Below are 65,067 nucleotides of genomic sequence, written 5' to 3' on the forward strand. Positions count from 1 at the left end.
AGATGCCTAGGTAGGTAGAATAATTACGCTTCAACTCTTGCCATGTTTAACCACATTTAATATTGTCGTGTACCTAATCGGGATAGAACTAAATAATTAAAGATGGAGTTTCGTCAATATGCAACTCGATGCATATTGAACTTCACTTAATGTGTAGGTTTGATTGTGTGAATTGCCATGTCATATCGTGCGTAAATGAAACCGCTTATGCATCATTGTGTTGTTTATCGCATGGTGAATATCGTGTGTTGATTCTTGTTTCAGGTTTGCATTGTCTCGATAGAGTTCTGCAAGTGTGTCAGGAAGTGAGGACCCGTTCGACTACATCGGTTCGTGTGCTTCACGGAGTCGTTCTTCTTCCAAGCGGGATCTCAGGCAAGATGACCATTTCCCTAGATACCATTACTATCATTGCCATGCTAGTTGTTTCGTTTCTATCGTTATGTCTCGCTGCCTACCACCTGTTAAATGTCAGCCTCTCAACATTGCCATGAAAACGATCAACCTGTTCACAACCTAGCAAACCACTGATTGGCTATGTTACCACTTGCTTAACCACGTGTTAGCGTTGCTAGTTGCAGGTGTAGTTGCTTCCATGTGATAACATGGGTTCCTTGTATTATCACCCTATTAATTTCTATTTAATTTAATGCACCTATATACTTGGTAAAAGGTGGAAGGCTCGGCCTTTCTAGCCTGGTGTTTTGTTCCACCTTTGCCCCCTTAGTTTCGGCTACAGGTGTTATGTGCCATAAATGAGCGCTCCTAACATGCTTGGGGTTGTTATGGGGACCCCCTAGATTCTCGTTTGGGGATAAAGCTCGTCTGGCAAGGCCCAACATTGGTTCTATATTTTCCCAACATATTAATTCTGTTAATACTGAAAAACATAGGGAGTTAGCGCTACCCGAGGAGTAATTCAACATAATACAGGGGGGCCAGTGTTGATGGTGTTGGTCCCAAACGGTCTGCGTGCATGGCCACCACGAGGAAACTCGAAGTTTGGTTCTCGTAGCTAGTTCCATCCGGTCGTGTCCTGAGAATGAGATACGCGGCTCCTATCGGGTTCGTCAACTCGCCAGGCGGCCTTGCTGGACTTGTTTTACCTTTATCTTGCATCTCGTGCGAGGGATTCAAAGGATGCTTTGAGCTAACTCGAGGTTGAGGTTTTCCAATAGGAACCTGAGGAGATCACGGGTTTCCCTGATCGAGGTCATTCCGTCGCAGCATGTGGTAGTTTGTGATGGACTAGTTGGAGCACCCCTACAGGGTTAGATCTTTTGGAAATCCGTGCCCGCGGTTATGTGGCAACGTGGAAACTTTTTTTAACATCCGATTCTAGATAACTCGAAGTAAGCTTAATTAAAATATGCCCACTGAGTGCGTAACCGTGACTGTCGCTTTCGTGAGCTCCTTCTCCGATCGAGGACACGGTGGGGTTATGTTTGACGTAAGTAGGTGTTCAGGATCATTCATTTGATCATCAGTAGTTCACGTGCGTTATGCGTAGATCATCCCCCTCTTTATTCTTGTACTCATAAGTTAGCCACCTCAGATAAATGCTTAGTCGCTTGCTGCAGCCTCACCATTTAACCATACCTCACCTATTAAGATTTGCTAGTCTTGGTACCTTAGGAATGAGATTGCTGAGTCCCCAGCGGCTCACGGATTACTACAATACCAGTTGCGGGTACAGGTAAAGGGTTACTTGACGCGAGTGCGTTGATTGTTCATTTGGAGTTTCTTCTTCTTCTTCATCGATCTAGGATGGGTTCCTGGCCGGCAGCCTAGGATAGCAAGAATGGACGTCCTTCTTTTCTCGTTTGTTTTTGTCCATAATCGGACCCTGCTCTTCTTCGTGATATTTATGTATTGTACTGATGTTACTCTGATGTAGCTTGTGGCGAGTGTAAGCCAGTTCCATATACTCTTCTCTTCAGTACATGTACTTGTAATGATATCCATTCTTGCGAAACGACGAGATGCGCTTCTATCCCTGTCGAGGCCCTCGCGCCAAAATAAGGATAGGGTCGCATCTTGGGCATTACCGGATGTCTCCATGTTAGTCGAAGCCTTTGTGGCGGGAGTCTCCTGGGATGTAGCCTTAGGAACCGTAGTCTCATGGCCCGAATGCGCGTCGACCCAAGGCTCCTGGACCGGAGTCTCATGGGCCGAATGCCCGTCGAGCTAAGGCTACTGGACCGGAGTCCCCATAGCATCCACCGCAAACGTGTCCACCATAGTAGTCTTGTGCTCGGGTGAATGAGCTCGTGGTGGTGGCGAGGTCGGCGTAGCAGTCCGCCTACCTCTCCCGCAGCCACTTCATGTACCTTTCCCCTTCTTCCCTGTCCGACCTCCTCTCGCAGTGGGCAATGCCGCTGACGAAGAAGCACTCATGGGTGGTGTCGTCAGACGGTCCGCCAAGGCTCTATAGAGAGACAGGGGTGGAATGGAAGTACCATCCCTTGCACGGGCCATCGGTGAAGAAGAATCCGTAGAGCAATCTGGACCCGCGCCCACCATCTTTCAACACCTGCCATGATAAAGAGTAAAATAAATTACTATATCATAAAAAATTCAATACCTGACATGAATAATAATATCTACATATATAATTTAAGTTGGGATGCATACAAATTAATAATAGTCTGGATCAATAAATGCATAATCATCATCACTATCATGCGTGTCGTCATGAATGACGTGCTCATCGGGTTCAACGACATGAACTGGTGGAAGGCCTTACTGTAATCGGTCAAGTATTGACAGGTCATCCACGGTAGTAACTGACGGAAATTGTCAGTTCCCGTCAACGACCAGCGAACCAAAATTGTAGCAGGTAGCAGCAGTGTAACGAGTAATAGCAGCAACAAGGAACAGCAGTAGTGAAAGCAGTAGCAAGTAGCAACAGTAGCAAGCGACAGTAGTAGCAACAGAGCAGCAGAGCAAGACAAGTAACAGCAGCAGAGCAAGACAAGTAACAGCAGCAGAGCAAAACAAGTAACAACAGCAGTAGGACAAACTCGTAGGCAATGGGTCGGTGATTTGTTTGGATGATATTCATCATGCAACAGTTATAACACAGAGAGATATGTGGCTAGCTTCCGTTCGTCAATGCGATGTAGGCATGCATTCCGTGTGTCGTCATACGTGCTTAGGGAAAAGTACTTGCATGACATCTATTGTCCATCCCTCCCGTGGCAGCGGGGTCCAAAATGAAACTACGGGATATTAAGGTTCTCCTTTTAATAAGGAACCGGACCAACGCATTAGCACTTGGTGAACACATGAACTCCTCAAACTATGGTCATCACCGGGAGTGGTTCCGGTTGTTGTCACTCCGGGGTTGCCGGGTCATAACACATAGTAGGTAACTACAACTTGCAAGATCGGATCTAAAACACACATATATTGGTGACAACATAATAATTTCAGATCTGAAATTATGGCACTCGGGCCCTAGTGACAAGCATTAAGCATGGCAAAGTAGTAGCAACATCAATCTCAGAACATAGTGGATACTAGGGATCAATCCCCATCAAAACTAACTCGATTAGATGATAGATCTCATCCTACTCATCACCGCCCAGCGAGCCTACGAATAGATTACTCACGAACAACGAAGAGCTTCATGGAATTGGAGGGGGAAGAAGGTTGATGATGACGATGGCGACGATTTCCCCTCTCCGGAGCCCAAGACGGACTCCAGATCTGCCCTCGAGATGAAGAATAGGTTGTGGCAGCGCCTCCGTATCGCAAACGTGATGAAATCTTCTCTTTTTATTTTTTCTGGGACGAAAGTGAACTTATAGAGCTGAGGTTGGGGGCGGCAAAGCCGTGTGGGCCCCACAAGCTTGCCCACCGCCACCAGGGGGTGGCGGAGGCAGGGCTTGTGGCCCACTGGCCCACCACCTCAGGTGGATCTTGGCGCAGATATTTTTCATATTTTCCGAAAATGCTCCCCGTAAATTTTCAGGACGTTTGGAGAACTTTGATTTCTGCACAAAAAAACACCAAGGCAATTATGTTGAAAACAGTGTCAGTCCAGGTTAGTTCCATTCAAATCATTCAAATTAGAGTCCAAAGCAAGGGCAAAAGAGTTTGGAAAAGTAGATACGATGGAGACGTATCAACTCCCCCAAGCTTAAAACCTTGCTTGTCCTCAAGCAACTCAGTTGACAAACTGAGAGAGAAAGAAAAACTTTGACAAACTCTGTTTGATCTTGTTGTTGCAACTATGTGTAACTCCTAACCAGAATTTCAGCAAGATCACAAGTTAACCACATAAGAAAATGACACAAAGGTCTCACGATAAACTAATATCAATGGCATAATCAGCTAACGAGCAAATAATAATGAGTTTCAAATACCAACTCTTCAATCAAAACAAGCATGAAGCAATATGAATAGGTGGTATCTCGCTAGCTCTTTCTGAGGCTGCAAAACATAAATGCAGAGCACTTTCAAAGATCAAGGGCTCACTAAACATTGTAATTCATAGCAACGAAGATCCAGTCATAGTCATACTCAATATCAATCAAAAGCAAAGCATAAAAATGACATAGGTGCTCTCTAATTGGTGCTTATAAAAGAAGAGGATGACTCAACAGGAAAATAAATAGACAGGCCCTTCGCACAGGGAAGCATTGATTTGAGAGGTGCCAGAGCTCAAGCTCTGAAAACAGGGATAATAATTTTGGGTGGAATGCTTTCATTGTCAATGCAATGACCAAGATTTCTCAATATCTTCCATGCTACCCATGCTATAGGCGGTTCCCAAACAGAAAAGTAAAGTTTTAACTCCCCCACCACCAATCAATCACACTCCACGGCTAGCCGAATCCTCGGGTACAGTCCATACTAACATCAATCCGGGGGGAGTCTTGTTTTACAATTATGTTTTCGATTTAAGCCTGGAACTGGGAATTCCAATTACCGGCCCCTTTCTCGTGAATGACAGTGAATAAGAACATGTCGAGGATAACACTCCTAGCATGGAAGATACCAATAGCCCCCTGTCACCACATGAGCAGTTCGGGCATGCAAAACAGATTATTTCTTCAAGGTTTAGAGAGTGGCACATGCAAATTTACTAGGAACGGCAAGTAGATACCGCAAATAGGTAGGTATGGTGGACTCTCATGGAAAAAAAATTGGGTTTATGGAAGTGGATGCACAAGCAGTATTCCGCTTAGTACAAGTGAAGGCTAGCAAAAGACTGGGAAGCGACCAACTAGAGAGCGACAACAGTCATCAAGATGCAATGAGTTTGACTAACATTGAATGCAAGCATGAATAAGATATAAATCACCATGAACATGAACATCATAGAGGCTATGTTGATTTTGTTTCAACTACATGCATGAACATGCGCCAAGTCAAGCCACTTGAAACATTGAAAGGAGAATACCATCCTATCATACTACATCATAGTCATTTCAAAATCTATGTTGGCATTCAAGACAAACCATTATAAACTCTCAGTTAAATAAGCATGGCATCAGAAACTATGATCTCTAAGTTGTCATTGCAAACATGGTTCTCTCACAACAAAGCTAAATCTGGGTCGACAAGCTAGTCATATTTACAAAAACAAAATAGATAGAGTTCATACCAATTTTTCAGTCTCAGTCACTTCATCATATATCATCATTATTGCCTTTCACTTGCACGATCGAACGATGTGAACAATAATAAGCGTGCTCGTGCATTGGACTAAGCTGAATCTGCAGGCAAACACAAAGGAGAAGACAAAGTAATATGGCTCTTTGAAAGTTAAACATGTAAGCATGCAAGAACCACTAAACATTGAAACCAATATCTTCTACCTTGACCCAAAGAAAAAGAAAACTATCTACACGGGAAAGCTCCCAACAGGCAAAAGAAGAAAGAAAAATCTTCTTGGGTTTTCTCAAAAGGACACAAAACAAGAAAACAAGAAAACAAAAATAAACTAGCATGGATAATACAGTGGCAAAGTGTAAACACCGGCTAACAAAGCGAAAGCATAAGCATGAATGTAAAGTCGGTGAGAACACGTACTCCCCCAAGCTTAGGCTTTTGGCCTAGCTTGGTCTACTCCCATGGATGGTCCTGGCGAAACCCAAAATCATAATGCGTGTTATACGGGAGTGCTGCAGCCACTGCCGGAATAGCTGCCTCACGAAGTCGAGCAGCCCTCGCCTCCCTCTCATACTCCTCTTCCTCTCCTATGGTTATGTAGTATCTTCATTTTACCTGAAAGCAGGAGCAGGAAGGGTAATATAGAAAACATGCTGCCGGTTAAATATCAAGCGGTATAGGAGGGATCCATGATCTCTCTCAAGGAAGTGGTAGCGTGTTAGAGAGACACGATCAAGGTAGGCTGTACGGAGAGGAGGGTCTTCTAGACGGATGGATACTCCAAGAAAATTTGCTAAGCGTGTAGCATAAACTCCACCAAAGAAATCCCCCTAACTGGCATTTTTATTCAGCCTCCTTGCTATCATAGCTCCCATATTGAAGCTCCTGTCACCTGTTACTGCGCTCTTAAGGATACTAAGGTCGGAAGCGCATAGGTGACAATGTGCACCCTTGTCGTTAATGCACCTACCTATGAAGAGGGAAAAATAGTGCAAGGCAGGGAAATGGATGCTTCCTATGGTGGCTTGCGTGATATCTCCTCCTGTCACCTGTTACTGCGCTCTTAAGGATACTAAGGTCGGAAGCGCATAGGTGACAATGTGCACCCTTGTCGTTAATGCACCTACCTATGAAGAGGGAAAAATAGTGCAAGGCAGGGAAATGGATGCTTCCTATGGTGGCTTGCGTTATATCTCTGGTTTCTCCAACAGTTATACTGGAGACAAAGTCTCTCACGGAAGACTTAGAAGGATCATTAATACTACCCCCATCGGGTATCTTGCAAATCCTATTGAAATCCTCCAAATCCACGGTATAGGATTTATCGTATAGATCAAACAGTATGGATGAGTCACGACCAACTGAAAATTTAAATCTACGCACGAAAGAGGCAGTGAGCATAGCATACTGTTCACATTTATCTGAGAGGAACTCTTCTAACTCGGCATTGCAAACAAGTGTATCCAACTCATCCTTGAAATCTCCTTCGATCATGAACTCATCGGAAGGCCATTCACATGGTTGTACCGGTGCGTCCCTTAGTTGAAAAGGTTCGGGCTCCCGAAAAGAAAGACGAGGACCCTTCTTACTTGAGGAACCACCATGAAACTTCCTCCTAAACATAATTTCCTGTTGCTGAAATTTTTGAAGTTCAAGAGAAAAGTGAATGAAGACCCACCACACCTTGTAGCAACTACTCCTACTAGTGCCTAGAAACCATATCACGCGCTAAAACTACTTTGGACCAGCTAAAATCAACATTTCTAGCTCAAGAACAGGGTCACCAAGGCAGCAAGAATATGCGAAGGATAAAGCACTAGAGCAAAAAATAATTGGACCAATGGAGGAGTCACTTACCAAGGAGTAATTTCCCCCAAACGGTTTGGAGAATGGTGCTTTGAGCAAGGAGATCGAAAATCACAGCCCATTGAGCAAGAACACGGGTTTGAGCTGCGAAACAATTTTTTCTAGAGGTGGAAGAAGAGGCTGGGAGCTGGAATGAGTGGAGGGGGTCCGTGTGGGCCCCGCAAGCTTGCCCTCGGCCACGAGGGGGGTGGCGGTGGTAGGGCTTGTGGCCCACTGGTCTGGCCCCCAGGCCAGCTCTCAGGACCATCGGAGAACTTTTATTTTCGAGGTATTTTTCTCCGGGGCGCTAAAACAGAAAACAGGAAAAACTAAACTAATTCTATCATTTTTCTTATAAGCAACAGAAAATGAAAGCTCAAAACAGAGGTATGTGACTCTTTGATTCATCCATTTCATGGTCATCGAAAGAAATCCGTCAATGGAGTTGATCAAGTACTCATGACAAAACCTTCTTGAATCGCAAGACAGAACGGAGAATTTTCAAATAGCCACTAAGTCACCTCAATGGCGATATGTATCTCCCCAACAAGAAAATCATACTTCATCTTGACACGAGGAATAGGGCATTCAAAGCTTCCAATAAGAATCGATGAAGTCTTTTCGATAGCATTGATGCAATGTACTTGATATCGTTTCTTTGCAAAGTGCACTGTGTGCTCATTACCATTGACATGGAAAGTGACATTGCCTTTGTTGCAATCTATAACAGCCCCTGTAGTGTTTAAAAAGGGTCTTCTGAGGATGACAGCCATGGCATCTTCCTCAGGAATATCCAAGATAACAAAGTCTGTTAAGATAGTGGTGTTAGCAACCACAACAGGCACATCGTCGCAAATTGTCGGGACCCCGATCCTGAGTCATAAGAACCTAGCCTGTAACACATCACATCACTTTGCGGCCTCACGCACGGTAAACTCCACGGCTGCCACCTTACCTTGGCCGGGACCGTTTGCGTCTTTTGGCTCACGTATATGAATATGTTGCTAGCGTTCATTCGACAAAGAACCCGGGTCGACATGACTAGTTATAAACCCCAGCGGTACAACCGTACAGGGATAGGCATACATAACCAAGCAAAGCAGGTGTCGGTCATCAGCGTGTGTAGACGAGTCGTAGCAAGCTACAAGGACTCCATTACATCGCATGACATTTCCCCGAGGGGACAGACACAGCAGCAAAGAAGGATACATGCCGGTCAATCAACGTGTTCCGAGCAGTAGCAAGCTACCAAGGCTCGATGGAAGCACAAAGAGGCATTTCCCTGTAAAGAGTACTACTAAAGGCAAACAACTAGGTGTCGAATCCCACACATATAACGCATTTCAAACATACACACATTATGCACGATATGTGTAGATACAACATGGCATCACAACATAACTCTATGACTCAAGCATTTACTAAAGACTCATAAGAGTCAACATAATATGATATTACAAATAGGGGTCTCGTGACCCGACACTCAAGTCATACAAACAACAAGCGGAAGCAATTCATGTCTGGGTACAGACATCTACTAAAAGTGGCTGGAAGAGCCTGAAAAGCTACTACGACCCTACCAAAGGAGCCAGACCTCTGTCTGGGATTCCCAAGCTATTCCGGTCAACATCGAACACATCGTGTAGAAACCTTTAATGAGACTAAATCTTCTCTGCAAAACATAAATAAAGCAACCGTGAGTACAAAAGTACTCAGCAAGTCTTACATCAGAACTATTTACATATGCATCATGTTTCAATGGAAGGATTGTGTGGTTTGATTGCAGCAAGCCAGCTTTGACTCTTGGCTAACCTGTACTACGACTACAAGTTCTTTATTTGAGGTGGGATAGCGCACACGAGTCCACATATTCACCAATTCAATACACCACTATGGATCCACTCTCGTCTCCCTACGAGAAGGCCTTCCATAGCACTCACACTTATTTTGCATGTTTTAAAGTATCCATTCAAATTGTCTATGTACCACGTAATGTTTCCAAGTAGTCCATAACCGAGGACGCGGCTATTCGAATAGATTGAATCACCCTGCAGGGGTATACTTCTTCACACATGCTCCCACCACTTAGCACCATATGCACGTCATGCATCTCGGCAACCTTCAAGCGGAAGCACTGGCGTGGGTGTCGGCCACGACCGTTAACCGCACAAGACCCTAGTCCAGGTTTATCGCCTATTTGAGACTGAACCTGCAAGGAAGTCCAGCCGAGGTTTCCTCTACGGCCCCAAACGATGCGCGCAGGGTTCCCAAGGCCACCATTCGGGTGCCACTTGGTACACCGTGCCACTGTGTATCTACCGTAGTGAAGCCTAACCCATCGGGCAGAGCTAAACACGGCCGCCAACACTTTTCCTACAAACACCAGAAACTAATTGCAACTCCTGGACAGAGATCTAGGCAATTAAGAAGCCGAGCGGGGTCATATTTCAGGGCCCAATGCATGGTAGTATCTTGTCTTGGATAACATACACAGAACTCAGTTCTTAAGGACGGTCCCAATGAGATAATCCACCATGTACTCCTACATGGCCTCTCATCGCTACCTTTACCAAATCAGATTCACACCTTTACTCTCACACTGTAGAACATGATCACAACCATTCCGATTCATCATCCAGATGGATCAGACCCGGCACGACTCTAAGCATAGCAGGCATTGTAAACAAGCATGGATGAGTAAGCACAACAAGGCTCAAGCAGTTGCTACTCATGCTAAGTGGTTTCAACTATTTACTGTGACAGAATCAGGTCATGCAGAGGAATGGGTTCAACTATCGATAACATGTACAGTTGAATCGTGTTTGTCCTAATGCAGTAAAAGAGAGCAGGAGCGAGAGGGTGGGTTTATATCAATATGCTCAAGGGGGGTTTGCTTGCCTGACACGTCTGAAGATAGAATTGAGTCTTCATCAATGTCAACAATCACATCGTGGGAAACATCGTTTAGCGAGGGGGAACAACATCGACAAACAAGAAAGAACAACAATTACTTCACGGAAATGCAACACTATGATGCATGCTCAAGACATGAAATGAAAAGTGGCAGGGCTAATGTGACTATCATTTCCTAAGTTGAGGTTGGTTTGAATTAGGATTCAACATCACTTCAAGCCGGTTATTGTTCTGGGTACCCTTATAATTGATTCGACCTGATGCTCATAACAAATTGTTTCCACATGTACGGAGTTAGTATTTTGGGGTACTGATTTGCATTGACCAATGTTTGAGCATAGTAATTGAAATGGAAATCAAATAAGTATCAATTTCCAACTCCAAACTATTTATTAAATTTACCCTATTCATCATTTTGCCTATTTGGTGTTGTTAACTTTTTCAAACATGCATGAAAATGCCATAATCAGATTCCTTGGATTTTTCTCATACTTTTTCATATATGAATTATTTTCATCCGAGTTATATTTTAATTTCTATGATTTTTTACAAGTTTTAGTAATTTTCTGGAATTATTTTATAAGCAGAAAATCAATTACTGCGTCACTGTGATGTCATCACTGCGTCAGCAGTCAACAGCGCCTGGGCCAGGTCAAACCTGACCAGTGGGGTCCACTGGTCAGTGACCCAGAGCTTAATCCCGCGTTGACCCGCACTAATGGGAGTTTGACCCATGCGTCGGGCCCTATGTCAGCGTCTCTGGCAAGGGGGTTAGTGGTGGCTAATGCCTGGCCACTTCAGGGCTACCAGGGCCTGGCCGGCGGCGACCACGGGCTCGGCGGAGGCTCGTCGGAGATGCTCCAAAACGGCCTATGGGGCTCGGTTAGAGGCGCTGAAGGCACTGGGGTGAAGCCCAGGCTCGACCGCATCGCACAGGGGGCCCGAAGGGGGGGCTAGGTCACCGGAGTAGCCCCGGCGACGAGCCACGGCGGCTACCGAAACTCGGCCATGGCAAGGCTAGCGCTAGAAGGCACGGGAGGAAGAGATTGGGACGGCTACGGCTTTAGGAGAGCTCACTGAGCATGCCGGGGTGCTCGGCAGTGGCTCTCGGGGTTGCTAACCACGATGACACCATGGCCGGCGGCAGGGGCTTCGACTCCGGCAGCTAGCATGGTGGGAGGAAGGGGAGATCGACAAGGGGAGAGGGAGTGCGTCCGGCGGCTCATAGGGAATCGACTGGAGCAGACGACGAGCTCGGGGACACCTTGGTTGGCGCAAATCGACGAGGAAGGTCCGACGGCCGGAGGTGAAGGGGACGACGGCGATGGCGATGCTCCGTGGCTCGGGTGCTCGGGGAGGTTGACGGCGAGGAGCTTCTCGACGAGGCGGAGCTAATGAGCCGGTCAGGAAGGTGAGGGGAAGCCTGAGGCTACGGCTGCGACTAACGGCGGCGACGGCCTCGCTGGAATCCATGGGGGAGGGAGAAGCAGAGGGATAGAGAGAGACTGGAGAGGGATGAGCTCGGGGGGGGGGGGGGGCTAGGTGGTGGGCGCAGACGGATAAGGATGCATGGGGGGACCGCCAGCGCGAAGCTGGAGCTGGCTCGCCGGCGCCGTGCCTCGTCTCGCCTCTGCCTTCTAGCAGAGGTAGAAGATGACTGGCAGAGGCCAGTGGGTTGGGCCTGTAGGTGAGCGCAGAATAAGCTTCTCTCTCTCTCTCTTTTCCTTTTTTCTATTTTTATTTCTTTGTGGCATTTTAGGTTTAGGTTTTAAAATAAACTGTTTGACCAAAAGATAAAACCCTAAAATGTTATTATGTGACAGCGATAATAATAAGCAATGCCACATAATAGTTTCAACATTTTGTAAAACTAGGAAGTGTTGGAAATCAATTAATTAATTGATTTCAGTGGCTTTTGTGTTTAAAATAAAATGCCAAAAATATTTTTAAAAAGAAAACCAATCCTAAATTGTGTTTTCCAAGATTTATCAAAAATGACAGACTTTTATGGAGGCCATTTTGGGTTCATTGATTTGTCACCACTTTGAATTGTTTTGCATATAGAGTTGCTAGGGTTTTTCTCTTGTTTTTCCATTTCACTTCTAATGCAATAATGAAGATATGAGCACAATCTTGCTATTCATCAAAGGGGTAACTAGGGATGTGACACAAATGCCGATAGGGAAAGCAGTTGATGTGTCGGCCATTTGTAGAGAAATTTCAGTGGGTCTCAACTTATCCAATTCAAGTCTACGATAAAGAGAGAGCGACATAACACTAACAACGGCTCCAAGGTCACATAAGGCAGTTCTTACGTAGTTTCCTTTAACGGAGCAAGGTATAGTGGGAACTCCGGGATCACCAAGTTTCTTAGGAGTTCCACCTTTGAAAGTGTAATTGGCAAGCATGGTGGAGATCTCAAGATCTGGTATCTTCCGTTTATTAGTCACGATATCTTTCATGTACTTGGCATATGGAGACATCTTGAGCATATCAGTTAACCACATCTGTAGAAAGACGGGTCTTACCATCTCAACGAAGCGCTCAAAGTCGTCATCATCCTTTTTCTTGGATGGCTTAGGAGGAAAGGGCATAGATCTCTGAACCCATGGCTCCCTTTCTTTACCATGCTTCCTAGCAGTGAAGTCATTCTTATCGTATCTCTTAGGTTGTGGGTTATCAGGATTAACCGTAGGTTCAATCTCCACATCATCATCATTGCTAGGTTGAGCATTATTATGAACATCACATTCCATATTGTCACCAGGTTCATGTTCATCACCAGATTGTGTTTCTGCATCAGACGCAGAAATATCATTAGGTTCTTCAGGTGTGACAGTATTTGGTGAACTTGCATGCAGGTTTCTATCATCCTTCTTCTTCTCCTTAGGATGACTAGGTGTATCAGCATTGATTCCTTGAGAATCTTGATCAATTCTCTTAGGATGACCTTCAGGATACAATGGTTCCTGAGTCATTTTGCCTCTTCTAGTAATGACTCTGACAGAGTTGTCATTTAATTCATTGAGCAGGTCATTATAAGCTTTAAGTACTTGTTCTACCTGAGTAGTAATCATAGAGGCATGTTTACTCAGAAGCTTCACATCATTGACATTTCCGTCTACACAAGCACTTAAATGGCTAAGCATGCGAGTACTTTGTTCCAAGTTTCTGCTAACATAATCATTGAAACTCTGTTGTTTGGCAACAAAGTTGTCAAATTCATCAAAGCATAGGCTAGCAGGTTTATCAAAAGGAATATCACTCTCATCAAACCTACGCAGAGAATTCACTTCTACTACTTGTATCAGGTTATCGAGACCATGGATCTCTTCGATAGGTGGTAGATTTTTTACATCTTCAGATCTAATGCCTTTCTCTTGCATAGATTTCTTGGCTTCTTGCATATCTTCGGGACTGAGGGATAGAATACCTATTTTCTTTGGAATTGGCTTAGGAGGTAGTTCGGGAATAGTCCAAGCATTATCGTTGATCAGGATGTTATTCAGTAGGGTCTCAGCTTGTTCTACAGTTCGTTCCCTAAAAACATAACTGACACAACTATCTAGGTGGTCTCTAGAAGCATCGGTAAGTCCGTTATAGAGGATATCAAGTATCTCGTTCTTCATAAGAGGGTGATCAGGCAAAGCATTTTGTAGCTGGATGAGCCTCCCCCAAGCTTGTGGGGGACTCTCTTCTTGGAGTTGAGCAAAGTTGTATATTTCCTGCAAGGCAGCTTGCTTCTTATGGTCAGGGAAATATTTCTCACAGAAGTAATAGACCATATCCTGGGGACTACTCACACATCCAGGAGCAAGAGAGGTGAACCAGGCTTTAGCGTCATCCTTTAGAGAGAAAGGAAACAACTTAAGGATATAGTAGTGGTGGATCTTCTCCTCATTAGTGAAAATGGTGGCTATATCGTGTAGTTTGTCAAGATGGGCTACGACCTTCTCAGATTCTACTAGAGAGATTATCTCAGGATCGACACAGAATTCATAATCCTTATCGGTGATAAAGATAGGTGAAGTGGAAAACTTCGGGTCATATTTCATCCTAGCTTTCAGAGATTTTTCCTTCCACTTGAGAAGTAATTTCTCAGCGTCATAGGCATCCTTACACGCAAGAAAATCCTCAGCTATCTCTCCCTCCGTAACGTAACCCTCAGGTATATCAGGCAATTCATATCTAGGAGAGCTAGATCTAGCAGGAGCAAAAGAAGGTTCTATCTCAATAGTATCGGCAGTTTCAGAAGCATCAGGAGCATTGGCAGTAACTCTAGCCATATGAGCATCAAGCAACACCCCTAGTGGAACATCAGGCAAAGTAGTATCTCTAGCTGTATCAAGCATAGCATCATCAGGCATAGCATCTCTAGCAGTATCAAGCATAGCATCTCTAGCAGTATCAGGCATAGAATCAAGCATAGTGTCAAGCATAGTATCATCAGGCATAGTATCAAGCATAGTATCTCTAGCAGTAGTATCACAAGCATCATCAAGCACAGGCGACTTATCAAGATTTCTAGCAGGAGGTGATGTCGCAAACTTACTCATAACTGACGGTGAATCAAGTGCAGAGCTAGATGGCAATTCCTTACCTCCCCTCGTAGTTGAGGGCAAAACTTTGGTTTTTGGATCCTTCAGATTCTTCATAGTGATCAGCAGATATAAATCCCAAGTAACTCAGAGAATATAACAATACCTCCCCGGCAACGGCACCAGAAAAATGCTGACTCCATAACAGCAGACCTTCCCTTGCAATGGCACAAGAAGAATGCTGCTAGCACTCTCCGGCAATCGAAACTAGAAGAATGTTGTTGACGGCCCACCAGCGCGTGGGATCGTAGCAGTTTTCGAGGGTAGTGTATTCGTCCCAAACTTGTTGGTTAGCCAGACAGGAGGTGAGAGAATACTCTCGAGTATTAGCAGCTGAATGCGTCAGATTCAACCACACCTGAAAGATTAGTATCTGCAAGCAAAGTAGTAACAACAAAGTAGTATGATAACAACAGTGTCAGAAACGATCTGTTGACGACACACTATTCCTAACGATTGTATCAATGGCGCCAAGTTGCCTGATTGACGGAAATTGTCAGTTCCCGTCAACGACCAGCGAACCAAAATTGTAGTAGGTAGCAGCAGTGTAACGAGTAATAGCAGCGGCAAGGAAGTAGCAACAGTAGCAAGCGACAGTAGTAGCAACAGTAGCAGCAGAGCAAGACAAGTAACAGCAGCAGAGCAAGACAGGTAACACAAGCAGAGCAAAACAAGTAACAACAGCAGTAGGACAAACTCGTAGGCAATGGGTCAGTGATTTTTTTGGATGATATTCATCATGCAACAGTTATAACACGGAGAGATATGTGGCTAGCTCCTGTTCGTCAATGTGATGTAGGCGTGCATTCCGTGTGTCGTCATACATGCTTAGGGAAAAGAACTTGCATGACATCTATTGTCCATCCCTCCCGTGGCAGCGGGGTCCAAAAGGAAACTACGGAATATTAAGGTTCTCCTTTTAATAAAGAACCGGACCAACGCATTAGCACTTGGTGAACACATGAACTCCTCAAACTATGGTTATCACCGGGAGTTGTTCCGGTTATTGTCACTCCGGGGTTGCCGGATCATAACACATAGTAGGTAACTACAACTTGCAAGATCGGATCTAAAACACAAATATATTGGTGACAACATAATAATTTCAGATCTGAAATCATGGCACTCGGGCCCTAGTGACAAGCATTAAGCAAGACAAAGTAGTAGCAACATCAATTTGAGAACATAGTGGATACTAGGGTGAAAAGACCTCGATGACGCCTAGAGGGGGGTTGAATAGGCTATTTAAAAAACTTCTTCGGATTTGGCTTGAACCTAATGTGGAAATAAACTAAGAGGGTACTTGTCAAGCACAAATCCTAAATGCACTAGGCACTGCAATGTGTATCAACAACACGATCTACCAAGATGGACACAATACAGTTACTAACAAGCACAAGTACGTTACACAAACTTACTTGAGCTATATCACATGACAAGTAGGTGAACAACACAAGATACTAGATCACACTATATCAACACGATGTATCAAGGGATGCAAGTATGAACGTGTGGATATAGAGGGTATGCTTGAATGATTAATCTTGTACAAGAAATGGCCAACACAATATAATGAGCACAAGCAATATGCTATGTATGTATGCTCAAATAACACAAGTAAACCACAAGTAAGGAGTTAGGGTTAAGGATAACCAAGGTCACTGAGACGAAGATGTATCCCGATGTTCACTTCCTTGGACGGAAGCTAGTCACCGTTAGAGAGGTGGATGTTACTACGAAGGCACACCAACGCCACGAAGGCTCACCCTATTCTCCCTTTGAGATAACACCACGGAGGTGTTTCTCAACCACTAGTGGTAAGCCTTTGAGGTGGCTTCCAAACCCTCACAAACTTTTCCGAGGGAAATCACACGGATTGATTCCTCTCCGAAGAACTCCTATCGCCTAGGAGTCTCCAACCTCCAAGAGTAACAAGATCACAGGGAATGCTCAAAACTTGCTCAAATCACAAATAGCTTGGGTTGAGAGAAGGAGAGGGAGACGATCTATCTTTTGATTGGAACAACTCTCAAAGGGGCTCACAAATGCTCTTGGGATCTAAGATTTGGTGTGAGCAAATGTGTGTGAGGTGGAAATGTGCTCTTATGAGGATAAGGCTGTGTTTGGCAACCCTCTCACGAAGTGGGAGGGGGGTATTTATAGTGGGGAGAGAAAAAGAGACGTTCGGGACACTTTAATTTACACAGTGTCCAGACGTCCGACAGTTGTCGGAAGTCCGGACGTCCGACAGGGGTCGGTCGTCCGAGGCCTGTAGATACGACTGAAACTATTTTGAATTAAACAGCGACCGGACGTCCGAGGCCTGAAGATACGACTGAACCTATGTTGAATTTATCAGCCACCGGACGTCCGAAGAGGACCGGAAATCCGAGTTATACATCTCAACTTCTACTGGTGGTAGGTTCCGGATTTCCGACGGGTGTCGGACGTCCGGCGCTCGGACGTCCGGAGGGAGCCGGATTTCCGAGATATAGGACTCATGTTCTTCTGGTGCAGGGCTCCGGATTTCCGAAGCCAGTTGATCGTCCGAGCCTTCACGGGTCCTCGGACGTCCGGAGGGAGCCGGAAGTCCGAGTTATATGGGTCAAGTTTCTCTGGTGCATAGTTCTGGAATTCCGAAGCTGGTCGGCTATCCGGGCCTCGGACGTCCGGAGAGAGCCGGAAGTCCGAGTTATATGGCCCTGATTTCTCTGGTATAGGATTCCGGATTTCCGAACCTGTCGGTCGTTCGGCCCTCGGACGTCCGGAGGAGGCCGGATGTCCGAGGCACTAGTTCTGTTTTCAGATAACAACAGAGCAGTGGAGATGCGGTCTGAACAGAAAGTGAAGATGTAGTTTGAGCAAGTTCATCGCAAAACCTGTGATCCCCTCTTAATAGTGCGGGATCCCTAAGGACTCAAGAATCATAAAAGAGTACTGATGATCCATACTTGAGTGTATACTTTTATTCGCTGATCATCACTCCGCACAACTAACGTCAAAGGAACTGATACCTTTGAGTTAGCCCTTTCACCTGAGCTTGATGTTGTTGTTCCTTCTTGGCTCAAGTTGAAAGCAAGACATGATGAAGTCTTCAAGTAGCTTTCCCATACACAATGCGGAAAGCCTAGCTTATGTATTCATCTTCATTTGTCCACCATGTGAACATCCACAAGAATCAAGCATGTAGTGCTCAGGAATGCTTATCTTGATCTTGTCCTTGTTAGCACATGAGGTTGTCCTTATAAACATCCTTGTTAGCTTATGTTTCAATGATATATTCGTGTTGATCCACTTGAACTTGCACACCACAATCTTTATGACGATCACCACTTGACGTCATCCTTCATGGGTTGTATGAGATCTTCCTTTTGACGCAAGCCCAATGAAAGCACACCTTGAATAACATCTTGGTCATCATATAAACTCCTTGAACCCAACAGATGGACTTCAAGAAGTGCCTATGGACAAATCCTATAAATATAACTTAAGGCAACCATTAGTCCATAGAAATTGTCATCAATTACCAAAACCACATATGGAGATATATGCTCTAACAATCTCCCCCATTTTGGTAATTAAAGACAACCACTTCAAGAGAGTTTATGTAAAGAAACAAGCATAACCAAGCGCACACATACAAGGTAATAATGCATGTGTGCAAGATGTAAAGGCTTACGCAATAAAAGCAAAACCCTCTAAACATATCCAAAGTAAACTCTCTAAACTTCTCCCCCATTGGCATCGATTGCCAAAATGGACGACAAGTTTAGAAAGCCAAAATAGTAGCTGGTCCTCCAAAAAGTGTGTACTTCTCAGCAAATGAGTGCAGAAAAATACACAAATACAATGATAAGTAGTTGGAGGAAAACAAACTATATTGAGGACCCAAAGATTGCAAATAAAAGGATCGTATGCCACAAAGACATACAAAGATGGAGGCAAGCAATCAAAGAATTCCAGATGGAACAAACAATCATATGGTCCTTCGAACCGCATGAATAAAAGATATTATGATAGAGGCAACATAGTGCTTTATCAAAAACTAGAGAAGCTCCCCATGATTTGTGCACTAATATGAGATTTTTGTATTTGACACAGGTGCACAAAATAGGATCGTTGCTCCCCCAGAATTAATAGAAACACACAATGAGTGCAAGAAGATAGATGAGACAATAGGCATATCAATTTCACAAAACTAATGGTTGAGCAACATGTAAAGGAAGCAAATTAAGAATAAGCTCAACCAAAGTAATGTGTGTGAGTCATGGCAAAGCACTTGAGAAGACTTAAGATAAGGATGAGCATTGCTCATCAACATAGTCTTGATGAATATGAGATACAAAGTGCAAGACATATCATTCCCACACACACATACTAGAAAATGGGTTCACAAGCTTACTAATAAACAAGATAAGAACCAACGCTTGTGACAACCCATTATGAAGATAGGAAGTAAGAACCTTGTCAAGAGGAGGGATACTAATTGAAAATGGCAAAAACCCTCAACAAGACAAGCATGAGGAAAAATAATCTTCACGGCCAAAGAGTGCATCAAGATGTAGAAATAGAGATGCGCACTCAAAACAAATCCTTTCACGAAGCCATAAAAAAAACTTGAAAGAGGAAATACAATGATGGACATGAAAGAAAAGAGGATATCAATTAGAGATGTAACTTCTCTCATTTGTAAAAGATTCTAAGTAGAAGACAATCATGATGATATATATCTACAAAGAAGGATGTACACACGAAATGGTTACAAGAAAGAACAAACTTGATATCCAAAAAGGAGGTCATAAATATATCAATGAGATCTTTTGCTTGGAAGCATAGCACATGGCCTAATATTTTCTTATTGTATAATATGAACTTCCAACATACGCACATCAAAGACATCCCAACTAGTAGTAAGACATCATCGTTCAGATGCTTTGAGAAAGCAAACAAGTACTACAAGAACGAATCAAGAGATTCATGCCATGATGCAACCTGGAAAAGAAAAGACAGGTTGGGTCCTTTGCAAGAGAAGAATGCATGAAGTGGATACTTGTTACCGAGACAACATTGGATTGATGTAGTAGATAGTTGTTCTTTGATCATCCTAACTTGGCTCCAATAATCATATGGTTTCAACATCTTCCTTATAGGTGAGCCGAGCATCCAATGCATCTCTAGTTGTTCCTGGAACAACAAAATCAAACAAAATGGTGCCCAAACTCATTGGGACCAAAGAGTTAGAAAACCAGCAACACATAGGACAAACTCCACACACATATGTGCATATAGATATGAATTTGAATTTCATGCACACCTTAGCCAATTTATGGCAGGGTGGAGTTTCCCTTATATATTGGGTCAAAGGAGGAAAGCAAGCAAAAGAAGTTGTATATAGTAGCTAGATATGCATGCTCAAGACTCTCAAGAATCAACTCAACACAAAGTTGATAAGTCATCAAAAGACAAGATATCAAGTGATAATAAGATCCTAAAACAAAAGAACTATCACTTGAAAGATATCAATTAAAAGATACATCAAGGAATGAGATATCCATTGACACATGCCAAATAGAAGGCAACAAGAAACCAATTGAAGGAAAACAAACACGAGGTATCTAGTTTCTAAGAGAGAGCTAGGTTCCAACAAACAAAGCCCTCTACAAATTTTCATGATGGCACAAAGCATCATAAAGAGCAAGACTTGCCTCCCATCAACACACACTTGATGGGGATCAAATGATTTTATGATGGGTGAATAAAGAGAGTGTTTTTAAAGAGAATAGGATAGCTCCCCCAAGGGACGTGCATTATATAGAATTTGCATTTGAATATAAAACGCACACGATGGGATCATCACTTTCTCTATATCTATAACCACACTAGACATGTTAAAAATAGATTCATAAGAGGCAAGAAAGACAAACGAAACACAAAATCCAATGTAAAGATGATTATCAATTCCAATCATATGATGGGAATACCAATTGTCAAGGACAAGAAGTATTTTAGAAATGATACTCATTGGTAGATCACAAATATATCCAAGATCATCTTTACCCATAAAACGCAAGCAAATGACACTTGTAGAGCTAACATGCCACCTAGGAACAAGATAGTTTACAATATCAACGCTAAGTGGCAATACGTCAAATGTACACATTTTCTAGGTTTGTAATATGCACATAGCATATTACTCCCCCATAATGTGATAAACCAATAACATTAACAAGTGGCAAATTAAAACCAACAAGAGATACTTAATGGACCATATAGAATTTGAATTTCTCATGAGTAAGACATACCACATAGACACTACATAATCCTGAAGCATCAAAACTAAGTGGTATTCACCATGTATACGCATTTATAGGATTGTGAGGTGTGCAAAGAACATCACTCCCCCACAATGGGATAATCCATTAATCTCTCACAAGAGCCAAAAAAATACAATCAAGACACAAAATGCTCAATACAGGACTCACATGTACATGATATGCAAACCAACATACCCTTACTCGATTACTCAAGATAAGCAAGTTGGAAGCACAACATATACAAACGCATGCAAGGTACAAAACCACAACATGCAGAGGGGCAAGCACCTAACAATGTAAACAGTTTAAGTATAAGTTACCGTAAGGAGGCACATTGGATATAAGATAGGAACTCGATAATCCAAATGACTTGGCTTGAGATAATATGAATGATGAAGACCCCTTAATTCTTCATTATGTATCCAAGTCTCTAATGTCCTCCAAGGTCACCTATTGATCAAGTTTCAGCTTGTTGGTCCCCAACTATGTTGGGTCCTAAGAGGTTAATCACAATAGGCTTGGCAACCCAAATGGTTCTTTTCTTGACACCATTTTGAGTACCAACAAACTTGGCAAACACATTTCCAACCTTATCCTTCCCAAGGGAATATGTATCATCAATAGTGATTGGGTTGGATAAGTTACCTTTCGTGCAAGACGAAGCGACGTGGCCCTTCTCACGACATAAGTAGCAACATCTACCCTCCGGCAATCGAAACTAGAAGAATGTTGTTGACGGCCCACCAGCGCGTGGGATCGTAGCAGTTTTCGAGGGTAGAGTATTCGGCCCAAACTTGTTGGTTAGCCAGATAGGAGGTGAGAGAATACTCTCGAGTATTAGCAGCTGAATGCGTCAGATTCAACCACACTTGAAAGATTAGTATCTGCAAGCAAAGTAGTAAAAACAAAGTAGTATGATAACAACAGTGTCAGAAACGATCTGTTGACGACAGACTATTCCTAACGATTGTATCAATGGCGCCAAGTTGCCTCGTTGACGGAAATTGTCAGTTCCCGTCAACGACCAGCGAACCAAAATTGTAGTAGGTAGCAGCAGTGTAACGAGTAATAGCAGCGGCAAGGAACATCAGTAGTGACAGCAGTAGCAAGTAGCAACAGTAGCAAGTGACAGTAGTAGCAACAGCAGCAGCAGAGCAAGACAAGTAACAGCAGCAGAGCAAGACAGGTAACAGAAGCAGAGCAAAACAAGTAACAACAGCAGTAGGACAAACTCGTAGGCAATGGGTCGGTGATTTTTTTGGATGATATTCATCATGGAACAGTTATAACACGGAGAGATATGTGGCTAGCTCCCGTTCGTCAATGTGATGTAGGCGTGCATTCCGTGTGTCGTCATACGTGCTTAGGGAAAAGAACTTGCATGACATCTATTGTCCAGCCCTCCCGTGGCAGCGGGGTCCAAAAGGAAACTACGGGATATTAAGGTTCTCCTTTTAATAAAGAACCGGACCAATGCATTAGCACTTGGTGAACACATGAACTCCTCAAACTATGGTTATCACCGGGAGTTGTTTCGGTTATTGTCACTCCGGGGTTGCCGAATCATAACACATAGTAGGTAACTACAACTTGCAAGATCGGATCTAAAACACAAATATATTGGTGACAACATAATAATTTCATATCTGAAATCATGGCACTCGGGCCCTAGTGACAAGCATTAAGCATGGCAAAGTAGTAGCAACATCAATCTCAGAACTCGATTACATGATAGATATCATCCTACTCATCACCGCCCAGCGAGCCTACAAATAGATTACTCACGAACGACGAAGAGCTTCATGGAATTGGAGAGGGAAGAAGGTTGATGATGACGATGGCGACGATTTCCCCTCTCCGCAGCCCAAGACGGCCTCCAAATCTGCCCTCCAGATGAAGAACAGGTTGTGGCGGCGCCTCCGTATCGCAAACGCGACGAAATCTTCTCTTTTTTTTCTGGGATGAAAGTGAACTTATAAAGCTGAGGTTGGGGGCGGCAGAGCCGTGTGGGCCCCACAAGCTTGCCCACCGCCACCAGGGGGTGTCGGAGGCAGGGCTTGTGGCCCACTAGCCCACCCCTCAGGTGGATCTTGGCGCAGATATTTTTCATATTTTCCAAAAATGTTCCCCGTAAATTTTCAGGACGTTTGGAGAACTTTGATTTCTGCACAAAAACAACACCAAGGCAATTCTGCTAAAAACAACCTCAATCCAGGTTAGTTCCATTCAAATCATGCAAATTAGAGTCCAAAACAAGGGCAAAAGAGTTTGGAAAAGTAGATACGATGGAGTCGTATCAGTAACCTCTTCTTTTTCTGGCTCAGGGGTGAAGTCGGATTCACTCTCGCTATCTACTTCCATCTTATGGGGTGAAGCAGGGTGGTCTAACACGTGACGTGTTTCTTGGAAGAATTCTCCGTCATATGTGTCTGGGTTACTGTGAGGTACATAATCCTCTTCATCTGGGGGAGGTGGTCTAACACGTGACGGCACTTCATAAACAATATACCAACCATTCAAATTATTATCATTTTGGCATGCCCACGGTAGATAGAAAACTTGGGTCGCTTGTTAAGCCGTAATATAGACATCGGGAACATCTAAATGGGTGCTTGGATTGATTTCGACTGGCCTATATGTTCATGAGTCCTTCTAGTCTCCTTCGGCTGGAACCAATAACATTTGAATACTACGTCGTTCGGTGGGTTTTCACCATAGAATTGAAGTTCATAAATTGCTTCAACTCTTCCATAATACTCGATACCACCTTCGCCGATAGTAGAGACACAACAATTTGTAGATTTCTGGTTCGGCATAGATAGATCTTTGCCAAAGATACGAAAGTGATACCCGTTGATGTTGTAATTCTCAAATGAACGGACCTTATAGTCAAAACGATTAGTGGTTTGTCACAATTCGGTGTCCATAGACTCTGAATTAGCGTACAAGTTTAATACGAAATGATTGTTGCATTAGCCACAAGTTAGATAAAGGAATGAAATGGTCCATTATTGACAATTACCATTTATTTGAACCAAGAGATGAAACCGGGATAGCCGCCTCCATGCTTTGCCAGAAGCTCATACTCTTTGACGGAATCATTTTGGATCACCGCTCCATCCGAGAGTTTGGTGATGTATCAACTGTATCAAATATCCGGGAATAAGAGCAGTTCAAAGGTATTAGAATTTATGGAAAAATGTGTCGAGAACATACTCGATGTACAAACGCACTTCTGTTAGGTTGTTGAAGAAATACAACGAAATGTTCCGCCATTCTTCGACATCCAATGTTATTGGTTTGGAAGCACCGGCTGGTGCGAGCTTCCCTTTGAATAGGCTGAGGTTGGATCCACCTTTTTAGGATAGGCATCATTGTACCGAGGCTTCGAATTATGCAAATGACAAGTTTTGGCTTCGTATTGTGCTGTCACAAAGTTAGCCACCTCCTTAGTAATGAATGCCTCGGCCATCGATGCTTCAATTCTACGTTTATTTTTAGATTTAGCTCGAAGCGTCTTCTGTATCCTCTCAGTTGCAAAGCACCAACGATTTTGCACGGGCCCAACCAATCTTGCCTCGGTCATTAGATGTAAAATCAAATGCTCTATTGGATTAAACAAGCCCCGCGGAAAGATCTTCTCTAACTTGCACAGCAACTCCGGCGCCAACTCCTCCATGTCATTTACCACGCCAGGCGACAATTCTTTCACACAAAGAACGGAGATGAAATAGCTCAGCTCCGCCAGTACTAGCCATTCATCCTCAGGAATAAAGCCACGTAACATCACTGGCATTACCCGCTCAACCCATATGTGCCAATCATGGCTCATGAGACCAAATATTTTAAATTTTTCAAGACTCGCTCCCCTCTTTAGATTCGCTGCATACCCATCGAGGAACATGAAGTGCATTTTGACCCAGAAGATAATTTCCCTCATAGCTGGCCTTCCAAGATTGAACCAGGCCTTTGGCTTCGACCACTTCTGCTTTGCTTTGCCTTCTCGCATGTTTTGTAATGGTATATGACATAGTGTCTCTTGATTGACTCTAGCCTTAGGATTATCCTATGTCTTCCATCTATGTCGAACAATGTACCAAAAATGGCCTCTCCGATATTCTTTTCAGTGTGCAACATGTTGATGTTGTGTGGAAGAAGGAGGTCTTTCAAGTAAGGAAGATCCCACAAGAATGGCTCTTGAGTCAGTAGTGTTCTGAATTATACCCCTTGAAATACCCTGGACGCTTTGGATCAGGCTCGAGGGCGTCTAACCGATCCAGGATTTGTTGGACTGTCAACATAGGTGGTGCCAAGGTTTTTACAACTTTACCTTTGGTAAAGTTCTTCTGATGGTGAGGATCCACGAACAGTCTATGAAGGTGAAACCAAGAATACGTCCCACCCGACTCCGACCAACGAAACTGAAGAGCTGCCTTGCATAAGGGGCATGGGAACCTTACATGCACACACCATCCAGAGAATAGCGCATACGTCGGCAAGTCATGCATCGAGTACATGTACCACACATGCATTTTGAAGTTTTCTTTTCCAGCAACATTGCATGTCTTGACCCCATTATCCCAAGCTTCTTGCAATTCATCCTTAAGCAGAGGCATGTACACATTCATATTCTTCCCCGGATAGTTGGCCCCTGGAATTATCAATATCAGGGATATGTTCTGTCTTTGCATAATCTGCCCGGGGGGGGGGGGAGATTGAGTGGAAAGACAAATACATGCCAACTATTGTATTGGGTTGCCGTCATGCCGAAGGGATTGAACCCATTTGTCGGGACCCCGATCCTAAGCCATAGGAATCCAGCCTATAACGCATCCCGTACTTTTGCGGTCTCACGCACGGTCACTAGTAGAAAAAGGGCCTTTTGTCCTGGTTCATAAGGGCCTTCTGTCCCGGTTTTGGAACCGGGACAAAAAGGTCGTTACTAATGCCCTCGGCCTTTAGTCCCGGTTCTTACACCAACCGGGAAAGATGGGCCTCCACATTGCCGCTGCGGCCAGGCCAGGCAGTGGGGCCTTTAGTCCCGGTTGGTGACACCAACCGGGACCAAAAGGCAACCATGCGTCAGCACCTGGCTGAAGCTGAGGTTTTTTTTGAAAGGGGCTGGTTTAGGGGTTAATTTAGGTTGTTATATACACCAACCAAGGAGCATCCATGAGCAAGCACAAAAAGAAATAATTTTATCTTTCATCCATGAGCATCCATGAGCATGCACAAAAATTCATCACGCACACCACGATCATACTTAAAAGTAAAGTAGCAGTTCAACACTATCGTACTTAAAAGGTTTACATTATAAAGATTAAAGCTCCATCAGGTTCTTAAGATCTTCACTCCTGCTTCTTCACCATCTCCTTCATCATCCTGATGCACTTAGAGCGGCGAAGCCCCAGGCCAGGCTATGGGATGTACTCCTCTACCAAAATTGGCATGGCCCTGTCGTCCAGCTGTGGGATCACCATCGTGAGACCATCGTCGCTCCTACTTTTGCTGTAGCCAGAGTCGCTTCTACTTTTGTTGTAGCCAGAGTCGCTTCTACTTTTGCTGTAGCCAGAGTCGCTGCTGCCGTAGACATAGCACCTATCGCATTACTCGCTGCTCCTGCTCCCATTGCCTTGCCAAATGCAAAAAAGTTTTTTTAAAAATGGGTGTGAGACATGGCCTAATGGAGAGGAAGAAGAGACAGAGCATACTAGCGTCGTCGTCGTCCTAGTAGCGCCTTTGACACATAGTCGTGTCGAACACCATCACGGCGAACGTGGCGTTGTCGTCATACCTCAAGACAAGGAAGTACCCGTGCCGCAGGTCGTAGGCACAGACGAACTGCTTCCAGCCACGATCTAGGTACATGCTTCCATCGGTGTTGAAGACCACCTCCACGTCCCACAGCTTGCGAAGCCCATTGCCGGCCTGCCTCAGCTTCATGTTTTGTGGCCGATGGCCGTCCAGCATCTTCACAAAATTGTCCGGCAGCACCTGCCTGCTGGAGGATTTCTCAAGTATAATCATGAAGAACTCCATCTTTGAAAAGCAACAGAAGAGACCAATTACTACCCTTTACAACATTGTCAGTACTCGCTGCTCCTGCTCCCATTGCCTTGCCAAATGCAAAAAATATTTTTTTTAAATGGGTGTGAGACATAGCCTAATGGAGAGGAAGAAGAGACATAGCATACTGGCATCATCATCGTCCTAGTAGCGCCTCCGACACATAGTCATGTCGAACACCTTTACGGCAAACGTGGCGTTGCCGTCGTACGTGAATACCAGGAAGTACCCGTGCCGCAGGTCGTAGGCACGGACGAACTGCTTCCAGCCACGATCTCGGTACATGCTTCTATCGGTGTCGAACACCACCTCCACGTCCCACAGCTTGCGAAATCCGTTGTCGGCCTGCCTCAGCTTCATTTTCCGTGGCCGATGGCCGTCCAGCATCTTCACAAAATTGTCCGGCAGCACCTGCCTGCTGGAGGATTTCTCAAATATAATCATGAAGAACTCCATCTCTGAAAAGCAGCTGAAGAGACCACTTACTACCCTTTACAACTTTGTCATATAACATTTACAGCAACATGATCATCAGTATTAGGTAGGACCTAATTAAACACCCTATTTAAGGTAAAATAGCATAAAACAATATAGACCCTGACTCAAGGTCGGAGGGGGGTCGGTGATGGGGACGACGTGTGGATGATGGAGGGGGCTCCTAGATTTCTGCATAGTGCTCTCCAATTTTAGCATTCAAAGTAGGAGTACTTTTCCAATTTGAGCATTCAATAAGCAAAACCAAATCATGAAACAAAGTAGTATTCAAATTAGCATGCATTCAATTATAAGCAAAACTACATCATATCTGGTCATACATATAGCATCACTAATACAACTAGAACCGCAGCGCCCGACGGGTGTCGTCGCGGGCGGTGGACACCCAAAGAGAAGGAACCATCACAGGATCATAGCTCTAGTGAGATCCCTACAGAACCTGCCAGGTGTTGTCCAACCTACCCTCCAAGGCAACCATGTAGCGACGGACGTGCTCGTCCTCCTCGCTGACACGGCGACGTACCATCTCCGCGGTGTCCGGAAGCCTCGGCACCATCACTGGCCCACGCGACCGCCACCAAACAAGGATCGGGTCAACAACGGGCTGGCTCCTCACCAACCTACGCCCCCTGGAAGGTAGCACCTCCCAATACCAGCCGCGCGGAGCCCAGTCCTGGATAGGGCCCCTCTGATCAAGCAGGTGTCCTCCGCCGAGTCGACGACGAGGATGCGGGATAGGCATCGTAAAATGAACTAAAAAAATAAACTAGTTCTATTAATTTTCTTGCTAAAAATAAACTACTTCTTATATCAGCGTGCTTCTAAAAATAAATAACAAATTACCACATCACCACATCACCACATTTTAAAATACGGGATAGGCATATTATATCATCGTAAAATGAACTAAAAAAATAAACTAGTTCTATGCGGGATACACATATTATATAGGCATATGGTAGTAGGACTACCACATCACCACATTTTAAAATACGTGATTTTGAGACATGGACATAGTCTTTTATGATAAAACCTTGGACAATCCTTCTTATATCAGCGTCCTTCTAAAAATAAATAACAAATGTATCTCAACACAAATGTAATGAATTTTTTCACAATATAGGTGATGATGCTTACGATGACTTATTGGTTAGGGTATGGCTATGAAAAGGGGTCCATCTGATTCACAAAACATATGGTTTCATTTTTGGCAGATTTTTTGATATATTTTTCAAACGTATTGTGCCTTTAATACGCAATAACTATAGTCAAGAGTTCCAAGAATATGGTACATTAGCATTGCATTTCTAGTTTCCTAGAAACAAACATTGAATTGCTTGCTACTCCATTCAAGAATAATTAGTTATAGACTAGTTGCTTAATCTAAGAAAATAGATAATCGAATGGTCGTGAATTTTTTCCATTGGGTAACAAGGAAATAAAATATATGAAGACTTCCATTTCTTATGTGGGTGTGGAACTTCCAAGCCTTTTCTTGAATAAGATGGACACTTGAGAGTCTCATTTTAGTACAAAATTGTATCCAAAAATATGTATATTTATTTGTATTTTTTTATTTTAATCAACAAATTCTTGTGTTATAAATCAAAAATTCAAAACAACAAATAAAAAAAGAACAGAGCTGTGGCGGCGGCGGCTCACATCGGGGGCGGCCGGGGCGATGGCTTGGGCCGCGAGGGCGAGGGCGACGGCGGTGGGGGGGCGGAGGGCGAGGGCGACGGTGACGGGCGACGGCTCGGGGGCGGTGGAGGGCGACGGCGATGGGCGACGGCGTGAGCTCAGGGGCGGAGGGCGATGGCCGACGGCCTACGGCGATGGGGGCAGCCTCGCGGCGCCGTGGATGAGCTCACGGCATCGTCGGGCGGGGGGCAATGGTGGCGATACCAATCTGAAAATTTCAAGTGCTGGCTTATATAGCAAAGGCCTTTGATCCCGGTTGGTGCCACCAACCGGGACCAAAGGCCTCCTTTCAGCAGCCCAAAGGGCGGGAAACAGAGACCATTGGTCCCAGTGAGTGGCACCAACCGCGACTAAAGGGGGCATTAGTCTCGGTTGGAGCCGCCAACCGGGACCGAAGGTCTCTTTTCAGTAGCCCGATGGGCGGGAAGCAGAGGCCTTTGGTCCCGGTTGGAGCCACAAACCGGGACTAAAGGCATGTGCCTGCCACAGCCGCGGTGCGGTAGAATGTTTAGTCCAACCTCGCCAAGCGAAGGCCTCCCGAACCTGTTTATAAGCTCCGTCGCGGCTGTAACATCAAGCTCGAATTTAAAGACAAAAGTCAACCTAAATTCAAAGTGCTAGTTAGCCAGTTAAGCTAACTTGTACTTTGAATTTAGGTTGAATTTTCTCTATAAATTCGCATCTATTTTTTTAATTCTTTCCCATTATTTTTTTTGTCTTTTGCTTTATTTTTTTCCTTTTGTTACTACTTACAACTATTTTTTTTGTTTTTTGGCACCAACCGGGACCAAAGGCCGTGTGCTGGCTCGGTGCGGTGTTATGTTTAATTTTTACTTTCTAGTTTTTTTGCTTTCTTTTTTTGTTTCTAATTACTTATTTATTTTCTTTTATGATAATTCTTTTTGCTATTAAAGTTTGTAACAAAATTCTAATTACTTATTTATTTTCTTTTATGATAATTCTTTTTGCTATTAAAGTTTGTAACAAAATTCTAATTACTTATTTATTTTCTTTTATGATAATTCTTTTAGTCCGAACTTCTTGTTTTATTAAAGTTTATTTTATTTTATTTGGTTTCTACTTACATCATTAATTTTCATCCCTTTCTGACTTCATATGTTATTTTTATGCATTTACTGATTATTTTGAGCTATAAGACCCTGCTATTGAAAAGTATTTCAAATGAACTCTGAAAAGGTTAGAATTTGGCATGGTATCATCATTTCATCCACATAGCATATGCAAGAAAGTTGAGAGGGTTACAGCAAAAACTGGATGCACTTCGTGTACAAAACGGATAATCTCTTTCGAAGTAGCAGGATTTCATATGGAAACTTGTCTGTTACAACAGGCAATTCAAATGAACTACGAAAAGGTTGAAAGTTGGCATGGTATCATCATCATAGTTGTGGAGAAAGTCTTCACTTTTTCTTCGCTTGTGTCATTTCCTTATTGCGCTGTAACCATGGATAATCTTCATCATTTATCAGGATGCTTGGATCAGCCTTGACTTTGAAGGGAGGAATTTCGTGAAACTTTTCATAATCTTAGGACATGTCTGTCTTGCCCTCCACTCCCAAGATGTACCTTTTTCCTGAAAGAACTATGAGGCGCTTTGGCTCATCGTATGATGTATTCGGTTCCTTATCTTTTCTTTTTCTCGGTTTGGTGACATGTCCTTCACATAGATACACTACAGGAATCAGAGAATTTGCCATCTGCCAGATCTTTGCCGTCTGCTGGCTGATGGTAAAGAAACTCTTTACCGTCAGCTCCCAAAAAACAGACGGCAAAGATCTGGCTGATGGCAAAGATACTCTTTACCATTAGTGTGTTCTTTGCCGTTGGCTGGCAGACGGTAAAGATGGACCGGGCTGACGGCAAAGCACAGACTGATGTCATAGATGATCCACACAGACGGCAAAGTATCACCGCAGCTGGAGCCATCTCCTTTGTCATTAGGGGCCTCTTTGCCATCTGCACACATTCCCTTTGTCGTGTGCCTTGAGCTCTTTCCTGTCAGCTTGATTCCCAAGCGGACGGCAAAGAGGACGACCACTAACGGCTGGCATCCATCTCGCCACCCCCATCTGCCCTCTCCCTCGATCCCCACTCTCTCTCTCCCCAATCCACACCTCTCTACCTCTCCTCCCCGCGACGCCACACCACCACCACCGCGTCGCGCCCCTCCCAGCGTCCTCCAACCACCTCCCCTCCCTCCCCAACCCAATCCAGAGATCGAGGTCCTCGAGAGCAGGTTAAGCGGCGGCCATGGCTCGTCCAGATCGGCCAGCACCGTCATCGTTGGTCTCCGAGCACCGGATCCACCTCGGGTGGGCCCCATCTCCACATCCAGTGACCTCCACCCCCCACCATAGCAGCCTCCCCACCCCACCTCCCCACCTTCTCGAGCAGGTGAGGTGCCGCCCACATCTGCCCGATCTTACTCTTCCCAGGTCGCTGTGGAGGAGCCACTTTCAAGTGCTGCTTCTTCATCCACAGTACAAGTTCGCATTTTGTTAGATGATAGAACAGCTCATGTTCTGCACAGATCCATTGATGGTCGTAGTGAACCGGTTGGTAATTTTCATTTATGATATATTCTTTATGAACTTAATGGAGAATCTTTCCTTTCAATACACCAGTTTGATGGGAAGACAGTGATTATATTTGTTTACTTTTGTGGTTGTTTCTTGATGAAAAGGCAAAGATCATCGGCGTCCCTTATAGAAAACCATTGTAAGATGCCTGACACATGCTGGAAAATTTCCACCCTAAGTAGCTTAGTTACATTCAAACATTGTTGAAACAAATATTTGGCCACATTTTGACACGATGCAGTAATATTTTTCTGGGTGTAATAGAGCTATAATTTTGCAATTATTTGATATAAAAAGGTTCATTTTCTCTTTTCTGGGCTCAAATGTTTTTAGTCCAGTTAATGTTATTGATCTTTACCAGACAAATCACAATATAGATTATTTTTTCATTATATTATGCTTGATTAATTGTACTGATTACTTATTTTAAAAATCACAATATAGAGGCCATTTAGATCATAAGACTGACAAACTCCTACAGATTGCTTTCCTGCACCCCAGTTCTATAGATTCTAGCGAGAGGTTTGGCCTAATTGAATTTTCCCTTTATTCCTGGATGCACCTTCTCTCTCTTGGAATTCTTGCAAAAATCCTCCTGAGCATCGAGAGTGCCATGTTTGCATTTTTTTGTTTCCTGTAGGATTCACCAAGTCATGGCATATCAATTCCTATTTCTGTTTCTGAGAATGTTGCATTCCAAAGAGGTTTAGTTTAGCATGTTACTACTCTTAGTGTCCTATTCATTAAAGAGATTTATGTTTCTGTTCTTGCAGGTTGTTGGCTTGCATGGTGGTGTTGTCCTTGGTGTTACATACCGAACATCTCGTAGAATAAGTCCTTTGACGGCCACTGCTATATCAACTGTTCAATCAATGCCCCTATCAGGCTTTGGAGGAAGTGGATCATCTTTTGCTTCGGATGACCCATTTTCCTCCAGAGAAGGGCCACCCCAAAATCTCCAGCTATACAGGTATATACACACCTAGGTATTTCATCCTTTCTGCATATCCAGAAAGTTTATTATTGGCAAATGCAAAATGATCCTATGCTATGCACTATTACTTGTATTAACTTAGCTAAATTTTCTCTTTCCTATACCCATGATATTTGCAGCTAATGTTTGTGTTACCCTAAAACTGCCTACTTAACTACATTTGGTTGGTGCAGCTGGGAGACCTATCAACTTGTAAGCGGCTTACTTGCATAACATTGTAATTTCTTATCAGCATTACATTGTAATTTCTGATATTGTGCGACTGTGTGGGACCAAACTGTTGAATATTGTGCATTTGCTTATCAGCATTACATTGTAATTTCTTCCCTGCGGCCTCAGTTTAGGTATCTCGGGGATGTTTCAATTCCTTCTGCTACTGGTGTTGTTTGGCACCGTAGACAGTTGTTTGTGGCTACCCCAACAACCATCGAGTAAGTTAACCTTTTGTGTACAATCCGAATAGTTCATTTAGTGCCTCCAATATTTTTGCTATCAATTTATGTTGCTGAGTCTGTTTGAAACTCCTGATTGTCTTCTAATAATGCTACACTAGGTGGGCGATGCAGTATGGTAAACAGAAAAAGTGATGTAGGAAGCTTATGACTCTTTGCGTGATTCATGTTATGTTGTCCAATAAATTCTGAAGACCATTTTACAATTGTTAAGTTGTATTGTAATATTATTTACATCCAATGACATAGAAAGTGGAAGTGGCAATGCTAGGATATTGAAAAGACAGCTACTTATATATTATTTCTGTTTCATTTTCAATTTTAAAGTGTTACAATTTTGAATTTTCTTGTGGGCAAAATGGATTTCTGGTCTACGTAGATTTTTGCCAGCAAATGGCGTTTTCATGCTTTGACAGCACTCCTCACCTAAAAAAATGGTTTGCTAGCACATGGGACATCTTTATATCTCTTGAATTTTTGAACAATATTTTGCACGTGTGTTTCTGTTGATGCTGGAGTTGCTGCCATTGGACAAAAAAGAGGAAAGAAGAAATGAAAGCAAGAGAAGCTCACGGTCGAGTAGTTGCAGACCATGGAGATTTGGCTCTTATCACAGTTGAAGGTCCCCAGGTCACAATAGGTGAAAAAATATCACTAAGACCTCCTATGTTGCAGGTGCGTATTTGCCTATGGTTAATCGTGTTAGTAATTATTTTTTACTCTATTAGCTTGTTTCCTTTCGTGTTCAGTAAGGGTGTGTTTGGTAGCCTGCATGACCCTGGCATGCTATACTTAATTCAGAACTTTGCATGGTAGTAATCGAGTTTCAGTTATCAATCATATATAGCTGCACCGGCTCATATATATAATATATTTGGTGTCTATGTAGCACCTAATATATATGAGATATGCCCTCAAGTATCAGCATTTTAACTTTTTATTTGGCATCTAGCACCTAATATCTCAAAGCAGTTTCCCCATTTGTGAATCTGCCTATGGTTTATTTTGGAAAGAAGGTGCCTCTTACTTATCACCTCATGATTTCTGCATCTTAGGTAACAAGGGGAGAGCAGTCGCGCATGGAGCCTTTGGTCTTCCCCTTGTATGCCTATGGAAAACAAAGTCCAGGACTGGACACGGGATGCCTCTGTCATCATCAATTCCCAGCAAAAAGACAAGGAAGGTAAATATATTGGGTTTCTAGCAGCCCCTCTTGTGGAAATTCTGAGGTCCCTCACTGTTTATTTCTCCATTGTTAGAACTGCATTTGGTTTAGTGAAGGAAATGCTTACCTATTGGTGCAGTGTTTGTTGTGATGTGTATAGGTAGAACAAGTGATAATTAGTTGTAGATATTTTCCATGAGGGGTCTTGGCTGTGAAACTAGTTCTTTTTCCCCATTAGTCTTGAATAAATCCAGATTGTTGTACGTGTCAACGCAGACTACTTTTTTGTTGTTGTATGAATTGCCAGCCTTCATTTGATTGATGCAATTGACGTGATAGCTTCTTTGACTTTTGTTTTAAGTAAATAAAAGATAGACATCATGTGATTAATCCTAGAAATATTCATTTTTGAGTTTTAGCATAGTCTTTATAAAGATTATTTAAGGCACGTCAAGTAAGGTTCTGTCTATTAGTTTAAATAATATGGTTGCTTTCATGACAATAAATTGTTGTCCATGTATGTACTCCAAGATAATATGATTAATAACAGATTAACTATCAACTTTATGTACCCTTACTATTTACCCTTGGAATAGAATTTAATATGTTTAGATGCACCATATATGTTACTATTCTTTTTCTTCTTCTTCTAACTTCCTTAATTACTCCCAGTTTTGCCGATTTAATTCATTTCATGGAACCTGACAATGATGGACTATTAGAGTTTAGTTTTCATTCATTTGTATTGACGAACAATGTAAAATTTATGTATGTATATATGGATGAATTATGTGAAACTATGTATTGTTCTAGCCTAGGTGTTCCCTAGCTTGTTAAATATTTCATGATGATGTTGGAAATATATATGATGTGAAATATGTGTTAAAGATGTCTCAAACTATATATATATATGGAAATAAAAGAAAACAGATAAAAAAGGAGCAAATAAAAGAAAACAGATAAAAAAGGAGCAATACGACCAAATGCATGGAAATAAAAGAAAACATATAAAAAGGAGCAAATAAAAGAAAACAGATAAAAAAGGAGCAATACAGGCTCTTTGCCATCAGCCAGCAGACGGCAAAGGGTCGTCACCCTTTGCCATTAGCCAGCAGACGACAAAGAAGAGGGGGAGGCAGACGGCAAAGAAGAAGGGGGAGGCAGACGACAAAGAAGAGGGGGGAGGCAGACGGCAAAGCCTCCGTTAGCCCCTAACGGAGTCAACGCCAGCCGGCTGCCGTGTCGACATATTTGCTGACTGCTCTGATGAAAAGCTGACGGCAAAGCTCTTTGTCGTCCGCTTCGGTGAGGCAGACGACAAAGAAGCTACAATGCCGTCGTAGGCTGACGCAGAAATTTTGCCGACAGTGGTATTCTTTGCCGTCTGTTATATACTCTTTGCCGTCTGTGATATACTCTTTGCCGTCTGTGTTGGAAGACGGCAAAGAAGCTAATTCCTCTAGTGATAACCTATGCCACATCATTGGCTAGGACGAACGGTTCGTCAGTGTACCTAAGATTGTTCAGATCCACTGTTGTCATTCTGTACTATGGGTCTACCTGTACCCCACCTCCTGACAGATTGATGCATTTGCACTTAAACAAAGGGACCTTAAAATCATGTCCGTATTCCAGTTACCATATGTCCACTATGTAACCATAATATGTGTCTATTGCCCTCTCGGTTGCTGCATCAAAGAGGACACCGCTGTTTTGGTTGCTGCTCTTTTGATCTTTGGCGATCGTGTAAAATGTATTCCCATTTATATCGTATCCTTTGTAAGTCAATACAGTTGAAGATGGCCCCCTGGACAACGAGTACAGCTCAGCACAAACAGTGTTCTCACCTCTGAGACGTGTTTCCCACCAACTGCTGAAACTCCTGATGTGTTCACTTGTAATCCAGTCGTCGCACCCCTCCGGGTGTTTGGAGCGCAGACTGTTCTTGTGTTCATCGACATACGGGGTCACCAAGGTAGAGTTCATTAGTACTGTGTAGTGTGCTTGAGACCAATAATATCCGTCCCTGCATATTATTGAGTCCCCTCCAATTGTGCCTTTTCGAGTCGGTCTCCCCTCATACCGCGATTCAGGAAGACCTATCTTCTTAAGGCCAGGAATGAAGTCAACACAAAACCCAATGACATCCTCTGTTTGATGGCCCATGGAGATGCTTCCTTCTGGCCTAGCGCGGTTACGGGCATATTTATTTAGGACTCCCATGAACCTCTCAAAGGGGTACATATTGTGTAGAAATACGGGGCCCAAAATGACAATCTCGTCAACTAGATGAACTAGGACGTGCGTCATGATATTGAAGAAGGATGGTGGGAACACCAGGTCGAAACTGACAAGACATTGCACCACATCACTCCTTCGCCTTGGTATGATTTCTGGATCGATCACCTTCTAAGAGATTGCATTGAGGAATGTACATAGCTTCACAAGGCATATGCGTCATAATCACGTGGTAGTCATGAGACTTTAGGTTCGGGAACTTTTTCTCTGCCATATTTATTATTCCCTTTATATTCGACGAGAAGCCAGTCGGGACCTTCATACTAAGTAGGCATTCAAAGAAGATTTCCTTCTCTTCTTTGGTAAGAGCGTAGCTGGCAGGACCTTGATACTGCTTTGGAGGCATGCCGTTTTTTTCATGCAAACGTTGCAGGTCCTCCCATGCCTCAGTTGTATCTTTTGTCTTCCCACACACGCCCAAGAAGCCTAGCAGGTTCACACAAAGGTTCTTCGTGACGTGAATCACGTCGATCGAAGAGCGGACCTCTAGGTCTTTCGAGTAGGGTAGGTCCCAAAATATAGATTTTTCTTCCACGTGGGTGCATGTCCCGCAACGTCACTCGGAACAGATAGTCTGTCGGGACCCTTTCCGAAGTTACCTTTAAATCACTGAACATAGAAAGTACGTGATCACCGTTACACATGGCGGGCTTCTTCCGGTGATCTGCCTCGCCTTTGAAATGCTTGCCTTTCTTTGGACATTGATGGTTGGTCGGAAGAAATCGACGATGTCCTAGGTACACATTCTTCCTGCATTTGTCCAGTTATATACTTTCGGTGTCAGCTAAACAGTGCGTGCATGCGTGGTTACTGAGAGCGGGCCAATCGTTGATGGTTACAAACAGCAACGCGTGCAGTCAAATTCCTCCTGTCTGTGCTCATCCCACACACGTACACCGTTTCCATTCCACAACTATAATAGTTCTTCAACTAAGGACCTTAGGTACACATCAATGTCGTTGCCAGGTTGCTTACGGCCATGGATGAGAACTGGCATCATAATGAACTTCTGCTTCATGCACATCCAAGGAGGAAGGTTATACATACATAGAGTCACGGGCCAGGTGATGTGATTGCTGCTCTGCTCCCCGAAAGGATTAATGCCATCCGCGCTTAAACCAAACCATACGTTCCTTGGGTCATGTGCAAACTCAGCCCAGTACTCTCTCTCTCGATTTTTCTCCACTGCGACCCGTCAGTGGGTGCTCTCAACTTCTGGTCTTCCTTACGGTCCTCACTGTGCCATCACATCAACTTGGCATGCTCTTTGTTTCTGAACAGGCGTTTCAACCGTGGTATTATAGGAGCATAACACATCACCTTCGCAGGAACCCTCTTCCTGTGGGGCTCGCCATCAAAATCACCAGGGTCATCTCGTCTGATCTTATACCGCAATGCACCGCATACCGAGCAGGCGTTCAAATCCTTGTGCGCACCGCGGTAGAGGATGCAATCATTAGGGCATGCATGTAGCTTCTGCACCTCTAATCCTAGAGGGCACATGACCTTCTTTGTTGCGTACGTACTGTCGGGCAATTCGTTATCCTTTGGAAACTTTTTCTTCAATATTTTCAGTAGCTTCTCAAATCCTTTGTCAGGCACAACATTCTCTGCCTTCCACTGTAGCAATTCGAGTACGGTACCCAACTTTGTGTTGCCATCTTCGCAATTGGGGCACAACCCTTTTTTGTAATCGTCTAATATGCGATCGAACTTCAGCTTCTCCTTTTGACTTTCACATTGCGTCTTTGCATCGACAATGACCTGGCGGAGATCATCATCATCGGGCACATCGTCTGGTTCCTCTTGATCTTCAGTAGCTTCCCCCGTTGCAGCATCATCGGGCACATCGTCTGGTTCCTCTTGATCTTTAGCACCCCCCTGTTGCAGCATCACGATATTTAGGGGGCACATCGTTCTCATCGTCCTCTTCTTCTTCGCCGTCTTCCATCATAACCCCTATTTCTCCGTGCCTCGTCCAAACATTATAGTGTGGCATGAAACCCTTGTAAAGCAGGTGGGTGTGAAGGATTTTCTGGTCAGAGTAAGACTTCGTATTCCCACATTTAGGGCATGGACAACACATAAAACCATTCTGCTTGTTTGCCTGAGCCACTTCGAGAAAATTATGCACGCCCTTAATGTACTCGGAGGTGTGTCTGTCACCATACATCCATTGCTGGTTCATATGCGTGCATTATATATAATTATGTGTGTCAAAAGTAAAAAATCAGACAAGTATCTATCTAAAGTAAGAAAATCATACAAGTCTCTATCTAAAGTAAGAAAATCAGAAAGAAGATAAGAACAAGAGGCTCATCACGGTGGTGCCGGCGACGAGATCGACGCGGGCGATCAACGGCGGTGAAAACGGGGACGGGGCGTGACGGAGCGCTAAATCTAGACAAATCTCGGGAAAAATGGAGCTCCGAGGTCGAGCTTCGAGAGGAGAAAGCTTAACTAGTGTGGCTCGGGCATTTCATCGAACACCTCATGTGCATAGGTGGTGAGCGAGAGTACCCAAATGCCCTCCCATCGCTGGCCAGAAAAAATAGAGTGCTCTGCCGCGGTGATGGGTATATATAGGCAAATTATTTGTCCCGGTTCGTGGCATAAACCGGGACTAACGCCCCCCCTTCTATGCCGGTTCAAGGCACGAACCAGTACCAATGGATGTGGGCCAGGAGCGCGGCCCATTGGTCCCGGTTCGTGCCTAGAACCGGGAGAAATGGGTCCAGACGAATCGGGACCAATGCCCACGAGGCCCTGGCCGGCCCCCTAGGCTCATGAACTGGGACTAATGCCACGCATGGGTCCCGGTTCATGAAGAACCAGGACTAATGGGCTGGCCAGGCCCGAACCAAAGCCCTGTTTTCTACTAGTGGGTTAACCCCACGGCTGGCACCTTACCTTAGCTGGGACCGTTTGCGCCTTTTGACTCATGTATGCAATTATGTCGCTAGCATTCCAATGTCAAAGAACCCGGGTCGACATAACTAGTCATAAACGCAAGTGGCTCAATTTACAGAGAGATGCATACATAACCCAGCAAAGCAGGTGTCGGTCATCAGCGAGTATAGATGAGTCGTAGCAAGCTACAAGTACTCTAATACACCGCATGACATTTCCTCGTAGGGACAGACACAACAACTAAGAAGGATACATGCCGGTAAACCAATGTGTCCAGAGTAGTAGCAAACTACCAAGGCTCGGTGGAAACACAAACGGGCATTTCTCTGTTTAGAGAGCTACTAAGGGCATACGACTAGGTGTCGAATCCCATACATATCACAGTGCATCACACGTACGCATGACATACTCTATATGCATAGATACAACAATGGCATCACAACATAACCATACAACATCACAACATTTATTTAGAAGACTCGGAAGAGTCTTACAGAATAAGTTCGTACAGGTAGGGGTCACATGACCCAACACTCAAGTCATACAAGCAAAGTCATACAAACCAAGCGGAAGCATTAAAGTTGTCTGAGTACAGACAGTTGAAAGGAAAAGGCATAAAGCCTGACTATCTACAGATCCCTTCTGAAAGGGGCTAGGTCGTCGCTGGGACACCATCTACTCGTCATCATCGAGGTCTAGGTAGAACCCACCTGTTGGCTCGTGGGTATCTTCTGCAACATTTATTAAACAAACATGAGTACAAAGGTACTCAGCAAGACTTTAGAACAGATCTATCTACTCATGCACATGTATCAATAAAGGGGGTTGTGGGGTTTCATGCAGCAAGCCAGCTTTGACTCTTGGCTAGACTAAATTACAATTTTAAATAGCTTTAAACAATTTTGATAAGTCGTACACGAGTCCACTACCACCACAACAATACACTATCATGGATTCCTTTCCGTCTCCCTATGGAAATGCCATACATGATACTCACACTTATCTTGATAATTTTATGAGTAGCCATTAAATTTATCTATGAACAACATATGTCTCCAAGTAGTCCATATCCGCAGACGTAACTATTCGAATAGACAATAACCCTGCAGGGGTATACTTCTTTGCACACGCCCTCGCCACTTATCTCCATGTGCACGTCATGCACCTTGGCAACCTTCAAGCGGTGGCCGAGTGAGGGAGTCGGCCACGACGGTTAACCACGCTAATACCTAGTCCAGGTTTATCGCCTATTTGAGACTGAACCCGCACGGAAGTCCAGCCGAGGTTTCCGCTACGGCCCCAAACGATGTATGCAGCGTTCCCAAGCCCACCATCCGGGTGCCACTTGGTACACCGTGCCACTGCCTACCGCATCACAGCCCACCTCTAAGGTCAGCACCATGCACGGCTTCCGGCATGACTATAAACACCATAACCTACTTGCAACTCCTAGACCGAGTACTAGGCGTTTAATAAGCCGAGAGGGGTCAAGTTACCGGAACCCAATGTGTGGTAGTATCTAGTCTTGGATTACATACACGGAAGTCAGTTCCAAAGGATGGTTCCAATGAAACAACTCGCCATGAACTCCTACATAGCCTTTCATCGGTACCTTTTCCCAATCAGGTTCCACACTTATTCTTTGTCACTAGAACACATTCATCCATTCCTGTTCATCACCAATATGAAACAGACCTGACACAACTCTAGGCATAGCAAGCATAGCAGGATAAGACACATCATGGCTCAAGCAACTACCACGTATGCTAGGTTGCAAGGTTTGGCTATTTACTGTGAGAATGACAGGTCATGCAAAGGAATAGGTTCCGCTACCGAAGTAAAGCATTTGAAATATTTTGTCCTAATGCAATAAGTGGGAGTAGGAGAAGGAACATGGTATTATATCGGGATGATCAAAAGGGTGCTTGCCTTGTTGCTCAGCAAAAGGATTAAATCCGTTAGTCGGATATTCGGACGTATCCGGAAGGGCAGAGCCTACCGAAATAATAACGACAATCAATATCATTCATATGCAACAATATGATGCATGATCATGGCATGAAATGAAATGTAGCATGAGCTAGTGGGGCTATCAAACCCTTGGTTTGATGCTGATTTGCATTCAATTTCGAATATTAATTGAAATAAGATATTTATCAAATTCATTTAATTGATTTGACCTGACGCTGTTTCATAACTTTGTTTGTCATGCATGAAAGTAGCACCATTGTGTTCATTGAATTTTTCTGATCATTTTACATATATTGTTTGTGAGATTTGGAGTTATATTTAATTTTCTATGAATTTCCAAAGTTTTGAACTTATTCTGAATTGTTTTAAAACAGAAATAGAATTACTGCATCAGCATTACATCAGCAGGTCAATCTGGCCGTTGAAATTCAAACCTGACTAGTGGGACCCACTCGTGAGTGACTCTGGTTAGTTTTTAGTTAAACTTTAAGTTAACTAGCTAATTAGTAGTGGCTGGCCCACTTGTCAGTGACTGATTAGCAATTTAATATTTTCTTTAATTTTGATTAGGTTAATACTAATTAACCAGGGGTTGGCCCCACTTGTCAGAGACTCTGGGGAGTCAACCCACCGGCGCTAGGGGTCAAACCCACCGGCGATGAGCCGTCGGTGGCTCCAGGGACAGCGGCGGGCATCGGAAATGCTTCTCCGGCGACCAAACAAGCGGCGGAAGGCACAAGAGGAATAGCCCTTTGCCCGTGAGCTCATTTTTGCAAGTTGTGGGGGTTGAAACGGCCGGAGTTGACGCCGGTGACGAGCTCCGCAGCTGCCGGAGCTCGCGCGATGACGAGGTCATCGAAACACAGCACACTACGGCTGCTGCTAGGCATCTACGCGTCCTACACGACGAGCTGGAGCCGATGGTGGCCTCGGAATGACCAACTGATCATCGGAGCGTCACCGGCGATGAGCTCCCGCGGCGGATCTCCTCGGACTTCGGTGAAATCGAGGCCTAGAGCTCAGGATCGAGGGGAAAAGAGGGGGAAAGGCACCTGATCTCACGCGGGTTGCAGAGGCGTCGAGAGCGGGCTCAGGGATGGCTTGCAGAGGGAGAACGACGGCTGCGAACATCGGCAATCCGAGGAAGAAGACGACGTTGATGGGGTGATGTAGGCCTCGGGGAGGCTTGCGGTGGACGGAGACAATGGCGAGCTCGATCTCGAGCTCGGCTCCAATGGCGGACGAGAGGAGAGAGGGCGGGAGAGCGAATGGGGAGAGGGAGAGGGTTGGAACGGGCTCAGGAGTGTTATCCCTTCGCGGCCAGCGCGACGAGGCGGCCAGGCAGGAACCCACGTGCGTGGCCTCGCAGGAGGAAGCAGCGGCCACCTCCTGCTGCTGACTGGCGAGGGAAGACGACAGGGAGGAGCTGGGCTGGGCCAAGGTGAGCGACATGTAACACTTTTCTATTTTCTTTCCTTTTCTGATTTCTGTTAAATCATTCCTGACAATTGTTTGATTTTATTTTGGCTCCAAACTATTCCCATAAATAGTGAAAATAGTTGTGGGTGGTATTTTAATTATTTCCAAGCCCACATATTTTATATATTCTGAAATATTTAAAATCACATATTTGGGTGATTTCACTGGCTTTTGTGATTTAATTAAAATGCCAAATTTATTTTTAAAAAGAGATCCACCCCTGAAATATTGTTTCCAATATTTATCAAAAAGGGTGGGCTTTTATGAAGGCCATTTTGGGTTCATTGAACTTTTGCTTCATTGGAATTTAGTTGAATATAGAAGTCCTGGGGTTTTTCTTTGATTCCTATTTTCACTTTTTAATGCAAGAATAAAACATGAGCACAATCTTGCTAATCATCAAAAGGAAGCAAGGGATATGACAACTCACCCGCACTCAAAAGAATCTCGTCCCGAGATTTGGAAGTCGTCGGGAAGAGCGCGGGATACTCAAGTCGGAGATGGTCCTCTCTTTCACATTTTGTTTCTTTTTCGAGAATGATTTGACCATTGAGCTTTAAGAAACTTGAGGTTTCAACGTCGAGTGGTATTCTCAGCTTGATCAAGAATATGAATAGGGTATTCCTGGTATGAACGGTTATCCTGGAGATGAAGCGTGTCGTGGTCCACTTCACGGATAGGATCCGAGAAGCAATGCCTGAGTTGCGAGACATGGAAAACATCATGAACCTTGGAAAGATGCGGACGAAGTTCCAATTGGTAGGCAACTTCTCCTCGTTTGGCAAGAATGCGAAAAGGACCAATGTAACGAGGAGCCAGTTTGCCTTTGATACCGAAGCGGTGGGTACCCTTCAAAGGTGTAACCCGAAGGTAAGCCTTCTCGTCAACTTCAAAGTTCACAGCCTTGTGATGACGATCATATTGGCTCTTTTGACAAGATTGGGCTGTTTTCAACTTTTCACGAATAATGCGAACTTGCTCTTCTGCTTCCTGGATCATATCCGGACCAAAGAGTTGCCTCTCTCCGGTTTCTCACCAATTAAGAGGTGTTCAACATCTTCGTCCATAGAGAACTTCAAAAGGGGCTTTGCCCAAGCTTGATTTATAAATTTTGTTATAAGAAAATTCGGCGAATGGAAGACACTTCTCCCAATTCATACCGAACGATATAACACAAGCTCGAAGCATATCCTCTAGGATTTGATTTACTCTTTCTACTTGACCACTTGATTGGGGATGGAAAGTAGTACTAAAAGATAGGTGAGTCCCCATGGCATTCTAAAAGCCTTTCCAGAAACGAGAAGTAAAAATACTTCCACGATCTGAATTAATCTCCAATGGAACACCATGAAGAGACACTATTTGAGAGATATATAACTCTGGTAGCTGGCTAGTTGTTATACTCTCACGAACTGGAAGAAAATGAGCTACTTTGGAAAGATGGTCAATGACCAGAAAGATAGCATTATTCCCTTTCTTGGTCCTGGGAAATCCAGTGATGAAATCCATACTCACTTTATCCCATTTCCATTCAGGAATAGGTAAAGGTTGAAGGGTGCCAGCAGGCCTTTGATGTTCTACTTTAACTCGACGACAAACGTCGCAATTAGCAATGAACTCAACAATTTCTCTCTTCATCCTAGTGCACCAGAACCTCTGGCGTAGGTCCTGATACATCTTAGTACTATCAGGATGAATCGTGAGAGGAGATTCACGAGCCTCCTTAAGGATCAACTACCGCAGATATTGTTTCTTGGGAACTACCAAACGGTTCTACAAAAACAACACCCCGATCATCAACCGAGAAGCACTTGGCATTTCCCCTCTTCATATTCTTCTTAATCTGGGAAATTCCAGTGTCATGCTTCTGGGCCTCTATGATTTGATCCACTAAGGTAGGTTTCACCACCAGGTTGCAAAGAAATCCTTGAGGAACAATGTGGAGGTTTAACTTCCGAAATTCCTCATAGAGACGTAGTTGACCTTGTTGTAACATCAGATTGTTACAATAAGACTTACGACTTAGTGCATCAGCCATGACATTAGCCTTCCCTGGGATGTAAGTTATCCCTAAGTCGTAATCTGTGATCAACTCGACCCACCGTCTTTGCCTGAGATTCAAATCCGGCTGGGTGAAGATATATTTCAGACTTTGGTGATCAGTGACTATTTCGCAACGATTACCAAGAAGGTAATGTTGCCAGGTTTTTAGAGCATGGACTACAGCTGCAAGCTCAAGATCATGTGTGGGATAATTATCCTCATGTGTACACAACTGTCGAGATGCATATGCAATCACATGACGAACCTGCATGAGAATGCAACCTAATTCTTGTCGTGAGGCGTCGCAATAGATAACAAAGTCCTTAGAGAAATCTGGTGGTAGCAACACACGTGCGGAAGTTAGGCATCTTTCCAGTTCCTGAAAACTATGCTCACACTATGGTGTCCACTCGGACTTTTTATCTTTCTTGAGGAGTTTAGTTAGAGGCTTTGCAACCTCGGATAAGTTCTCGACAAAGCGGCGACAATAGCTCTCTAGACCAAAAAAAACTCCTAACTTGCTTGACCGATTCAGGTTGAGTCCAATCAAGGACAGCTTGAACTCTCTCCGGATTGACAGCAATACCCTTACCAGAGATTACATGGCCTAGATAGGTCACTTCTGGTAACCAAAATTCACGATTTGAAAACTTGGCATAAAGGCGATGCTCTCGAAGTTTCAGCAATACCAGCCTTAGATTCTCGGCATGTTCTTGTTCATTCTTCGAGTAGATGAGAATATCATCGAGGTATACCACGAAAAATTTATCCAAATAGTCCATGAAGATTGAATTCATCAAGCGAGAGAAGGTGGCTGCGGCATTGGTTAAACCGAAGGAAATGACGGTGTACTCGTATTGGCCATAACGAGTAACAATGGCCGTTTTTGGAATGTCCCCGTTCTTGATCTTGATTTGATGGTAACCCAACCTCAAATCCATTTTGGAGAAGACTGAGGATCCAGCGAGCTGATCATACAGATCGTTGATCCTGGGGAGCAGATACTCGTTCTTTATGGTGACCAGATTAACTGGTCGATAATCTACAACCATCTGATCCGTTACATCCTTCTTCTTGACGAAGAGGACAGAACAAGCCCAATCCACAAGACTAATGGATCGGCTCCTCGGCTCCAGGGTAATCTGGGAATACCCTAACAGTGCACAGGTACTGACTCTGGTTGAAATCCCGGTATTGCTCCTCCACTGTATACTCTGGTACCAGCGGTAACCGGCTACTGAAATCATCCTGACCAGCATGGCCGTGTGACCCGGTACATCCATCCACCTAGTCAGACGGACCACATGACGAAAAGGACGGGCAGGCATATGAAATAGAGAGTAATGCAAAAGGCATTGGAGCTCTGGAGATAAAATTGGGCAGCATAACGGCTGTAAATGCTCACAAACAATTTTGCGACAACCCACAAAAGATAGGATAGCATAACCACTCAACTATGAAGTTCAATTCCATGGTCATCAAATACTTATTTTCTTTTCCTTAGAACAAAAGAAAACTCAGATTAATTCTCGAACCGCTTTCCTACAATATACCGATTAGTAACACGCGATCCTGAGAGTTAGGTAAGAAACCTAGTTCTTAATCCCCGTAGAAAAGATGAGGATAACTAGAACAGAATGGCTTGAGAAGAGAAGCAAGAACCTTACGTTCCCTTCCACAAACAATTCCCTTACATATAACTAAAGCATTTCTAGACTCGACTTCGACCAGTTTGGCTTGGTAATCCTACAGTCATTCATGCTCTGATACCAATGCTGTCGGGACCGTGATCCTAAGCCATAGGAATCCAGCCTGTAACACATCGCATCCCTTTGCGGTCTCACGCACGGTTAACCCCACGGCTGCCACCTTACCTTAGCGGGGACCATTTGCGCTTTTTGACTCACGTATGCAATTGTGTCACTAGCATTCCAAAGTCAAAGAACCCGGGTCGACATAACTAATCATAAACTAAAGTGGGTCAATTGTACAGTGACAGGCATACATAACCCAACAAAGCACGTCTCGGTCATCAGCGAGTGTAGACGAGTCGTAGCAAGCTACAAGGAATCCATTACACCGCGTGACATTTCCCTGTAGGGACAAATACAACAACTAAGAAGGATATATAGCGGTCAAACAATGTGTCCGGAGCAGTAGCGAACTACCAAGGCTCGGTGGAAACACAAAGGGGCATTTCTCTGTATAGAGAGCTACTAAGGGCATACGACTAGGTGTCGAATCCCATACATATCAGAGTGCATCACATGTATGCATGACATACTCGATATGCATAGATACAACAATAGCATCACAACATAACCATACAACATCACAATATTTCTTTAGAAGACTCGGAAGAGTCTTGCATAATAAGTTCATACAGGTAGGGGTCACATGACCCGACACTCAAGTCATACAAGCAAAGTCATACAAACCAACCGGAAGCATTAAAGTTGTCGGAGTACACACAATTGAAAGGAAAAAGCATAAAGCCTAACTATCTACAGATCCCTTCTGATAGGGGCCAGGTCGTAGCTGGGACACCAGCTACTCGTCATCATCGAGGTCTAGGCAGAACCCACCTGTTGGCTTGTGGGTATCTTCTACAACATTTATTAAACAAACATGAGTACAAAGGTACTCAGCAAGACTTTAGAACAGATCTATCTACTCATGCACATGTATCAATAAAGGGGGTTGTGGAGTTTCATGCAGCAAGCCAGCTTTGACTCTTGGCTAGACTAAACTACAATTTTAAATAGTTTTAAACAACTTTGATAAGTAGTACACGTGTCCACTACCACCACAACAATACACTATCATGGATTCCTTTCCGTCTCCCTACGGAAATACCATACATGATACTCACACTTATCTTGATACTTTTATGAGTAGCCATTAAAGTTATCTATGAACAACATATCTCTCCAAGTAGTCCATATCCGCGGACGCTGCTATTCGAATAGATCATAACCCTATAGGGGTGTACTTCTTCACACACGCACTCGCCACTTATCGCCATGTGCACGTCATGCACCTCGGCAACCTTCAAGCGGAAGCCCAGCGAGGGAGTCGGCCACGACCGTTAACCACGCTAAAACCTAGTCTAGGTTTATCGCCTATTTGAGAGTGAACTCGCACGGAAGTCCAGCCAAGGTTTCCTCTACGGCCCCAAACGATGTGCGCACGGTTCCCAAGCCCACCACCCGGGTGCCACTTGGTACACTGTGCCACTGCCTACTGCATGACAGCCCACCTCTAAGGTCAACACCATGCACGGCCACCAGCATGACTATAAACACCACAAACTACTTGCAACTCCTGTACCGAGTACTAGGCGATTAATAAGCCGAGAGGGTCGAGTTATCGGAACCCAATGTGTGGTAGTATCTAGTCTTGGATTACATACAAGGAACTCAGTTCCTAAGGACGGTTCCAATGAAACAACCCGCCATGTACTCCTACATAGCCTTTCATCGGAACCTTTACCAAATCAGGTTCCACACTTATTCTTTGTCACTAGAACACATTCATCCATTCATGTTCATCACCCAGAAGAAACTACCAGGTATGCTAGGTTGCAAGGTTTGGCTATTTACTGTGACAATGACAGGTCATGCAAAGGAATAGGTTCAGCTACCGAAGTAAAGCATTGGAAATATTTTGTCCTAATGCAATAAGTGGGAGCAGGAGCAGGAACATGGGATTATATCAGGATGATCAAAAGGGTGCTTGCCTTGTTGCTCAGGAGAAGGATTAAATCCTTCAGTCAGATATTCGGAGGTATCCGGAAGGGCAGAGCCTACCGAAATAATAATGACAATCAATATCATTCATATGCAACAATATGATGCATGATCATGGCATGAAATGAAATGTAGCATGAGCTAGTGGGGCTATCAAACCCTTGGTTTGATGCTACTTTGAAATCAATTTCAAATATTAATTGAAATAAGATATTTATCAAATTCATTTAATTGATTTGACCTTATGTTGTTTCATAACTTTGTTTGTCATGCATGAAAGTAGCACCATTGTGTTCATTGAATTTTTCTGATCATTTTACATATATTATTTGATAGATTTGGAGTTATATTTAATTTTGTATGAATTTCCAAAGTTTTGAACTTATTCTGAATTGTTTTAAAACAAAAATAGAATTATTGCATCAGCATGACATCAGCAGGTCAATATCGCCGATGAAAGTCAAACCTGACCAGTGGGACCCACTGGTCGGTGACTCGGTTAGTTTTTAGTTAAACTTTAAGTTAACTAGATAATTAGCAGTGGCTGGCCCACTTGGTAGTGACTGGATAGCAATTTAATATTTTTCTTTAACTTTCATTAGGTTAATCCTAATTAACCTGGGGCTGGCCCCACTTGTTAGAGACTCTGGGGAGTCGACCCACCAGCGCTGGGGGTCAAACCCGGCTATGAGCCGCCGGTGGCTCCAGGGACGGCAGAGGGCATCGGAAATACTCCTCCGGCGAACAAACAAGTGGCGGAAGGCACTAGAGGAACATCCCTTCGCCCGCGAGCTTATTTTTGCAAGTCCTGGGGGTTGAAACAACCGGAGTCGATGCCGGCGACGAGCTCGGCGGCTGCCGGAGCTCGGGCAATAACGAGGTCATCCAAACAAAGCGCACTACGGCTGCTGCTAGGCATCTACGCGTCCTACTCGACGAGCTAGAGCCGATGGTCGCCTCGGAATGACCAACTGATCATCGAAGCGTCACCGGCGACGAGATCCCTCGGCGGATCTCGTCGGGATCTGGTGAAATCGAGGCCTAGAGCTCGGGATCGAGGGGGAAATGAGGGGGAAAGGCACCTTGAGCTCACGGGGGTTGCAGAGGCATCGAGAGCGGGCTCGGGGATGGCCTGGAGAGGGAGAACGACAGCGGCGAATGTCCGTGATCAGAGGAAGAAGACGATGTCGATGGGGCGATGTAGGGCTCGGGAGCTTGATTCCGTTGGCGTGTATGACGTACTCTACGAGGCGGAGACGATGGAGTTCTCGGGGAGGCTTGTGCTGGCCGGAGACGACGGCGAGCTCGAGCTCGAGCTCGGCTCCAATGGCGGCCGAAAGGAGAGAGGGCAGGAGAGCGAATGGGTAGAGGGAGAGGGTAGGAACGGGCTCAGGAGGGTTTTCCCTTCGCGGCCAGCGCGACGGGGTGGCCAGGCAGGCACCCAGGTACGTGGCCTCGCCGGAGGAAGCGGCGGCCACCTCGTGGTGTCGACTGGCGAGGGAAGACGACACGGAGGAGCGAGAGGTAACACTTTTCTATTTTCTTTCCTTTTCTGATTTTTGTTAAATCATTTCTAAGATTTGTTTGATTTTATTTTGGCTCCAAACTATTCCCATAAATAGTGAAAATAGTTGTGGGTGGTATTTGAATTATTTCCAAGCCCACATAAATATTTCAATATTTTATGATATTCTGAAATATTTAAAATCACATATTTGGGTGATTTCACTGGCTTTTGTGATTTAATTAAAATGCCAAATGTATTTTTAAAAAGAGATCCACCCCTGAAATATTGTTTCCAATATTTATCAAAAAAGGGCGGGCTTTTATGAAGGCTATTTTGGGTTCATTGAACTTTTGCTTCATTGGAATTTAGTTGAATATAGAAGTGCTAGGGTTTTTCTTTGATTCCTATTTTCACTTTTTAATGCAAGAATAAACATGAGCACAATCTTGCTAATCATCAAAAGGAAGCTAGGGATGTGACACCATCCATGGCGACGCACACTCAAGGATTCCTTGGATCTGTCGCTTTACCCTGATATAATTCACCGAAATGTTTCCATGCTTCCCATCCGATGTGTGTACCGCCATATTATTCCCATCCGCATCTAGTTTTGTTATTTTGCCCAATTTGTGCCATGTCATCTGTCTGGCTCTCTCTTCGACCATGAAAATACGTTGAAGCCTTGGTATGATAGGCATATACCGAACAACATTAACTCGATTTTGGTCTGCCTCTTCTCACCCATACCGTTGTCTACCACAAGATACGTGCAAGACATGCAATTGGGACAATAGACCAAGTGTGGATACTCCTTCCTAAATAATACACATCCTTTCTCACAGGCATCTATCTTCTCATAGGGCATCCTAAGTACATGAAGTATTTTTTCTGACCGATACAGGTTTGTAGGCATGACATGGCCTTTGGGTAGAAAGGGTCCAAATAGTGTCATCATCGTGTCGTAGCATTCTGTTCCCAAGTTGAACTGAGCCTTCCGAGCCATTACTTATGCAATGGCAGCCAGCTGACAAAGCTCAGTGTGCTCGTGGAGAGGACGTTTTGAAGACTCCAACATTTCATAGAAGGCATTTGCAGATTTCGTCATCTCTTCGTTCAAATCTCGAGAATCATCAAAGTCTTCCACCATGTCTTCGATCCCGGTACCATGCTCATCAGCGCGACGACGAACCACCTCAGCTCTGATGCGTTGTACAAACTCACATGAAATGTCCACATAGTATAATTAGGCTTAAACCCCCTCCTCTGCAGGTGTTTAATCATTACAGCATTTGTCCTCTTTTTATAGTTGTCACACTGTGGACAAGGGCACCAGTTTGTTTCCTAGCCATTTGCAAATGCAGCTTTCACAAAGTCGTTGGTTTTTATAAACCATTATTTCATCATCTCTTTCGTCAAGGTTTCCTCACCATAGACAAGTGTTGTCACTTGTTATCGGGATCACATCATTAGGAGAATGATCTGATGGACAAGACCCAAACTATAAACATAGCATATGACCGTGTCAGTTTATTGCTACTGTTTTCTGCATGTCAATGTTTTTGTTCCTATGACCATGAGATCATGCAACTCCCGGACACCGGAGGAATACCTTGTGTGTATCAAACGTTGCAACATTACTGGGTGACTATAAGGGTGCTCTACAGGTATCTCCAAACGTGTCTGTTGGGCTGGCATGGATCGAAACTCGGATTTGTCACTCCGTATGACGGAGAGGTATCTCGGGGCCCACTCGGTAATATCACAACAAGCCTTGCAAGCAATGTGACTAAGGAGTTAGGCATGGGATCTTGTATTACGGAACGAGTAAAGAGACTTGTCGATAATGAGATTGAACTAGGTATGGAGATACCGACGATCGAATCTCGAGCAAGGAACATAACGAAGGAAAAAGGGAACAACATACGGGATTAACCGAATCCTTGACATAAAGGTTCAACCGACATAGATCTTCATAGAATATGTAGGAGCCAATATCTAAATCCAGGTCCCGCTATTGGTTATTGACCGGATAGTGTCTCGGGTCATGTCTGCATAGTTCTCGAACCCGCACGGTCTGCACACTTAAGGTTCGGTGACGATTTGGTATAGTTGAGTTATAGGTGTTGGTGACCAAAGGTTGTTTGGAAGTCACACGGAGCTCCGGAATGGTCCGTAGGTAAAGATTGATATATAGGAAGTCCTGTTTTGGTCAGTGGAAACATTTTGGGATCATCGGTAGTGTACCGGGACTGTGGGAGGGTACTGGGGGACCACCGGGAGGGTTGTGACTCCCCAAGGGTTTCATGGGCTGTGATAAGAGGTGTACTAGCCCCTGTTGGGCTGTCCAAAGCCTCTCTCAAGGGCCCATGTGGCTAGAAGAAGAGCTAAAAGGCAAAGAACTTTTAAAAGGAAGGGAAAGGAGGAGTCCTCCCAAAGTAATCCACCTTCCCACAAGGAGGTTGACTCCTCCTTTGGTTCGGCCAACCCCTCTCCTTGGAGGAGGGGCCAAGGCAGCCTCCTCTCCTCTCCTCATATATATACTAGAGGTTTTGGGGGTTTTTGAGATAGAATAATCAGCCACGTGTTGCCCTCTCTCTAGATCTGTTTCTCCTCTAGTCTAGTTTTCAGCGGTGTTTAGGCGAAGTCGTGTTGGACTAGCTCCACCACCATCGCCGTCATGTCGTCGCGCTGACGGAGAACTCATCTACCTCTCCGCCCCCTCTTGCTGGATCAAGAAGGCGGAGATCATCATCGAGTTGTACGTGTGATGAACGCGGAGGTGTCGTCCGTTCGGCGCTAGATCGGGACAAAGTTCGTGGGACGGTGTTGATTTGGATCACGAAGATGTTCCACTACATCAACCGTGTTATATACGCTTCCTCTTAGAGATCTACAAGGTAAGTAGATTCACTCTCCCCTCTCGTAGATGATCATCACCATGGATAGGTATTGGGTGTGCGTAGGAAATTTTTGTTTCCCATGCAACATTCCCCAACAGTGGTATCAGAGCTAGGTTCATGCGTAGATGGTATCTCGAGTAGAACACAAAAGAGTTCGTGGTCGTTGATGTTCAATTTGCTGCCCTCCTTAGTGTTTTCTTGATTCGGTCGCATTGTTGGATTGAAGCGGCCCGGACCAACTTTACTCGTACGCTTACGAGAGACCGGTTTCATCGACTGACATGCAACTTGTTGCATAAATATGACTGGCGGGAGTCTGTTTCTTCAACTTTAGTTTAATCATATTTGACCAAGGCGGTCCATGGTTTTGTGTAACACCGTTGTAGTTTTGCATAAGTAAAATGCGATCATACTAGATACCCATAGGAGCCATGTAAAACATGCAACAACAAATTAGAGGACGTCTAAATTGTTTTTGCAGGGTATGCATGTGATGTGATATGGACAATGACATGATACGATATATTGGATGTATGAGATGATCATGTTGGAATAGTTAAATATCGACTTGCGCGTTGATGCTACGGCATCCGGCAGGAGCCATAGGGATGTCGTTAAAAAATTGTGCTTGTAGATGCTCTTGTTATATTGCTAGGCAGTAACTTTAGTAGTAACAGCATAGAGAACGCGACAACCTCGATGGCAGCATGATGATGGAGATCATGGTGCGGCGCCGGTTACGATGGAGATCATGCCGGCGCTTTGGTGATGGAGATCAAGTAGCACAAGTTCATGACCATATCATGTCACTTATGATTTGCATGTGATGTTAATAATTTTATGCACCTTATTTTGCTTAGGACGACAGTAGCATTATAAGGTGATCCCTCACTAAAGTTTCAAGATAAAATTGTGTTCTCCCCGACAGTGCACCGTTGCGACAGTTCGTCGTTTCGAGACACCACGTGATGATCGGGTGTGATAGACTCAACGTTCACGTGCACCGTTGCGACAGTTCGTCGTTTCGAGACACCATGTGATGATCGGGTGTGATAAACTCAACGTTCACATACAACGGGTGCAAAATAGTGGCACACGCGGAACACTCGGGGTTAAACTTGACGAGCCTAGAATGTACACACATGGCCTCCGAACTTAAGAGACCGAAAAGTCGAGCATGAATCATATAGCTGATATGATCAACATTGAGATGTTCATCGTTGAAACTATACTCAACTCACGTGATGATCGGACTTGAATTAGTGAATTCGTATCATGTGACACTCGAATGACTAGAGGGATGTCAATTTGAGTTGGAGTTTATTAGTAATATGATTAGCTAAACTCAATTATCATGAACATAGTCCAAAGGTCCGATGAGCATTGATCACTTAAGTAGATACGGGTATACATACTGATGTGTGTGGTCCGATGAGCATTGATCACTTAAGTAGATACGGGTATACATACTGATTTGTGTGGTCCGATGAGCATTGAGGCACACGGTGGATATCGTTATTTTCTCACTTCACTGATCACTTAAGTAGATATTGGTATATTTACTTAATGAGACACAAGTCTGAAATGTTTGAAAAGTTCAAGCAATTTCAGAGTGAAGTTGAGAATCATCTTAACAAGAAGATTAAATTCATATGATCTGATCGTGGAAGCAAATATGTGAGTTATGAATTTGGCACTCACCTAAGACAATGTGGAATTGTTTCACACTTGACACCGCCTCGAACACCACAGTGTAATGGTGTGTCTGAACGTCGTAATCGTACTTTATTGGATATGGTGCATTCTATGATGTCTCTTACCGATTTGCCGTTATCATTTTGGGGTTAGGCGTTAGAGACAGGTACAGTCACTTTAAATAGGGCACCATCTAATTCCTTTGAGACGATGTCGTATGGATTGTGGTTTGGCAAGAAAGCAAAGTTGTCTTTTCTTAAAGTTTGGGTATGCGATGCCTATGTCAAAAAGCTTCATCGAGAAAAGTTGTAACCCAAAGCAGAGAAATGTGTCTTTATAGGATACCCAAAAGAGATAGTAGAGTATACCTTCTATCTCAGACCCGAAGGCAAAGTGTTTGTCGCTAAAATTGGAACCTTTCTTGAGAAAGAGTTTCTCTCTAAAGAAATGAGTGAGAGGAAGATAGAACTTGATGAGGTTGTTGAACCTTTACTTCAACCAGAGAGTAGCGCAGCGTAGAAAGATGTTTCTATGGGGCCTACTTAAATTGAAGAGGAAGCTAATGATGATGATCATGGAGCTTTGGATCAAGTTGCTATCGAACCTCGTAGGTTAACAAGGGAACGCACTCCTCCTCAGTGGTATTGTAACCTTGTCTTAATAGTCATGTTGTTGGACAACAGTGAACCTACGAGCTATGGAGAAGCGATGGTGGGCCCGAATTCCAAAAAATGTTTACAGGCCATGAAATCCGAGGTAGGATCCATGTATGACAACAAGTTATGAACTTTGGAAGTATTACCTGAAGTGCGAAAGGACATTCAGAATAAACAAACAACACATAACTTATTAATACCAAATCATCACCGAACCTAAATTGTGCAAACCCCGCGGGTTCGAGTACTATGCATACATAACCGAGAAACTCTCTGTTCAATAACCAATAGAGGGACCTGGATGACCTTATTATCTCCTACATATTCTACGAAGATCTTTATTGGTCGAACCACGATGTCAAGGATTCAATCAATCCCGTATACCGTTCCCTTTATCCATCGGTATGTTACTTGCCCGAGATTCAATCATCGATATCTATATACCGAGTTCAACCTCGTTACCCGCAAGTCTCTTTAATCGTTCTGTAATACAAGATCTCGTGGTTAACTCTTTAATAACATTGCTTGCAAGCTTGTTGTGATGTTGTATTATCGAGTGGGCCCTGAGATACCTCTCCGTCACACGGAGTGACAAATCCCAGTATTGATCAATGCCAACTCAACATACACCCTCGAAGATTCCTGTAGAGCCTCTCTAAACTCACCAAGTTATATTGTGACGTTGATACACACAAGGTACTCCTCCAGTGTCAGTGAGTTCCATGATCTCATGGTCATAGGAACAGATACTTGACATGCAGAAAGCCATAGCAATAAACTGACACACTCATATGCTACATCCATAGTTTGGGTCTTGTCCATCACATCATTCTCCTAATGATGTGATCCCGTTATCAAATGACAACGCATGTCTATGGCCAGGAAACCTTGACCATCTTTGATTGGTGCGCTAGTCCTTTACATGCTCAATAGGGACACTGTGTTGTCTATGTACCTACATATGTATTTGAGTTTCTAATCAATACAATTCTAGCATGGATAATAAACGATTATCATGAACAAGGAAATATAATAATAACCACTTTATTACTGCCTCGAGGGCATATTTCCAACAATCTCCCACTTGCACTAGAGTCAATAACCTAGCTCACATTCTTCTTAAAGATCCATTTATTCCGAATTGCCTTTCGCCCTTCAGGTAATACTTCCAAAGTCCATACTCTGTTTCATACATGGATCCTACCTCATATTTCATGGCCTCTAAACATTTTTTGGTATTCGGGCTCACCATCGCTTCTCCATAGCTTGTCCAACAACATGACTGTTAAGACAGTTTTACCATATAAGTGAGGAGCAGTGCGTGCCCTTGTTGACCTACGAGGTTCGATAGCAACTTGATCCAAAGCTCCATGATCATCATCATTACCTTCCTCTTCAATTGAAATAGGCCCCATAGAAACATATTTTTGCGCTCCTCTACACTCTGGTTGAAGTAAAGGTTCAACAACCTCATCAAGTTCTATCTTCCTCTCACTCATTTTTTTCGAGAGAAACCCTTTCTCAAGAAAGATTCCATTTTTAGCGACAAACACTTTGCCTTCGGATCTGAGATAGAAGGTATACCCTACTTTCTCTTTTGCGTATCCTATGAAGACGCATTTCTCCGCAGTGGGTTCCAGCTTTTCTGGACGAAGCTTTTTGACATAGGCATCGCATCCCCAAACTTTAAGAAATGACAACTTTGCTTTCTTGCCAAACCACAGTCCATACGGCTTTGTATCAAATGATTTAGATGGTGCCCTATTTAAAGTGAATGTAGTTGTCTCTAATGCATAACCCCAAAATTATAACAGAATATCGGCAAGAGACATCATAGAACGCACCATATCCAATAAAGAATGATTACGACGTTCAGACACACCATTACACTGTGGTGTTCGAGGCGGTGTCAACTGTGAAACAATTCCACATTGTCTTAGGTGAGTGCCAAACTCATAACTCAGATATTTTCTTCCTTGATCACCTCATAGGAATTTAATCTTCTTGTTAAGATGATTCTCAACTTCACTCTAAAATTGCTTGAAATTTTCAAACATTTCAGACTTGTGTTTCATTAAGTAAATATACCCATATCTACTTAAGTGATCAGTCAAGGTGAGAAAATAACGATATCCATCGCATGCCGCAATGCTCATCGGACCACACACATCAGTATGTGTGATTGAGACTTGTCGGTAACGAGATTGAACTAGGTATGAAGATACTGACGATCGAATCTCGGGAAAGTAACATACCGAAGGTAAAAGGGAACAACATACCGGATTAACTCAATCCTTGACATAAAGGTTTAACCGATAGAGATCTTCGTAGAATATGTAGGAGCCAATATGGACATCCAGGTCCCGCTATTGGTTATTGACCGAAGAGTGTCTCACATTACTGGAATCAGAAAATTTGCCATCTGCCGGGTCTTTTCTGTCTGCTGGTTGATGGCAAAGAATCTCTTTGCCGTCAGCTACCAAAAAATTGATGGCAAAGATCTCACAGATGGCAAAGAAGTGCTTTGCCATGAGTCGCTTCTTTGCCGTCAGCTAGCGGACGGCAAAGATGGACCGAGCTGATGGCAAAGACATGGCTGATGGCAAAGACATGGCTGACGGCAAAGATGACCCATGCAGACGGCAAAGAAAAATCGCAGTTGTAGCCATTACGTTTGCCATCTGCCGGCTCTTTGCCGTCCGCCAAAAGCTCCTTTGTCGTCTGCCTGGGAGCACAGCGGACGGCAAAGACATCAACCCACTAACGGCAGCCCAGTGTAACGCTCCAACCCCACCTCGTTGTTTCAAAAAAAAAAACCCACCTCGTCGCCCTCCTCCCGCACGCTCCCTCCCCCATCCAGCTTGCGCCCACCGGTCGGCGCCTCCCCGCCCTCCCCACCGGCCGGCGCCTCCCCGCCCTCCCCACCGGCCGGCACCTCCCCGCCCTCCCCGCCCTCCCCACCGTCGCCACCTCCTGCCCCACTGGCCGGTGCCTCCCCGCCCTCCCCCACCGGCCGGCGCCTCCCCGCCCTCCCCACCGTCGCCACCCCCCTCCCCATCGGCTCCCCTCCCCATCGGCTCCCCCCTGCAGGCCGCACCACTCCTCCGATCCGGCCACGCCGTTAGGAGCACGAGCAGCCTCCCTGACGCTCCTCCTCGCCCCGGATGCCCTGGAGCCTCGTCGCCACCCCCCTCCATCGCCCGCACCCTCCTCCGCCGCCCCATCCCGCCGGCGACTTCGCCACCTAGCCGGAGCAGCCACCTCCCCGGAGGAACTCCTCTCCCCTGCCAGCAAAAACGGTGAGATTCATCTGTATAGGAGAAAATGAAGAAAATGAGTTCGTAATGCTATTTACCATCAATTTGGTAGTAACTAGAGGGCAGCAGCGGCACTATTTTACAACTCCATCTATTATCTATATTCAAAGGTGACCCTACATGAATATGAGAGAACAAATTGAGTTCTGGTTACCTTGCCATTGCAACTACAAGTGTCTTGCAGTACACAACAAGAAACTATCCTCGTGTTCTTGAAATTTAAATCTTTTTTAGAATTTTTTACCTCTCATCAATCCATCATTGAACACATATATCCACTACTGCCCATAACTGGTTGGAAAACCTGATAACTCTAGCCTCCTGACGGAGTGCAGAGTAAACAGCACCTATGCGCAATGTCCGTTTGTTCCAAGACACACATGCAAAATTCAGAGATATCATGCTATGGTCTAGGGATGACTCTGATTCCTGAACTGAAGATGAACGAAACAATAAGCCAAAGTGCAAATCTTACCTGGATCACCTTGCTGCCATCTTCCATAGTAAAAAGCATAGGAAATTGCCAACTGAAATCGCACCAATTAGAGAACAACCTGAAAGAACAACAAGTGCCTCATAAAAATAAATCCGTGGAGAGCTCCACTTGCAATGAAACCACTGCGATCTTTATGCATTTCATAATTTATCAGTGCAATTTAGCAATTGGGCCTCATAAAAAACAGTTGCAAAAAGCAGCGGCTGCCCTTTCATCAAACATCTTCCATAGTCTTTCTCATGGCCGCCATACCTCAAGGCCGGCAGATCCCCTATGACGGAGAGAGGAAGAGAGAGACTTAGAGAGAGGGGGAGAGAGTGTGGAATGGATTGGGGACTCACCAACGCGCGGAGCTCCAGGACCAGAACAAAAGGGAAGCCAGCCCCGATAACCTCCTTCCCCCAAGATGGTGCACACACAGGTGCAGGCCTCCTATTCAGTGCCGAGGAGGAGGTAGACTGGCCGCAACAGTGGCGCGACGAATCAAGCTCCTCCAGTCGAGCACCGAGCGAGGCGACAACGAGAAAAGCGGGAGGATACAGGCATGTGGCCGCGCGAGGGAGGCACCCCCGAGTGGCACAACATCACTTGGTCTTCTTCATCGTGGGCGAGGACAGGCGCCGGCAGAGATCGTGATGGTTGGACAAGGAGAGAAGGGAACGCATCAGGACAGAGGGGTTGGCGTGATGGCCTGAGGTAGCTTCTCCATGAAGGAAAGCTGGCTACGTGGGCCAATGTCAACAAGCTGCCAAGCAGACAAGTTTTTCCAATCGCTGGCCTGAATTTTTTTTCTCTTCTCCTGCCCAATAGCTAGGGGATGACGTGGATAGCGGGAGGAGGCACTCTTGCAGTGTAGCTTATTGTATTTGATTCTTGGACACATGACACATCATACCTACACAAATAAAATATTCTCATGCTAATATCTATTCTCTTTGAATAAATGATACAAAATAAAGGAGGTGACACCTTCGAATATGTAGAATGGCACAATGTTGTTATAGAAATTATGCAAATACAAATATCTTTTTGTCTGCTGTGGAAATATGATTAACATATAAATGTCAGTTTTACTTAATGTGTTGTGTTAAACAAAGGCCATACCAAGTTCCCAAAATTGCTACAGAATTTTTTTTGTGGGAAATAATATTTTTAATCTAAATCATATACTTCAATTGGATGTCCTAATGGAATGAAATCAACTAATGACACAACTAACCTAGAAATTAAGAAGTGGTAAACCAATCATGCAAAAAGGAATCATGTTGTATCAAACACGTATAGACTGTAGTATGATGGCACACCAAGATGTGGTTTTTGTACACGCCTGATAAATTAAACTTGTAAGGACAACTTTTTACCTCAAACTAAAATTCTGGACAGAATGGTCTAGAAAACAAATTTTAATCGCTGCATGGGTGAGTGTCCTGTGTTACAATTTCACCATTCAATGATGCAGAATGGATGGAGGCAGCCAGTGATGCATATTTTTATGGTAGTCCCTATGTGCTCCTAGTTCTTGCTTTTCCTGAATCAAAGCAACACACAGGACATGTCAACTGCAACATTATATACATAAGGCAAATAGAGGTACATAAGCGAGGAGTTGCTTTGATTCCTGTGTGTACCAGCGTAACACATAACTATTAGATCAGTAACCATGAGAGCTGCTGCTTGTAAATCGAACATGCCTTTTCTTGCTCTTTTTACTGGATAGCAAATAGAGGACATAAGCGAGGAGTTATGCAGCTGAAAGAGGTCATGAGAACATCACGTTTCATCCCATGGTTAAAAGTAAGTCATAGATCGATTTAACAGAAAAAAATCCTTAACTCCAGATTTACAGTGACATGTGACAACTTTGGTTTAATTGATTTTCCTAATGATTTAGTGTTCAAAAAAATAAATTCTGAGACTGTTGCGAATAATGGAGCGTGTCTGCATGTGGAGCATGTCATTAGCCTGCATCCCCTATGGCGCTTAGTTTGTGTCATGGCTCTATGTTTGGCCGTTTTGATATGCGCGTGTTAACTTCCTGTTGGTTGTATGGATATCAATTATATAGATGCTGGCATCGACTCTCTATATTTACACCAACTCAATGTGATGTTAAGATGGGTAAAAGTGCCCCTAATATGGAAACAGATTCATGTAAAAACACCCTCGACCCCCGACCCCCGACCCCCGACAACACTCACCCTCGACCCCCGACCCCCTACCCCGACCCCCGATGCCACTGACCCCCAACCCCCGAGCCCCGACACCTCTTCGGCCTCTTGTTGACCGAAAAGACCCCAATCCCTGACGCCAGTGACCTTCGACCCCCGATGACACTGACCCACATAGTTATGAGTTAGGTCATATAGTTATTTTAATTATAAAAACATCATATTTGTGTTGATCGGGTGAATTTCAATGTGCAGTTGTTCGACGACCTCCATGTGCGTTGGACGAGCTCCGCCCTTGCGTTTGTTGGCGAGCACAAATGACTTCTCCTCCTACCCCCTTAATTTGCTCTGTCCCAGTCTTCGTGCCGATGAAACTTGCTAGCTATAGGTTTCTTCAATCATGAGTATGCGTGACCAGTATGCGTCTCCCATTCGAAAGGGCGACATCTATAAATATGCATTTCTTTGCATATTTATAACCGACATCCTTTCGAATTGTCCAACATTATCCATGGACAACCCGAGTATGTGTAGATTGGGTTTGTTTTCCCGTATGCTGTGCTCCGGATCCGATGCGGAATTTCGTCAGTGCCTCCCCTGTTGCTCTCCGGGTACACATCCTCTCTGCTTATTGCCGAGACGTGTATCAGGAGAACAGCGGGGAGGTGATGTCGAAATTCTGCGTCGCATCTGGAGCAGAGCATGGGAAAACGAACCCAGTCTACACATACTCGGGTGGGATTAGGACCTATCTTTACCTATTAGCGTGTAGGTTGCATGGACGTAATAAAACTGACAAACTTGATTAGCGTATGAATATAGATGATGAATTATATATTTATTTTTTGTGCCCCCATAGGTAGCTAGGCAACATGAGTGATCGTGCTTGGATGTACACTAGTCACCCTAGTCAGAAAGACATGACCCATGAATGGTTAACAAAAACCAGGGGGTTTGTGAGAGCCGCATTTGCAAATGGCCAGCATAAAACATGGTGACCTGTCCCAACTGCGACAACTGGAAAAATCAGACAGAGTTTGAAATGGGTAAACACCTGCAGAAGTGGGGTTTTACGCCTAATTATACGGTGTGGACTTTTCATGGTGAGTCTGACCAACGTGCCAGAGCTGAGGTGATTTGTCGTCGCACCAACGAGCATGGTACCGGGATTGAAGACATGGTGCAAGACTTTGATGATGCTCGTGATTCGGACGATGAGATGGAGGAATCTGCAAAGGCCTTCTATGAAATGCTGGAGTCTTCAAAACGTCCTCTCCACGAGCAGACTAAGCTTTGTCAGCTGGATGCCATCGCGCAAGTAATGGCTCTGAAGGCTCAATTCAACCTAGGCAGAGAATGCTACGACGCGATGATGACGATATTTGGACGCTTTCTACCCAAAGGCCATGTACTGCCTGCAAACCTGTACCAGTCAGAGAAAATCCTCCGTGTACTTAAGATGCCCTATGAGAAGATACATGCCTGTGAGAATGGATGTGCCTTATTTAGGCTTGAGTATGCGGCCTTGAACTATTGCCCCATTTGCAATTCTTCCAGGTATATTGTGGTAGACAACGACATGGGTGAGAAGAATCTGACCAAAATCCCCATTAGTGCTCTTCGATATCTGCCAATCGTACCAAGACTTCAACGTCTTTTCATGGTCGAAGAGACGGCCAGACAGGTGACATGGCACAAATTGGGCAAAAGAACCGAACTAGATGCGGATGGGAACAAGATGCTGGTACACACTTCAGATGGTTTTGCGTGGAGGCACTTCGATGCATTACATAAGGATTAATCGGAAGATCCAAGGCAACCTAGAGTTGCCATCAGCACGGATGGGTTCAATGTGTATGGTATGACGGCAACACAATACAGTTGTTGGCCTGTATTTGTCATTCCACTAAATTTGCCACCCGGAGAGATTATGAAAAGAAAGAACATTTTCCTGACGTTGATAATTCCAGGGCCCAACTATCCGGGGAAGAATATGAATGTGTACATGCAGCCGCTTAAGGATGAGTTGCAAGAAGCCTGGGATAATGGGATCAAGACCTACGATGCGGCTACCAGAACAAATTTCAAAATGCATGTGTGGTACATGTACTCGACGCATGATTATCCGGCGTTTGCGCTATTCGCTCGCTGGTGTGTGCATGGAAGGTTACCGTGCACCACATGCAAGGCAGCTCTTCAGTTCCGTTGGCTGCAGGCTGGTCGCAAGTATTCTTGCTCCGACATGCATAGACAATTCCTGGATCCGGACCATAAGTTCAGAAAAGACAAGAAGAATTTCATCAAAGGTAGAATTGTCAAAAACACTGCACCAGCTGCGTTGACAGGCCAACAGACCCTTGATCAGTTAAACGCTCTCGAGCCTGATCCTTTGCGTCCAGGATACTTCAAAGGGTATAATACGGAACACGCCTGGACTCACAAGTCATGCTTATGGGATCTCCCTTACTTCAAAGACCTCCTTTGCCCACACAACATTGACGTGATGCACACTGAAAAGAATATTGTGGAGGCCATTTTTGGTACATTGTTCGGCATAGAGGGGAAGTCAAAAGATAATCCTAAGGCTAGAATCGACCTGGAGGCTCTATGTGATAGACCGTTGCAAAACTTGCGACAACGGAAAGGAAAGCAAAGCATAGCGAAGCCAAAGGCATGGTTCAATCTTGAAAGGCCAGCTATGAGGGAAATGCTATTGTGGGTGAAAATGCAGTTGATGTTCCCCGATGGGTATGCTGCGAATCTAAAGAGGGGAGCGAGTCTTGAGAAATTGAAAATATTTGGGCTCAAGAGTCATGATTGGCAATATGGATTGAGCGGGTAATGCCAGTGATGTTGCGTGGCTTTATCCCTGAGGATGAATGGCTAGTACTGGCAGAGCTGAGCTATTTCTTCCGTTCTCTTTGTGCGAAAGAACTATCGCCTGGCGTGCTAGATGAAATAGAAGAGTTGGCGCCGGAGTTGGTCTGCAAATTAGAAAAGATCTTAGTTAGCTCCAAAATAGCTAGACTTCCATCTAATGACATAATTAGCTTAGTTAGCTCAAAAATAGCTAGACTTCCATCTAATGACATAATTAGCTTAGTTACCTCCAA

The 65,067-nt window shown here is 44.2% G+C and overlaps 1 long non-coding RNA gene across 4 annotated transcripts; it reads right to left on the reverse strand.

The window, feature by feature from the left end:
- Nucleotides 1–48,027: 48,027 nt before the first annotated feature.
- Nucleotides 48,028–60,474, reverse strand: LOC123413260. Of its 4 annotated transcripts, XR_006613707.1 has the most exons (4): nt 60,128–60,474; nt 59,766–59,844; nt 59,535–59,637; nt 59,328–59,406 (listed from the first exon to the last, which is right to left on the reverse strand). It is a non-coding gene; the product is annotated as an uncharacterized LOC123413260 (long non-coding RNA). The 4 variants fall into 4 exon arrangements; XR_006613708.1 differs by lacking the exons at nt 59,328–59,406; nt 59,535–59,637 and adding an exon at nt 48,028–48,069 and having other exon boundaries at nt 60,128–60,466; XR_006613706.1 differs by lacking the exons at nt 59,328–59,406; nt 59,535–59,637 and adding an exon at nt 48,030–48,072 and having other exon boundaries at nt 60,128–60,465.
- Between the last annotated feature and the right edge of the window lie 4,593 nt (nt 60,475–65,067).

This window comes from Hordeum vulgare, chromosome 7H (genome assembly GCF_904849725.1).
Source record: "Hordeum vulgare subsp. vulgare chromosome 7H, MorexV3_pseudomolecules_assembly, whole genome shotgun sequence".
In the NCBI taxonomy this organism is placed as follows: domain Eukaryota; kingdom Viridiplantae; phylum Streptophyta; class Magnoliopsida; order Poales; family Poaceae; genus Hordeum; species Hordeum vulgare.